This window comes from Tympanuchus pallidicinctus, unplaced genomic scaffold (genome assembly GCF_026119805.1).
Source record: "Tympanuchus pallidicinctus isolate F22 unplaced genomic scaffold, pur_lepc_1.0 scaffold4, whole genome shotgun sequence".
NCBI lineage: Eukaryota > Metazoa > Chordata > Aves > Galliformes > Phasianidae > Tympanuchus > Tympanuchus pallidicinctus.
In genome coordinates this window covers 14,615,140-14,685,684 of record NW_026294758.1, presented here as the reverse complement: position 1 = coordinate 14,685,684, position 70,545 = coordinate 14,615,140, and the positions used below count along the sequence as shown (strand labels likewise).

Genomic DNA, 70,545 nt, shown 5'->3' with positions numbered 1-70,545 from the left:
CAGGCAGTCTTACTGAATCATCTTTGAGGCTGAACTCAATTATCCTAAATTCTAAAAATATATATATATATTTTTTTGAGGAAATCAATTCATCAGTAATGACTTATGAAAATGGTTCAGTCTGATCTGATATTATCAAAAAGAATTTACAATACTAAGTATATGGCAGCATTTTTTTCTGTAGAAGAATAAAGATTAAAGGCCTTAAAAGTACCAGCCCTTGAAGTGAGTTGGAGCCCCTGCAGTGGATAGATTTAAAAAGTAGGTGTATCTCTTTAAAAAAGAAAGGGAAGAGATATTTATACGGTGGGGTTTTTTTTCTTTCTTTTTTTTCGTTATTTGTTTATTTATTTTATTCTAGGTGTATGAAAAAAAAACAGAATTATTTCAACACAGGTTATGAACATTAACAAACATTTTTGTCCTCCCACCATTAATGGTGTTACAGCATCCTTTTACAGAGTTGTTCATTATGACAAACCAGGCAGGAAGCAGTACAAATTCAAAGGGCACGTCAAAAAGATATACAACAGAACAAAACAGCAGTTTCTCTTGCTGTTACCCAACTGGGAATCTGCAGAACTTCTTTTTTTTGTGGTACCATTATCATCAACAGAGAGAGGCTTTTGCACCTCATTTCTTAGAACTCTCTTGATGATCACCTCAGTGTTTGGCTCATTAAAGAAGGAGGTAAATTTCCATGGGGTAAATGTAAAGGAATCATTTTCGCTTTCATACTGCTGAATATCTAGGTACACTTTTGAAAACAGAGGTCAAATTAACAGGATTATGCAATTCCCTGCAAGAGCTGGCACAAATACTGCAGCCTGGAGAGGATGCCAGATCAGTGTCTTTTGCTGGAATGCATTTTAAAAAAGAAGTATCTCTAAGGATAATGGGAAAGGAAGCTCTATTTTATTCCTGTGGGGAGCAAGGAGTGTGTATTAGATCTAGCAGTTGGTGACCATGCCCATGGTAGGTGTATTGGAACTAGATGACCTTTGAGATCCCTTCCAACTCAAGCCATTCTATGATTCTATACTTGTATATTATAAGTGAAATATGGTAACTTCTAATAATTGTACCCCTTGTTTCAGTCTTCTGTCTCCAGTAGGATTCTTTGTACAAAAAACAGTTATGTCTTACTGCTGTGAAAGTGGTGAGATTAAATGTATTCACTTATTCAGTAAGGAAATGCAATCAAGCAAATGGTGCAAAATTAGGGAGCAATTTTGTACATAAGTTTTCAGACCTGATATCAGACCCTATATTAAAAAGAAAAATTTTTCCACATTCAGAATCAATACTCTAGGACCAAACATAATCAGCTGGTAGGACTGAAAAAATCTTGCATGAGAAAGATATTATTTTGCTTACTATGTGGTCTGGGAGTCTGTATATAAAGAAGTGTACAAAATATCAGTGCTCAGGCAAATGATGTTTGTATTCATGGAACAACCTCCTCTCAGATATTGTAACAGTAAGGCTCCACTTATAGATTCTCTGACATCTAAAAATTTTCTAGCTTAGAGCTAAATATACTGTCAGACTGGCTTTAAAGAACACAGAGGAAAAGGCTCACTGTGGTGCACACTAATATGCTTCCCGTCAAGTGAAAAAAAGAGTATATTTTTTAAACGACAATATACAATTTATGTCGAGGGAAGTAAAAAATGACATTGAGGTAAGTCTGAATCTATGATCTTGATCTGTACATGTTACAAGTCACGACATTGCTATGTGCCATGGTGCTTGTTATTAATGAATCTTTATACGCATTAATATCCCAGCCTGTAAACACACTGTACTCTACAAGCATCTTCCTCCTCCTCATCACCATAACTGCAGCAGGTTCTCACCATATTCTCAGTAAGAGTCTGTTTAGTGAAAGCGTGTTGGCATTCACATGATGCAGCAGGCAGAGCCAGCAATTTTATATAACATCACAAGATCTTAATGATCTCAAGGAACTCTTTGGGGTGCATACAGCCTATTTGAGCAAGATGCCAAACGCATATTCTTCCACAGGCTGTACCAACTGAGACAAAACCAAAATAATTATGTCTTCTTACTCATGAACAAATATGCTTCTCTCTAGCAATAAAAGTTGTGTAGTAATAATGCAAAAAGGCAGATTCCGCTTCTTCTCTGTTTTTGCATTGTCTGTTCTAATTTTGAAATTGCAAGATCACTTACAACTGCAATAAAACCTCCTATGCATGAAACACTGTTATACTGTCACTATTTCTAGATAATATCAATAATTTTTCTTCAGGCTTGTGAAAACGTATGTACGTGCAAAACAGTTCTGTTCAGATTTGATCTCAGTAGCCAGGTCAGTCTAGAAACTTCTCCCATTTAGGTTGTTTCATGGTCTGGGTTGCAGCAGTGTAGTCTGAGATTGAGAACTGAGAATTAAGAACACCAAATGAAGAGGCATAATACAGCATAGTCAGTATGTAAAGAAATACGAAATAAGATCAGTCTATGGCATATTGTTTGTTCATTCCATTTGGCAAATGATTTCCATCCATCAGTGCTATTTGTCCATTTCTATAGAGTTGCTATTAATGTCTTTACTGTTTGCTTGGTTGAAATTAGACTCTATCATTAGCAGCTCCATCTTCTACCAGTCAAATCTTTCAAATGAATTTGTCTTCACTGTGAATAATGATATTCCAAGTGTTCTGGAAAGACTGAATAGCGATCAGATTAAACTTTTAAAGCAATACAAGGCTTTGAAGTATCAACCCACCGCTTTACATAATCAACTTTCTTATTATTCCCACTTTCAAGAGACTGTCATCTTGTAGACCAAATCATAAAGTTCCTAATAAGAGCAGTGGATAAGAATAGTTTTCAAGATAAACTGATGAGACGAAAGAAGCAGATGGAAAGGGTTGCAAAATTGGCAATTCACAGGAAATGTTTTATATTTCCCAATCACCTACACTTTTTGCTAATTTTGGTACTGTAATGAAAGATGGTGCAACTTTGTACCAACCCAGCTTGTTTATTAGTTAGTGAACTTTACTGCATCTACTCATCCTTGAGAGTAGTTCTTAATGACCGCCATCAGCAGTTCAGTCTGATGACTGCAGACATGTTAGCTCTTTTCATTGTAAGTATCCATCTAAACAGTCACTGATACCTCTTAATTCATTTTGCATCCACAGATCTAAAAACTTTCACTAATACAAAATGCTGAGCACAGTCATCAAATCAAACCTATTTTCTTCTTTCTCATGTCAAGTGAACAGCAAATTTAGTTCAACCTTAGTTTCATCAGACCTATCTATTTTGTCATGCCTCCAATGTTTATTCTAAAATTAGGAGTAAAGATAGCTCAAAAGCTTATGATTTATTTGTTGAATCTGTCCTATTTTACTAATCATCTTTCCACCTGTTATTTTATATTACTGTAATCTGCAAGATTTTCAGATCTTTCAGACTTTAAAATTGGCAACATCCCCTTTTCCTATTTTTGTAAGTTAGGACACACTTATAAATGCTTTTTATTTACTCAACTATTTTACAACTTATCAGGTTTCACCATTCTATCCTACTGATCAATCACTGTTTATCAGTGTATTTGAAACCTTTTTATAATTCCCACAGAATGTAATGCTATTCTGACAATAGACTTGGTAAGCTCAGTATGGGCTTTATGTGCACAACACCTAATTATGTATCAAACATTAAATGCCAAATCTACTGAGTCTTACTGATGAAAACTGCTAATATCTGGCCATAGTCTGCTGAGTTTTCAACATAAAATCCACACTTTTATTTGTTACATATTCAACAACAACATAGAAGCTTAGATCACACTGTTTTTCATACTTTACTGTGGCATCATGAATGTAAATTTGCCTCTTGTTTGGTGGAAAAGTGAAAACCACTGACAGATGTAAATGAAGGTTTAAACATAGCTTATGAAATCTTGATTTTTGGTGAAGGAGGGGAGAGTCCATTTTGATTTTCAGATTCCATATTATCTTCTAAAGGTTAGAAAAAAATTATTTCACTTTTATGAAAAACAAGGAAATACAATGAATACATACCTTCTTAGAGCAATTTTTCTACACTATTTGCAGACTTTTGCCTTCAATAAGCTACTATTGTTTTTCTGTTTTCACAGAATCACAGAATCACAGAATTGTAGGGGTTGGAAGGGACCCCCAGAGATCATCGAGTCCAACCCCCCTGCCAAAGCAGGTTCCCTACAGCAGGTCGCACAGGTAGGCATCCAGGCAGGTCTGGAACATCTCCAGAGAAGGAGACTCCACCACCTCCCTGGGCAGCCTGTGCCAGTGCTCCGTCACCTCACTGTAAAGAAGTTCTTGCCACATTTGTGCAGAACTTCCTATGCTGCAGTTTCCGGCCGTTTCCCCTTGTCCTGTCTGCACTCACCACTGAAAAGAGTCCGGCCTTGCCATTCTGCCCCCCATTGACTTCATACTCATTGTACTTTATTAAGGCTATATCCAATTCTCTAGCTCAATTTTATATGCTCTAATCCAGCAGATTTAACCAAGTTGAACCAAACACACAAAATTTTGACAGCTTTCTCAAATATATTTAATGTACCCACATATTGCAAAGATCTGTATTATATCACTTAAGAACACACTTAATAGCTCTGATTTTGAACTGGTCATGGGTCCTTAGAGAGCCACGGGTTGTTGTACCATTATAATTCCAGTGAAGCTGAATGTATAATAGTGTAAGAGACAGAATGAGACTTGTCCTAACCTTCAAAAAAACTCAGCAATATAGACCATTTCTGAACGACAGATTCCTGGTTGTGCTGTCCTCATGAATCAAGTACAAGGTTTATACGTTCAATTTATATCAAAAACAACAAGATATGCTCCTAAAAATGTATAATGATGGTAAATTTCCTTAAATGTTAGAAGTGGGCCCGTACTAATGTCATGAGGTTCAACAAGGCCAACTGTGGGGGTGTTGCACTTGGTGTAAAACGCCCCGGATGTATAGCAGACTGGGAGAAGGTCTCCTTGAGAGAGCCATGCTGTGAAAGAGGTGGGGGTTCTGGTGAATGAAAAGCTGGCCAGTGTGCATCTACAGCCTGGAAGGTCCAACAGCACCTTGGGCTGCATGAACAGAGGGGTGACCAGAAGGGGAAAGAGGGCATTGTTCCCCTGCATTCTGTCTTTGTGGGGCCCCATCTGGAGTACTGCACAGGGGCCTGTGACCCCCATCACAAGAAAGAGGTAGAGCTGAGTGGGTCCAGAGGACATACATGAAGATGATCAGAGGGCTGGAGCACCTCTCCTATGAAGAAAGGCTGAGAGAGATGGGTTTGTTCATCTTGGAGAAGAGGAGGCTGCGAGGAGAACTCATTGTGTCCTTCCATTGCTTGAAGAGAGCTTACAGGTAGGAGGGGGACCGTTCTGATAGTGACAATAAAAGGGGGAATGGTTTTAAACTAAATGAAGGAAGATTTAGATTAGATGTTGGGGGAAAATTTTTCACTGAGAGGATGGTGAGTGCCTGGCACATTCCTGGAGTCATTCAAAGCCAGGCTGGATGGGTCCTGAGAAGCCTAATCTGTTGCGTGGCAGCCCCGTCCATGACGAGGGATTGGAACTAGATGATGGATGATATTTAATGTCCTGTCCACCCAAAGCCATTCTATGATTCTGCAGTTCTATTTCTGCAATTCTAATTCTGTGATGATACATACTAGTCAGAAATAAAGATTTAATTTGTTGTAAAGTCTGAGTTGCAAATCCAGCAGCCTTGGCAACTGAAAATCTCATTAGCCTGCTCTCCTTACAGACCAAAATCAATCACTGGAGTAGCGGTGTCTGGTATTCAGGAGTTTTTTCCCCGTACTAGATTAAAATAAATATAAATTCGAGGGAAATTAGAGGCACTGAAACAACTTAATCATCCTGTTCCTTTAAGCTACTTCAGTTTGAAATCTCAAAGGTTATCAATGAGTTTTATGATCTGTCAGATATCCTTTTCATTCTGAAGGATTTTGCTAGAAAATGGTGAAATCTGATCAAGATAACACAACACAGATGAAAATCATGCACATCTTAATGCTCCATTAATTTCTCTTCAAGAACTGGGAATGCCTTGATGAACACTACACAGAAATATTTATTTATCAGGAAAGAAGATCAAGAAAAATTTCTCATCTTCGAGTATAAAAAGAACACCATCACAATACCCCCAAAAATAATTAAAAATATTTATTTGGCTCTGATATAAAGTAAAAAAAAAAAAAAAAAAAAAAAAAAGAAAGAAAACAACTTCAGAAGTAACTAATTTATATTTTATACAACAAATGTTTCCTTAATGAGTGTTATCAGATGACTTCTAAGAAGAACAAGACAAAGTGAAATTGTATGTTTCATTTTCAAACAAGACAAACATTTCAAAGTAGATCTACCCTTCAACTTGCTCAAATAAACAGAATTCTGGGGTTATTTGGCTGAGAAACGAAGCTCAGTCTTAGTTAACAAGTTCTAGTCTAGGATTTAGATGGGAATAAAAGTAATTGCAATGAATTTTTGATAGAAGGAAGGCAAGAATTAAAAATAAATATGTAAATGAAAAAATGCATCTCTTTGTGTTTAGCTTCCTGGAATAGGAACAGACAACCTGGATCACTTTCATGAGAAGTGATCGGAGCTATATTGTCTCTTGAGATTTCCTCTGTGGTTTATCACATAAGATGAAAAAAGAGCCATAATCCAGAAGGGCTTACATCAGAAACACATAGAGTTTATAGTTTTTCTCTGATAATATTCTAAACAACAAAATAAGAAGAAAAGAAATCATATGTTTTTTCTGAAGGACAAACCTTTCTGTGACCACTACAAAGCTTATTAGACACATATTGTGGCTAGCAAGCATGTTGAGTCTTCCTTTTCAGAGAACAATATTCTTCACTTACACACTACCTCCAGCAAATGAATTTACATATTATTCTCTTCTCTTGTTCTCTACATTAGTATGAGCATTTGAATTTCAGAAATGAAACTGCCAAAGAGGAAATCATGAGTACAGACAGGTAATAATGACAGCAATTAAGCTTTTACATCCCGAAGAATAGTTTGGGCAATTTTTACAAATGCAAGAAAACTGAACAGAGTGCTGCACCAGGAGAGCAGAAGCAGTAAACCAACAATTACACTCTTGGAAAACATTCAGGAGGAGATTGGATCTGATTAACTTCTGAAAAGCGAAAATTTGAGAAAGCTTGAAAGAGATTCCTGAGATTTTGAATTCAAATTGTTTGGAAGTTTCTCTCAACTATCATAGATATCTGTATGCATTTGCTTTTCAGAAACAGTCACATATTATTACTTTCATGAGAATTTGGAAAAAAAAAAAGTTAATTTCACACTAACGCACAAATATTTGAAGAAAGTGATGCCAGATTTATATGTGTGTATTTATGCAAGAGAGGCCCATGCACTAATCTAATCAGGAAACTTTTCCAAACACATGAGACAAATCTGCTGAATCACAGAGAAGCTGAACTTTAAATCAGGAGTCAACACAGAGATCCATTTCTGAGTAGAGTGAGGAGAGATGATAGTAAACTTTGCCAAAGTATTAGCAAGGATGTCACATCAAAGCAAAATAAACAAACAAAACAATAAACAACTAAATAAATGAGGGTATTCCACAACAAGAAAAAAGGAGCTAATTTGATAGCACAAAATGTTAATTGTGAATTTGGCTTATAATTGATACTGAATAATTCAGTTCTGCTGCCACGAAGAATTCTGTGAAGAGATTTATTCATACTTTTACGTATGCCCTAACCCTAGTTTTTCAGGTGTTTCTGTGCTTTTACAGGCTTAAATCACCTTTTCACAGAGTGTTTATCACAGTTAAGATTCTTCTCCCTGTTATTAGGCTCCCTCCAGAGTTTGCCTCCACCAGTCTTTCTCAGCAGATTCAGAAAATAATGATCCCTGATCTTTTGATTCTCTTTTTTTTGATGCTTTATCTTCTGTTCCCAACAAGCTTTTCCCCCTTTTTTTAAAAATATATTTATATTACTGTTGTCCAAAGTAGGGATCTATTTTTGAGTGCTTATGTAATTGATTCCATATTTTGAATTATTTGCCCTAACCTGTAGTAGCAAGTTTGTACTGAGAAGAACAAAAAAGACACATTTCAAAATGCTTTTGCACAGAATTAAAAAGAAAGAAATTTCAAGAATTTCCTGAAGTATTTACCTCACTTTACATTGTTGGAAAATTAAGGATATCTCTCTCGTCTTAGTGCTGGCACATTTAATAAAATCAACGTGCTACAGCTGTAGCCACATCAGACTGGAGATGTATGCCCTGTCATCACCTCTGATTCTCTCTTTCCAGACTGGTGGCAGGGACATGTTCAATAAAGTAATTATGGACATGATGAGATCCCCAAAAAGTTAGCAGAAGTAAGCTTTTCATCCCATATGGACTGCTTTTGTGCCATCCACATCCTTATCTCTAAGAAAAAATCCATGTACATTTCTGAGCTTCTTCAAATTTTTCTAATCTTTATATTAAAAAATCATAAAATCATAGAATAAGCAAGGTAGGAAAAGACCACTAAGATCATCCAGTCCATCACCAACACCTTCCCACCATGCCTACTAACCATGTCCCTCAGTGCCACATCTGCACAGTTCTTCAGCAACTCCAGGGAGGGTGATTCCATCACCTCCCTGGGCAGTTTGTTTCAATACCTCACACTCTTTCAGAGAATAAATTCTTCCTTATATCCAACCTGAACCTTTCCTGATACAACTTGAGCCCATTGCCTCTTATTCTGTCACTTCAAGACATACATTTGCTGACATGAAATTTCTGCAAATCCAGTCTGGTTAAACACAGCAAATACCAATTTCCTCATCTTGTTTCTGTGTGCTTTTGAAATGGAAGTGTAGGGACCCACTTTATGAAAGTAACATAATAAATTTGAGACACAGTGTGAAGAGGGAATAACTGGTAAATGATAACACACTGCAGCAATTCTTTTCCCTCCAAGATACTACTTTCATGCTTTGCTGAGTGAAAATACCAGCTTTTCATTAATATAAATAAATCCTCTAAAACTAGCAAATTTTACATATAACACAGGAATAAATGTTTGGATTTTTGATGCAAATGACTGGTAGCTAAATACTGTATTTCCCTGCTTGCTCCAAGGTACCTAATTTTCTTGGAGACAACATTCCTGTAAAGTGCTTATAGTTTTCCTTTGAAGCAGGAGGATTAATACATTCCCTGTGAGAGTTACATTGAATCAAATCTTCTTTGTGACATAGCATGATAAACTACACCCAAAGATTGTTTTTATTTGATCAATCGATGACTTTGATGGAAGTTGGCTGAGATAAAGATGGAAAATGAAAGAAAAACATGACGTTGTTATAAGTAACAATTCACTTAAACCTTTTATTTAGGCTTCTTTAATGTGGATTCCTCAGGTCTATGTGGCATGTTCCTGGCAATGTGAATGGGGTTTTTACTCTTTTTCTTCTCCTGTTTACCACACACATTGCCCAGAGTGGCGTAGCCCTGAGTTATCCAGGGAACACTTGAACTGGTCCACTTAAATCATGTATTTGTAGTATTTAAATATAAGTTTGTGATACTTAAAACCAGTTTGAATTCACTGGGCTGAGCATGATGTGACAGTGATTTAACTACTTATTCCAAGGGTGCTCTCTGATCCCTGTCCAGCATCAGGATCTCTATTTTAACAACTGGAAAAGAGGAAATGTTTTTAAAGTGGAAGAGGGTAGCTTAAGACTAGATATTAGGAAGACATTCTTTACTATGAGGGTGCTGAGACTCTGAAACAGGTTGCCCAGGGAGATTGTTGATGCCCCCTTCCTAGAAGTGTTCAAGGCCAGGAGGGGGCTGTGAGCAACCTGGTCTAGAGGGAGGTGTCCCTGCCTATAGCAGGGGGTTTGGAACTAGATGATCTTAAAGGTCCCTTCCAACCCAAACCATTCTGTGATTCTATGATTTAATGATTTATAAGCTAATGATCCTCCACAGGATATCACAAGCCCTCTTGTTATTGTCACAGCACTGTAAGTGCCACATTTTAAGATCTCCATTCTGAGCCTGTTGGTGGAGCAATTGCTTTTGACGATGGTACATGTAAAGTAAATGTGGCTGCTGGTACTGTCTATGTTTTTTGGAGGAAGTAATAGTAAGGTGTGCCTCTGCCCAGAACTGCTGTATTGCAGATTTTGCCTGCTTTAACAGCATCCGTCTGTAAGATAGCAGGCAGTTTCTATTTATTTACAATTCAATCAGTCAATCTGGGACTTCCATAAAAACATTCATTGCATGGAGCCAATTACTTCCATAGAAAAATAAATAAATCTCATATACTGAAGACTTCACCAGAGCTGAGAAAAGTTAAGGTACTCACTGATTTCACTACTAATTTCAGTAGTGCTCTGTCAAATATTGATTGCAATCGTCATGCAGTAATTAATTTCACTTTATGTAGTTAGAAACTGTCTCAACAATCACTTCAAGTATAAATGTCTTTGGTAAGTCTATTGCTCTCAAGATGTATTCCTCTGTATGCCAAAGGAAGATTGTATCATAAGTTCTCTCTTCACTATATGTTTTCTCCTTTTTAGTTTCTCCTCCTCTACATGATTTCTCCTTTCCTAAATAGAACCACCTGTCATTTTTACTATTTTAGCTACCCCATTTCTCTCCTATGTATCTTCACACTTCTCAGTCAGGCTTCTTATTCCCAAGGAATAGAAAAGGACAGGATTGAGCCTTAGAGTTTTCTCCTCAGATCTTCCTGGCACAAAACCCATAATTGTTTAAAAATAAAATGACAGGAGCTCTGTCATTTTCTAAATAAGAGGCACAAACCAATTGCTAAAATGCCTAAATCACACTCCATTATGACAGAAGTTTTCAAAATGTTTTACGTTTTCAAGGTTTTCTAGCTTTTCCACTCCTCTGAATTATAGATGTATATTAAGGGAAAGTCCCTAACTTCCATGCAAAAACATATACAGTGCACAGGTTGAAAAGAAGTGCGATAGCCGCTCAGACAAACACTGCACATAAGTATGGTCCTCATAAGATAAGTCCTCATCTTCAGTCTGTGCAAAGTTGACACTGAAAATCAGTCCTGGTGCCTGCAAAAATAAGCCTAAATTTCACCGTCAGCAACAGTCGCTTCCTATGTTATGTATGATGTTTCTGGATTGGCATTGCTGTACCTCATGCAGGTATGTGCTTTGTAAGCAAAACTGCCCCTGCCAGCTGTTAGACTTGCAAAGTACCCTCTGGGGTCTCTCTGAATGTATCAAGTCATCTGAATATAAATATAGCTTCTGATATGTCAATCAGCAATTTAGTGAGTATTCAGATGTCATTTAGTAAAATTTGAGTTTTATTTGCCTTATTACCTCCACTTTTTTATTTATTTTATTTTCATTGCAGAGTATTAATAAATGCTTGTTTCCATCTTCTCCCTTTGTATGCTTCTATTTCCACAAGAAGAAAGCAATGTAATACCATGAAATGGAAACAGCACCCGCAGGATATGAAAATCTCAGCAAACCGTACTCGTAATCCCCTACTGATTTTCCCTCCAATAAAATGAGATTAATAGCACAATGGGCAATAATGCAATACAGTGGAGTTCTTACAGTTTAAATAGGACTATTGCATTGTAAAACTATCTGGCAATGCTCTATCTGACCTGCATGGCACCTATATAATATGATACAATATTACAGAGCAGTACCTAAAGAACACAAGCTAAATAGAAGTCAGTTTTTTTTTTTTAATTATTTTAGCTTTGTTTTCACGTTTGACAAAATTAGCTAGTCCTGCAACTACTGATCAGAAAAAGAAAATCCTAATTATCAAATAATTAAAATTCCTTTACATTTAAGTATACTATGATGGAGGGGCACTAGCTGAAACAATTTTCTGTGGTAGTATCACCACCTTATTATTTCCAGAGACAATTATTTCTAAAGTCAGCCATCATAGCCTGTATGACCGAGGTTAAGGCAATGTTTCACTGCAAACAGGACATATCCTTTGCAGTAAAGAAGCAGAGTTCATTATGAGATGTTTCTCCTCATTATAAAAACTTATATGGACTCAGGTGCAGAGCAGCAGCACCAGAGTGAAGCCAAACACAACCTGTATAGATCTGTCACTCAGAAACAAGACTCACAAGCTACTGGTTTATAACACTGGTGGAAGAGATCCCTGGTGCAGTGTGAACAATGCTTTATCAACAAGGCATAAAAAAAGACTGAAAAATTTAACTCTCAGAACCTAAGTACAAGCAGATATTACCATTCCCACCTTTTTCCTTTTTCTTTCTTTTTCATGTTTTTTATTATGTAGGCCTGCTTATCAAAATTATATTTAATTTTAAATATATATTTAAATTTAATTAAATTTAAGGTTCCATGCAGACCTTTCACAGTGCCAGTATTTTTACAGTACAATGACAGTCATGTTATGGTCATCACTGGAACACACTCTTCAGTATCTGTTTGCATGAATATTTATGAGTTAAAGTTGAAGGAGTTGTATGCTTATGCTCATGATACATGAGGCAAATACTGGTTAACAATGGCCAAAACTAAGGCATAAAAGATCAGCTTGCTATCAACAATAGCAACAATAACAACATTGTAAGGAAAACAACACCGAAATGATTTCACTGGACCCTTTTTTAAAGTACAATTTTTAAAAGATTTCAGTTTTTATTACTCACATTTCCTGATCAGGTAGAAACACTGCTGTCAGCACAGCAGTCCACATGCTATGGGATTCAAATAAGTAGATCTGATGGTAAAAATTTGACCTGGGATTGTATTTGCTGATGTGCTTAATATGTCTGTTGTGTGCTCAGCAACTGCTCAGTCTGAAGAAACACTAAATATGCTGCTAGAGTTTATCCTGTTAAATGTTATCATGAGTTCTTGCTAAAAAAGTAAATATTGAAATACACAATAAGGTAAAGGTCTCTTCAGTGTTTTTAAATCACAAGAACAGAGCATCCTGTCAAAAGTTAATTGTTAGGCATTTTCATTGTGCCTACTGTGCAGGTGCTTGGCATTTGTTTAATTTCAAAGCATGAAAACAGACTGCAAAATAATAATGCAATACTACAAAGCTTTTCACTGTAATAAGTCGGCTTGTGACAAGAACATCAGCATTTTAAAAAGGTCTGATACATCACATTCTGCTTTGAAAAAGAAAAGAGGGATTCTCTGTAACTCCTGCATTCAGCTTGGTCATTACTCTTGTAAGCAGGATGTGCAAATTAAGCACTTTTAGACATAATTATATAGCAAACCTACCTTGGAGAGAGGAGGTGGAAATATTCCAATGACAGTATCTAAATTGTTCATATTCAAAACACTACCTTGTTAATGCCGCTCCAAGAGAAGAAAACAGCACATTGAATATAAAACACATCTGTATACAAAGGGTACAGTTCAAACCTCTTATTCTGGATGTGATCATATGAGTTTAACTCGTCATGATAGAGAATTTGTCCAAATCTTCAGTGCAAAGAATGGTGATACAAGTGAACCTTATGAGCAGAATAAAAGGGGGTAAGAATCACAGTCAGCTGCAATAAACCACAGCTACTTCCTCTGGATAGCTGTTAATATATGTAGCCCATATCTTTGTGTATATACTACAGCAACTGGGACAGCAACAGAACAACCAGAATATGACTCTCTGCCACCAGGGATACTGTTCTCTGAGGACAGGCAACAAAAGATTAAGGCAAAAAATTCATATATTCGTGGATCTTTTATTTCACTCCCACAGAGGAATAGAAGGGAGAAGTTGATGGTGCTGTCACCAGCTTGGCCCCACCATGCCCACTCACCTCTTTTAGTATCCAAAGATGAAAGACACCTTCCTCATTGGTTTCAAAGGTTATCTGCAGTGCACGTGTGTTATTTAGGTCACACTGCTGCTATTTTGCGTAACAAACACACTTATTTCTGATAATGTAGAACAGTGCTTCTGTTTAGAAATCAGAGTAAATGCTGAGAAAGATCTGTTTTTGCAGAAGTGCATCTATCCCACTCCTCTTTTGTCACCTGCAAAGTGGAATTAAGGACAAAAAATGAAGAAGAGGTGAAATTAAAAAAAGAAAAATAATATGGCTGAACTAGTATTTTATCTGTCCAGCAGTAAGCCCAAAAAGAAGAGCAATGGTACAGAGGCAGCAGTTCTTAGCACAGAGATTGCTTATTTGACAGGAGGGAGAGAATGAAAGGATCCAGACTGAGTAAAATAAGAAGGCCATCAGCCAAGTGCCCTTGCTCTGTATCTACAGCATCTCTACCTTGAGATGCATTTTGGTAGGCAAGATCTGTTATCACAGAAGATCTTGTGTGACCATGATGAGCAGAACAAGGAACAAACAATTGCAAACTTGCTTCAGCTTTATGGTAGGAGATCTTCCCAAAGGATCTGGCTTCATGGAGACCATGAGTGCCAGATCTCTCCTCCTGGGCTGAAGCTCGTCTGTTGAACATTTATACGCAGAAATGAAACACATAATTAAAGTAGCTCTACAAGCAATGTTGGAGGTTGGTTCTGCCCATGAATAGGTTCTGAAATGACCTTAAAACTTAATTTTGCTGACTGAGGGATAACTGGGATAAAATTGGTCAAACCTGATGAGGGAGACATCAGAGGTATGTACTTAACTTTCTGGTCTTATGGCATCTGTATTTGAAATCCCTCAGCTCTCAGAATATGCCAACTGTCAGACCCTACCGACAGTGACCTTAATCACCAGATTCTCTGTATTGTCTACTTCACTCTCTCTCTGGTATTTTTAATGTATTTTGCTTCCATTTTCAATGCATCCACAAAGCTGTCGATTTGATGAAATGCTTCCCTCTCTGTCCTCTCCTTTTCCACATGTACCTATATTTCTGATGATATCTGAATAAATAAAAAAAAGAAACCAGAGCATCCTAATTTAAAAGTGGGAATATACATTATTGCCAGCCCACTTCAGAACTTTTGAAGTGGCTAAAAATGTTGGTCTGTTTATGGGTAATTCTGCAGTGGGATCTTATGGACAGCAAACCCAACCCCTTATACCTCCGAGGAGCCACTGGCAACCTCTGCTGAAACCTTATTTTAGGATTTGTTAGATTTTGTTTATTTGTTAGATTCTTTTAATTCTCTTTTCACTGTATTTGCCCTTGATTTTTTTAAAAAACATTTTGTACCATCATCCTTCAAATCTTTGTCTTTAACATGCTGTCCAAATTACTCCCTCGTATATAGAGGGAGCTGATTTATAGATTAACTATAGCAGATCAGATGAATAATAGATGAATTCTAGCAGACTGACATCTTTTCTTTGTCAGAACCTTCCTGAAAAGATCTTCAGCCTTATCCTCAGTCTGCAGGAAAGCTAAACATCTCTAAAAGGCAGAAGGACAACCAATGTGGCAAAATCCATATGGCTGAATGAATCTTTTTTCCCTTTTGAGTCTGAGCACAGTGAGTGTCTTCTGTTGTGGTTTTTTGTTTGTTTGGTTGGTTGGTTGGTTGGGTTTGTTTCTTTTCTTTCCTGTTCTTTTCATCTGGAAGGAGAAAACTAGTGGTTGTCATCCCCTTCCAAGGGCATTATTCAAACCTGCAGGTGTCAGTTTGCTCTCCGTTCCTGCCAGCATCCCTGCTGATCCCCCTTTCCAGCCCTCTATCAAACCACACTACAATGAGAAGAGTCCCTGCAGTCTACAAGAAACTGTATTTATCACTTGCTGCCCAGGAAATCAGCTCAGCTGCTCTATGCCTTCTAAAATCACCCCTCTTTTCAATGTTGGCATCCCAGATCTCAGTCCTATGTCTTTTACCTCGTGTATTCTTCCACTCTTTGGAGATCTCCACATGAAAACAACCAAGCAGAACAAAAACCACTAATTTTTAAAAAATTTATCACCTCCTGCATCTTATCCTGTGTCCTGGAATAGACTTTGGGATGTGTAGCTGGTGTTACAATCACTGCAATATTTCTAAAGGTAGATTAGAATTTCTTGTGGAGACTATAGGCTGAGAATGGAACAAACAATGGAGAACCAAAGATTGTCTTCCCAAGTAGTTACACTGAGTAATTCAGGGTTGAATCCTGAAGGTGCTGACACTGATTTTTAAAGTATGCATGGCTGTTTGGGATTTGGTCCAAAAAGAGACAGGCCATTGAAAGGCAGTTATTTCAAAAGCTAAAATTCAAGCATCATCTGTCCTTTAAAGAGTTGAAGAAGGAATGAAGCTCTTTTTCACTGAAGAGAAACTTCCCAGATCACTGGCAAACATTAAGGCAGATTTGCTTCTCAGATTTAATGATCTCTTTTTAAAATCTGCAAGAAAATGGATAAAATTATTTTCAAGCCAATATCCTCGGGCACACCCATGAAAGCACCTTTTAGTTACTTAATATCTACATGTTAAAAAGCTGGACATTGAATTGCCAGAATGAACTCTACGGCAAAATACATTCAGTAAATAATTTGTTTATTTGCATGCTTGTTTGCGTGTTAGCTTGTTGTACTGTGATAAAAAAAAAAAAAATGGAGAAGGATGTATTGTATTTTGCTGTACAACATCATTATACTAAGTGGAGTCAGTGCTATTGACATTTTTCAGTTTGTTGAAGAAGAAGCCATCTGAACTGATAAATAAACAAAATAATGCAGTGGCAAAAATTGTTCATGATGTCATGTTATATTGTGGAATAATACAAAGATATAAATATTTACACAATTTTTTAATGTAATGAACTCCAAATTCAAGAAGTTAAAACATTTGGGGAAAAAAGCAACCTTTTACAATTCATAAAATATAGTAAATCATGTCATAAACACATAAGACAATGTATTTTTTGCCTTAGAAATCGTATATCCTTAGTGTGCTCTAAATGGATAAATACAATACTTACAATTGTAAATGTAGTATTTGGAGTTTGTGATCCTTTGAGTATATTCCTATTACTGCAGTGAGTAGAAAACTGAGCACTCAAGAAGGAAGGACAGTCTTAAGTCCTTGGGCCCTATTCTTGGTTTACAGTTTTGGTGAGGTGTGCTGTGTACCAATTTCTGAACTTCACAGGCTTGTATCTCACCTGAGCCCCGTCCTTTCCCAAAAGCTCGTTTTGCTGCATCATTCCGTGCCAAGTATCAAACCTTACACAGTGATAAAAAAAAAAGTCATTGCACACGACTGAGAAGTCATCTCTCATTACCAATGTGAACAAAATAGATTGTGGCAAAATCAGAAAATGATTAATGTAAACCTAAACTAAAATAATTATAGCACTTAACTTTGATGCAGCTTCTCATTACTCCAAAGTAACGAGTGAGAGCCTATAAACTCATCCTTCCAATGGCCCTTGAGGGAATGCCTGCTGCTATTTAGGTGAGAAAGCCATCAAAGTGACATAGAGCTGTGGAAAAATGAGCGATATGGTTACAGAAATCCTCCTCTGGACTTATAGGATGTATCATCTTCTCTCTATAATTCCCAAAGGGATAGAGAGCATCAGACAACCTGTGATGACCACTGTACTCCACTCAACCCTCCTCTTTTTCCGGGAAAATGGGTTCAGGAGGGCGACTGACTCAACTTGCATGATGCAAATATGAGGACAGTGAGTTTGGTGATGAGGACTGTGGTGAAACATAGTTCTACCTATCACAGTCTCTGGGGAAAGAGATTGCTGGATTACAATGTGCAGGCCAAGATTTTTCAATCAAACTGCTGGCAGGAGTGAAAAATGGCATTTTCTGAGTTGAAATTCTTCTGTTGCATTGGATCAGACACACCAGGGCAGATCTCTGTTTCAGCAAAAAGCTGACTTGATTGGAGATTTTAAATGCTCTTTGAAAATTACACTTGAAAGACTCCAGAACTTTCCCACATCTCATCTCCTAAGCCAGAGCAACGAGATAAAAGCCCAAACCCAAACAGAGTAGGTGAACTGAAAATATACCTGGAAGCTTTTTAGAATTTAAAATGTTATTTTCTGCAGTAGAAAACATGATTGTTCCACAAGGGTAAAAACCCAGAACAGAACCCAGGGCTATTAGCCTTTTGCTCCTGTAGCATCACAACAGTGCATATTTGAAGCTTTTTTAACCTTTTTTTGTAATGTGCTCCACTTAGCTCCTGAGAATAATCGAAGTGTTTGACATTTATAGCAACAGAAATTGCACTGCTCTGATACACCCTGCAGTTCTGGTTACGTCTACAACTAATTCACTATGTAAAAATGATTCCTGCACTTATAGTTATTTCACCATAGCTATTTTTGTACACTTGATAATCTGTCAGAACTTTTGCTCTAAATAATTATTATTTCTTTGCAGCAAATAACTTCAAAAGTCCACGTGAACGATGATGCTGTGCCTGTGCCCCCCCTTTGTTTAAAGGATTCCTGAGGCAGCACCTTTGTTTCCTTCTGCTGTGCCAAGAAGGACATTATCAGAAGAATTCATCCTCTGTGAGGATGGCAGAGCACTGGAACTAACTAACCAGAGAGGCTGTGAATTTTCCTTCCCTGGATATATTCAAAAACTTCCTGGACACTTTTCCTGTGCAACCTCCTTTAGGGAGCCTGCTTGTGCAGAGGGTTGGACTAGGTGAACTCCAGAGGTCCCCTCCAGCCTGTAAGATTCTGTAATTCCTTCAGACAGGACAGCCAGGTGTCCAGCCCTGGAGCTCTTCCTTACTGTGTAATCCCATGCTGCCTCAAGAAATTTCATCATGACAGCAGCTACAGGTCAAGAGCAGTGAGCTGTTAACAAGCTGCTGCCTCCAGACACGGAGGAATGATTTAGCACAGGATAAGATGCAACATCTGTGACCACCTGCTAATAATATATTTCCAAATAGAGAGATCATTTACACAGGTTCTTTGATAAGTTCTCCACTTCTAGTGTAATAATACATCCTCTTTTACAACTACTACCTCTAGAATCCCTTTAATGTGCTAAAGATTGCTTTGTGTCTATTACAGTTGTAAACATTTAATGGCTGGTGATTAAATATACAGTGATACTACTAAATCCTGCAAGGTTTAATTAAATATATGTGGCATGAGATGTAAATTCAAAATTAGCTTTAATTATTGTACATAAATTGTATTTTTTATCTAATCACAAGAGGCATTTTTTATTTTGTTCTATTAATTTCTGTTTTTTTTTTCCTATTTCCCATCCAAAACACCACACACCAATTTAAGGGGAAAAGGTACAACAAAAAAATTGGCAAACAGGTCAAGTAATAAAACATGCTCCTGAAGATCTCCCAGCCAAGAACCCTAAAAATATTCCATTAATAGCATTTAAGAAATCTCAGAAAAAAATATTTGAAGAAATAGCATTACTCCAAATGAGAGAAATAACAACTAAATTATCCAAGGCATTTTTGCTTCCTTCTCCATTCCTTCCGGTTTCAGCTTGCACCAGATTCTTAGGACTAGCTGATACCAGTAGAGAAAACACATCCTTTATTCAGCATCCTCTCATTACAGATTACTGCATGGTAGAAAAATACATCAGCTTCCCAGCAACTGCATTGCACTGCTGGTTACCCAGAGTCAATGTAATGTGTAATTCAGTAATGATCCTTTGTTAAAATCCAGGCAGTTTGTTTGTAGAGGTGGTACTGACAGGCTGAATCCACAGATAGTTTAGCATTCCTGTTGTTGCTTATGAAATGGAACAGCCTGATGGATACATGCTTTGATTACTCACACCATTTATTATGACTTTTACAGCAACTCTTACCATGCATCACACTTCTCTTTTGTTCTCTCTCAGTTTGTCCATCCCCGTGCTTGCGCTAGGTTTATCTTTGGACTTCCCAGGGGCCAGCCTGTGACAAGTCCTTGGATCAGAACTATAAGTAACAAGCAGGCTCTGGGTACAATTGCCTTATCCCCCAGGAGCTCATTTCAACAGATGAGTCAAAGCCAAGGGCTGAGCTAAGAACAAGAATTATCTCCACCATTTAAATATACAAACTAGCTTTGACAGTGAAGGAGTTATGCCACAGAATTAAAATACTAAAGAAGAATGTTCATTTCTTACAGACTCCCACTGGCATTTCTCTGTCCTTTTGCTTGAAAAGACAGCCTTGCATGTAGGTCTTAATAAAGCATAACAGAAACATCTAGAGTTCGTTCCTATTATGTGCTTAAGGACTGCGCTTACAGAGCCACAAGATAAAGCTGACAAGCACTGCTGATATTGGCTTGTTACAGTGATGACGATTACAGATTAATACACTGCAGAAAAATACTGGATAGGCCTAAAATCAATATGACTAAATAAAGCTTTTAAAAGTTGTAATTCACATTTTAGTTCACTCTTTTCTGTTCTTCCCAGCTACAGTTTTCAAGGTTTATTTGTCACTTTTCCCTATTTTTCTGCTACACACAATGTTTTTGAGCTATGGCAACCAATGCTCTTGGGCTTTCTTTTGCTTTAATTTGCATAAACACAGCCATCATATGAATATTCAGTGAGTGGGTTTGCATTAAATAAGTGCCCTTAATCAGCTTTTCAGTTCAGTTCAGTCAGTTGTTTCATACAGAAATTCTGAGGGCCCCGCATAGCAACCCAGTAAAGACTGTAATTCTTTGATGTATTTAATGAAGGAAAACTATCACTGATTACACAGATTCTGGAGAATGCCCAAACCTTGCTGGTTTGCTCATGGACGGGCTGTGTGCTATTTTTTTACGAAGTAGAAAAAAAGGTCGTTGCTGTTTTTAACCCATGATGGCGAGGTGGGCACATGCCTCTGCAGTTTGTATAAACTTTAGCTTTTAATGACTAATAATGCTTGAGGGCTGTTTTGAAGACCAGGCTCTGAGCACAGTGTGCACAGCAGTGTGACTGGCTCTTCGGTGTTGTTGTCACCAGCAGATAACCCTATAACATGGAAGATGCTACAGAAGCTGAACTCAACACGCTGTGTTTGTTTTTGGAAAATGTCAGCTATCTTCTTGTCACAAACTGCACAGATTCCCTGCTCCTCCACCCTGGCTAATATTGCTCCACACTTTCCATGAAAAACATTACCAGCTTGGCCATGACCAGTGCCTTAAGGTTCTGTGTCTGTAAACTTGTATCAACATGAACATCATGTAAAATAGCAGCTATGGAGCTGACACACATTTCATGCTGGAGACCTCTCCACTCACCACCATTAAACAGAATGCTGATCTGGACAGGGGATGGTTACATGCATGCCTGTACTGCTGGCCTGCTTCTTCCTGTTCTTTACGAATATAATTTCAGAAGGAGGAAGGAAACCTCTTCATAAATGAAGGAAAGGTGAAAAGGAAAAAGTTAAGGAATCACTACTTGGGAAACGCCCGGGTGGATGGCCCCACAGAGGTTTATAAACTGGCTCACAAGGAGGCTCAGAGGAGACACCGAGACGTCGGGTGCAGTGGCAGGCACAGGATGATGCAGTGCCCTCCTGCAGGAGCCGTGCCTGATGTACCTTGCCTTTTGAGCACCACAGCTTGTGTATTTCCACAGCGCAGTGACACCGAGCAGCATTCGTAAACTTTAATATGGTGTAGTTATTTCTGGGGAAGGGCTGTGTATAGTGTGTTACTCTCAAGCACATAAATATCTCCTTCACTGTGGCATGACTCCTTCATTCCAGACACAGCCTTGTCTGTGATACAATTAATATTATTGTTATTCAATATTAGCTCTCTTTTTAACTCAGTCCAAAGTTGCAAAGACCAAACTTCTTCACAATTAAAAAATAAGAGAAAAAAATGTATAAAATGCTAAATCAGGTTCAGGCCTAGCTACACAAGTCCTAATTAATAATATTATCCTAGGCAATCACCAGAAGTTATATTGATATTTCACAATAAAATATTTTAAAATCAGAATGACGCAGTGTATCAGCATTGCTACTTCCTTGATGAGAAATCTTTTTTTTTATTTACTTAAATTCAGTGTGTTATATTTAAGCCTTTTCAATTTATTTTCAGCAATGAATCACACTTGCATAGGAGCTTTCCATTTGCAGGCTATTAATAATGTCATTCTTATTCAAGGTTCAAGCAGGGTCAGATGAAACTAACTCCAACAGAGATATTTGAATTATGGATCAATAGGTGCAAAAGGCCTTTAAGTTCTGTGTGACTTTCACCAGTGTCTGTTGTTCACAGCTAGCAGGCAACTGCCACTGAAATTCACCACAATCATCAAATGCAAACCCAATAGAAACAGCATCCCTGTGAGCACACATAAATGGTAATCAATTGTTTCAGGTATCTGATGGACTCCCCATTCTGTCAAGGCAAGTTGAAATAAAATTTGTGTTCTCAGAAAATACAAAGTGATCACATATTTACCAGTGGCTGGGACCTCAACTGCTGAAGAAGAAGAAAAAAGTGCCTGGGGACAGCTGTCTTCAAAGACAGAAGGCAGAGATGGAGCCCAAGGAGAAGAGTCCAAGAGAAGAGTCGAGAGAAGAGTCTTACACTCACTCAGAATAGTCTCACTAGCAGTAATAAATATTCAGTAGATGAACAATGGTCAACTGGTGAACATAAATGTGTACTAAAACAAATAGAGTGGGAAAGGCAGTCACAGGAATCTCTCCTCTGTATTTCCCACAGAAAATAAAATATGCAACCCCTTACTTGGAATATGCGTATCTTCATATCAGAACTGCTGATGAAATAGGTCTCTTTTCTTCAAAATTCTGATGTCTCAGAAGGGTCTGTGCTTCATCTCTTCCAATAACTTTATCTGTCTTAGGAATTTCTGAGGAAAATTTGATGACTAAATAACCTCCATGTCTTGCATCTGTCTAATGTAAACTCCACTCATCAGATTTCCTATCCCAAGTTCAGTTTAAGACTCAGTTGAGATATTTCCAAGAATAAATGCTCTAACTATTGAAATTAATGACTCATTTTTTCTTTTTTTCATTCAGTCCCCCTCAATGACAGATGGGGACACAAAACTCTCAAAATTCCCATCTATTGAATTACACATCAGCCTTTATTTCAGAGGAGGTGAACATCTTGCTTTCCTAAGAAAAGAAAGCCGGAAAAATATATATATATATTTTTTTTTTCAGAGAAGAATCATATTCCCAGGTTGGACACAGAGCCAGCTGCAACACTGTTAGTATTCAGCCACTGACAGCTAGATGTGCATGTGAACGCTGATGCAGTGATTTAGCATAACAGGATGTCATTCAAAAGATACATGAGCACACAGGCAAGCAGGCATATTTAAGAGGCAGAAATGATGTCAGAATATGGAGAAATTGCAAAGAGATTTAATTGGCTTTGTTTACTTCACAGGTAACAGAGTTTACACCACTTCTGGGAGATTTCTTACTGCATTCTGTGGGGTGGGATAGGATGTGGGTGAAATAGGCAGCTGCCTTGAGTCCTCCCATACTCTTATATGCATTTGTTCTTAACATTTGTCATGATGTGATTCAGAATGTGCTAGGATGCCAGGTTCTATTTTATCTTTTTTCTTTTTAATATTTTTAAAGAGAAATTTAAATGCAAACAGAAGGTGACAACATCCTACCACCTTGTAGTGAAGATATGCATGTATGACCTGATTCCGTGAAACGATACTGCTGCACTCTGGTTCTGTCAATTCTCACCTCTTGTGCACACTAAACCAAGAGAGTAAATTATTTTAAAGAATAAAGAATCAGCCATAGTCTGATCTACAAACTGACTTCTTTGTTCTGACAATTGACTGAATGACACTTAAGTCATCTCTAGGTGCAGGGAAGAAAATAAAAGGCATTTTTTAGTGAAGCTGATGAGCAATTAGGCAATTGCAAAGCATGAATAGCAAATTGGAAAATGCACGGTAATAATGTTTTTCATTTTCCTCTCCCCCATTTTTTTCCCTCACCAAATACAATAATTGGAGCAGCAAAAGATTTTTACTTTCTCATCTCAGGATTATTGATGATGCTGGCAATTCAGTCTCTTTCCAGAAATGCATAAATGGAGTTGACTCTTCCACCTCTGTTTCATCATTATTTACACTAGGCGGGTTGTTCTGGCTTGCTCTTTCCAATTGAGACCACACCGTGTTTAACATTGGGCACTCATTCACTTTCCAAAGCCAAATGGTAGAAAAAAATGCAGAATTCACCATATGAATTCATTCTTTCATCAGTGTAGTATATCTCTAGGATCTACAGATTAATAAAGCCACAAACTCAGACCACAAAAACCTACTGATGCATGATTCAAACTTTTCAGATCTTTCCACCATTTCAGAGATTTCACCTCACATTTTTGAAAAGATGCTATTGAAGAGCTCCATAAATGACAGGTTTCCTAATCCTTGTCAAAGATGCATATCTGTATATTAGTCAGAAGTGGTGTGTCTACTCACTTCTAATCTTCTTTATTTCCTTGAGTAACATTCCCTGTAAAATTCTTTTCACATTTTTCTTTCCCTTCTCTTTGACTTTAATTTCCACTTCCATTAACTGTTTACCCTTAGTCAGTAACTTCCTTTCTCTTCTAACGAACATCTTGAGAGATTCAGGTTGGACTAAAGATGAAGTTTTTTACCATAAAGGTAGTGAGGCACTGATTAGAGAGGTGTTGGTACCCCCTTCCTGGAGATATCCAAGGTCATGCTGAGCAGGGCTCTGAGCACCCTGATGCAGCTGTAGGTGTCCCTGTTCACTGCAAGAGAGTTGAACTAGATAGCCCTTAAGAATCTCTTTCAACTCAATCTATGATTCTATGATCTAAGCACATTTGAAATCCTCTCTTGGAATCATCTTTAGTTATTGATGAAACAACAGAACATCTCTGTGCCCAGATATGTCACATCAGGAAAACTAGATTTCATGTAATGTAGACATAGATCAAGTATGAGAAAAAAGCTTGAACTAGGAAAAATGCAGAGATACAAGTAAGAATCTTAATCTTGTCAAAATAATTGAAGAGTCAATAGAGAAGACTGAGAGATGGTCACCTCAAAATTATATGAACTATTCCTTATCTATTTTAAAGAATAACATGATACTGTAAGATCCATAAGACTCATTCATATAAAATAATTTTTTAAAAGTGTTATTGTGAGTAGAAAACACTGAGTTTAGAGACCAAAAATAAAAAAGTTTACTTTCAGAAAAAGGTAAAGATTAAAAAATGTAGAGGACTGTGGGATTGTGTGGGGTGAGCAGTAACGTCCTTTGGAATGTTTATGACATTTTCTTGAATGACACAAAAATAAATTTTCAGAGCAAAATTACTGCAGCGGGGATAAGAGAGAACTTGCTTTGGTGAAAGATATTTCTATTAAAACTGGTACAAAATAGAGGGCAAATAGGATACCATACATTTCTTTTTATGACCTAATAGGATTTTGAAATTAAGCACAGCAGGTAGAAAGATTGTGTGCAATTTCAGAAGAAAAACCAACACATTGCGTGTCTGTACATGAAAGCAAGCTCACTTTTCAAAACATTCTGCTGTCCCCAGGAAATGGTGATGGACATACAGTCATTTTCACAGGAAAGCCATACAATAAGAGCTTTTGGACCCAGGCCTGGAATCAAAATCCAGACTAGAAATACAAAAGATTGAAGAACTTACTTTCATAAATTGACTCTGAATTCCAGCATCTTGATATGCTACTGCACCAGGAGGTCTGCTAAGAGGTTCTTTGAAAAGTGTGTGGTTTAGGAGGAATTTTTTGTGATCACTGAACCTGCAGGTGGCCCTGTGAATGGGCACACAATCTAACATGACTATAAAAACATCTCCCTCAAGCAGTATAAAAGACAAAGGGCCACAAGTAAAACTGTTCAGAAGCAACCAAAAAATAAAAGAAAAAGGAAAGAAAGAAAAAGGAGAGAAAAATAGATTACCTTCTGATTCAAGTACTGAAACACTGTTCTGTTACATGGAAGTAGAAATTATGTGCTGTGAGAAAAGTCCTGTGAGGTCTGAAAAGTAGCTGGGTTAGAGCTCAAGTCGTCTGTGCAAGATGAAATTTTACATAGGAACTGAAAAATGAAAGCAGTTACCAGAGTCTGTGCATGCAAGGTGTCAAGGCTGGCAGTGCTAGTAACCTGATATATGTTCTATGCCACGTCCTTAGTGAATGAAATAGTCTGATATTTAGAATCAGGGATAAAAATGAAAGAATTTCAGTATTGGTCCCTTTTTTTCCCTTTGAATAGCAGGTAGTTTACATCTCCAGGTTACTGGGCATGAATGACTGAGCAAGGGAAGATCTGGATAACCAGTGAAAAGTTTCTAAGGATTTTAATCTTCCCTTTCAATAAGCAAAATTCAGGAAAAAAAGATTTTTGCTTTTTCTTTTGCTCATTCTCAAGCCACAAAAGAATGTTTTTCTCCTCTATTTTATGATGGAATTAATAATGACCTAAGACTCAGCAAGAGGCTGCAGCCTGAATCTATTAATTGCCAACTTGATTTTTGGAGACACGAAAAATCTCCTGGAGACAGGAGTGTTTGTGCCCACTCATCCTTTGTCTGTGAGAACTTCTGTGTGAGTTCAAGGTCAAGCACAACAACAGAGTTGAACATGGGCTCAGTGCCACTGGGATGAAAGATTCAGGTGTCATTTTTCCTCCTGTCTTTCAGGCTTCCCATTTATTTATTAATTATTTATTCAAATTTATTTGATTGTTTATTACAAATTACCTGATGGAAGGCTGTGGGTGCAACAGCCAAATTCCATCTGAGAACGTGTGAACACTGTGTTCTGTGCACACTACTTAATTGTTACTATTACTATTGCAATTACTTTCCTGATTGAGAAACACAATGGTTTCATAGAACACGTAGAAAAAACTTTCCTTTTTCTGAGATGAGTTAATAGTTCCCATCCAAGACGTCGTACAACAGATTTGCCAACACAGCTCATAAGCTTGAGAACAATTCACTGGAGAACACTGGGTCTCTGTTTGCATTGGAAATACAAACCATTGCTTCCTCCATACTATACACTGTGCATAGCAAGGTTAGTGTTTTGATGAGCTGGCAGCATATGACAACAAAGCTAATGTATTTGACATCAAAAACTGTACCAAAGTACATTTCAGATAATTTTTCTTTGTTTCTCAAAATCATTTCAACAGCCAAAGCAAGGTGAGAAATGTTTCTGTTACGTAAAGAATCGAATAGAAATAAATGATATTTCTGCTTAAAATAATTTTTCAGAAAAAAAAGAGATGTTCCTTGGGAAGTGAGGCATTCAGACAGGTAGAAAATGGCACGCTATATCATTCTTTGTTGTTTTTTGTTTATTTCTTTATTAATTTGTTCCTAAAGCCAATTCCTAAAAAGAGTGTACATTCTCAGACTTGTCAAGGGAGGTGATCTAAGACCAGTCTTACTTCTCTCTTTCTTGACAAAAAAGTTAATGACAAAGAGGAAAGCAAGTCATCAAATCAGTTGTGACTTGGTAGGAGGTGAACCTCACAGCCAGCAAGACCCAGGTCATACATACTCCATGAAGACAGAAGGTGCTGGTGTCTCCCTGCATGTCCTAGCAGATCTCAGAGGACTGCATTTGCTTCCTACATTCAAATGGTGCGTGGATAATGGTGTGGCTAATGCATCATACCTTGCCAATTTAATCTATATACAATTGTACAGATACAGGTCTTAACAGAACTTATTCTAAAGAAATACTACTTTTAAGAAAAACTTACAAAACAGAAATTGACTGTCTAATATTTATCAGTCACTATCGTTCTGATGGAAGTACAATGGAGGAAAAATAAATATCTTTGACGAGTGCTTGAAAATCTTCTCGCTAGAAACCACAGCACTATTGGATGGCTGAAGATCTCCAGCTCTGGTGTTGTGTAGTCAAATGCTTTTCAGCTACAATTATTATAGACCAAGATCAATGGAGATGTCGCTTTAATTATTTAAATGCAATACTAATAAATGCAATTTCCATGACTATAAAATGGGGAAAAAAATAAGAGATGAAGAAAGAAATCAGAGCCCTGTCAAGATTTTCTAAGTCTGTGAGCATGACAGATTTCAACATTGTCTATAGGTGTGTTGGGTGCTTTGCACCCATCAAAAGTTATGCTAAACATAATAACCACATGTCAGAGTTCAGGAGGTAAAAACAACAGTACTTCAACAGCACTATTAGTTGAGGGAGTGCATTCATTACAGTGTCTAATTTGGGAACTATTTTAACACTGGAAGTTTGCAAAGTGTGTTTGAGCATCACTGGAATTTTATCCTCTGCAGAAAAGACTGAAAAGAAAGAGTGAAGAGTGGAGAAGAGTATAGGAAACATGCAGAAGAAACTTCACAAGTCCTTATGGACAGACTCTGCATAAGAGTCTAAGGTCTGTGCAGGAGCTCTGTGTACACCCTGTGTGGGCTTCACATTCGTGCTTCAAAGAGACATGTAAGAGTCCTGATTTAGTTAAATTTCCTGAAGCGTCAATTTTTTTTTTTAAATCTGTAAACAACTTTTACAATTCTCAGTTTGCATTAAACAACAAAACTGCTAACAGAAGTGAGTCCTCACTTTCATAACAAAAGGTAGAAACTCTCTGCAGGAGTATGAGCCCTACTATTATAGAACAGTTAATTCACAAGATATCCCAAATAAATTACACTGAATTGCAACAAATGGAAATCAGGGAGGATCACAATACAGTTTTTAATGGACATGTTAGAAACACCATTTAATACTCTCCAAACATAACCAAAAATTTGTTTCATTAACTGCATGTTGGTTTCCCTAATGCAGGAACGAGCACAAGAGCATTACAGCTGGTCATATCTAGGGCTTGTATAGCCCTAAACCAAGTTACCCACCTTATTAGAAAAAGATTCACCAGCAGAGCTTCTGTCCCTTGTAATCAGAAATTGTTGCTCTAAAAATCTGGCAAGTAACATCTTCAAGTTTCTCAATAGCAGTTGAGATAGGATATTTTTAATAGTTTTAATAGCTTTATTACAATTCACCAAGAAGAAGTAAACTGTTGATACTTGAAAATTGGCAGTGACTTGTGAGGAATATTTTCTAACCAACACTGCATTTCTCTACATTCAATTGAAATATACTAAACACATTGTTCCCCTGAGGTCATGCATTTCATTTTGATATATGATGTTTAATATTATAGTATACATCACAAGACTTCACTTACAAAAGTTAAATTAGGAATAACTACCTGGAAAAAAACACTTCCGAAAGAGGTTATTTTTGCAAGTAAAAAATTATGTTCTATGTATATTAGTATTTTTTTTTTAAGGTTATTTATATATTTTTGAGATGGTAAAAACAATTTTGAAGCCATGCATTTCAACTTTCTGTTAACTGAGAGAAAAATGTCAGATATCTGACGGCTAAGATGGGGATCATTCAAAAGGGAAAGAGAGAGTAAATGCTGCAGAGATGATGTACCAGCCTATCAGCATTCAGAAGACAGGAAACTCTTGTCACTCTTCCAAGGGTCTTTTATTCACACTGGCCGCTTTACTAGGGGAAAACAATATGAAGAAAGTGGATTTTTTTTTAATATCAGATTTTCTGGATGATCACATGGCATAAACTTTAAAGGGGAGAGGAATCTGATTCAATTCCAATGAATTTTGCAGGTTTTGGGGCAGCAGCTATAACTCTTACGAGTCCATCACAAGTCTTCTACTATCTGTAGATTTTCCTAAGGACGTGCTGGTTGAAATCAAGAGATTTTGTATGAATTTCCAGCTTCATTTTTCTTTTGAATAAGGGGGGACTTGCTCTCCTTGTAACACTTTCACCAGCACACTGTTACCCATGCAACAAACATCAAAGCTCACAATAGGGACAGCTCAAGTGGCTGCTGTACAGCTCATGAGATGGAAATATGGCTTAGTTAAAATAACTTGAGAAAGAACAAAAATGGAGATCTTCACTTTTCCTCCCTGTATTAAGAAAATCAAGATGTTCAGAGGAATATTGATGTGCCCAAATGCAATCAGAAGCACTGAAGCTCCAGAAGGGTTTTCTACTAATTTTGACAAAGGCACAGAATGGTTGCAGAGTTAGTTTTCTTCCTTTGGTTGACTACACATGAGGACAGTGTGCCTCAAGAGGAGACAGAATAATAGGAGTAAAAGTGCAGGGAACAGATTACCTTTGATTTTGTAGGAACTGGGGCTATGTTTCAAAGAGAGTAAGGGGAGTAAGGCATAATTTCTGTGCAGCTGGATACCCAAGTTCATTTTACTGTGGTTAGCCTCAAAGGGACCCATGCAACCTTCCACTCCTCCCATGCCCAGCATTCTGTGTTACTCAATGACAGTGATTTTCTCTTGGTGTAAAAGCCCTCAAAATGGCTGAAGCTAACATAAGTGATAAGGAAGAAGTGATTTTTACACCCAGAAACTTGTTTTTGGGGTTTTTCCTGAAGAAGGTTTGCCATCCTAACACCTTGTTTATCAGTCTTCTTCCCCCCTGCGAAAAATTCAACACAAAACAATATTTGTAATATTTGTGCAATACCTAGATGTTCCTATGATCAAACAAAAATGTGTATTCATCATACATATAAATATGTATTCCTAATGTTAAAAAAAACACCACTTACTTCTGTCTAAAGTGACTCAACACTTAATGTGTACAGATCATCATGAACTTTTATTATCACTGTTGTGAACAAACCAAGATTTATTACTTCCAACTGCTGAAATAGATCTATGGCATAAAGGACATTATCATAGAATCATAGAATCACAAGGCTGGAAATAACTTATAAGATCATCTAGTCCTACTGTCCTCCCATCACCATTGCCACCACTGGCACTAAACCATATCTTGTAGCTCCTCATCCAGACGCCTCTTGAACACTGCCAGGGACGGCGACTCCACCACCTCCCTGGGCAGCCATTCCAGTGCCTGACCACTCTCTGAGACAAAAAGCTTTTCCTCATGTCTAACCTAAACCTCCTCTGATACAACTTGTGGCCATTTCTCTTTGTCCTGTTTGTTGCCTGGGAGAAGAGGCCAAACCCCTCTTCACCCCAAACTCCTTTCAGGCAGTTGTACAGTGCAATGAAGTCTCCCCAGAGTCTCCTCTTCTCCAGACTAAACAATCCCAGCTCCCTCAGCTGTTCCTCATAAGACTTGTGTTCCAGACCCTGGGGACAGGGAGGTCATGAGGCTGAGCATCTGTAGTTAACTGAATGGGCTGTTGTAGTTGCCAGGATCCACAGGGCCCCCTTGGCCTTCAGGAAACCATGGCAACTGGTACCTTGAAGACAAGACATGCCACATGTCCATTGGGCACAGATAACTGTAGTTAGGGTGATTGGTAGCACTAAGATATGGGCAAAGCTTTAAGAAGTGTGTGTTGCTTGCAACAAATGCCATTTTGCCACTCATCATATTGGTGTCATAAAAAGCATGTGAAACTGACCGGGGCTGTCGGAACACTTTCACAAAAGGACTTCAGCCAGGGTCACCAAAACAAAGGCGACAAGCATCCTTCCTGGCAAAATTTGTGTTGGAAAGGCTATTGAAATGGTGAGCACACAGCTAAGGACTGTTTTGTCCAAGCAGTAAACCTCAAATATTATTTTACATTTCTGTTGCTAACTAGTCACACTGTGTTAGCAGCAATAGTCACAGACAGACGTAGACTCTCTCTGCTGAGATAAAATAAAAATACTCAAAAGAGTGTGTGGTAAACTAATGCAAATCAGAGATTCTACCTGAGCAAGGAATGACAAAATTTATATATGCATTACTATTTTTTCTACAGATACATCCACGGTCATCTTAGGAGTCTTTGACTTGGATGTTGGTCTCCTCTATGTCCCCTCTATGTCTTTCATTCATGGAGCATTGTACGGAGTAAGATGTTGCTCAGATGAATTGCCAGCACCAGAATCAAGCCTCTATATTTTGGGATAAGACAAGGAGAATGGTTTAAAACTAAAAGAGGGGGGGATATTAGTGTTAGGAGGAAATTATTTACTGATGGAGTGACGAGGCACTTGCACAGGCTACTCAGAGAATCTGCGGATGCCCATCACTGGAGATCTTCAAAGAGAGGTTTGACAAGGACCTTCTATTACTCCATGATTCTATGGTTTTATTCTCTCTTTGCTGATTTCCCACTGATTTGTTGTGCTTTCCATGTCATCTCACATCCTGTCAATGAAACTTGTTGCCTGGCAAAACTGCTGCTCCTGACCTTTCATTTTTCCATCTGCTTCACCATCTGCCACATTTCCAGACCTCAGCAGCTTCTTACTTTCACTTTCACTTGAACAGGGTCTGCTGCTCTCTTATGTTCACATGCCTTCTTTCAAAAGGTCCTCACTTCTGCAGTTGATATTACAGTGTCCAGAATCCCTACAAAATATTTTGTGTTTGTATTGTGGATTTTGTGACTGCTAAGGAGTTCAAATATCATTGAAGTAGCTAAGAAAAATATCAGTCAAGCTCTTCTTACTTCAGGTTCTCGGGCATTTTCCTTTTCCTTTTTTTTTTTTTTTTTTTTTACATTTTTTTTAATTTTTACTTTATAAAACCAGTCAATACCATTGCTGATTTGGTGACTGTCTTGTAGCTTCAACAGTTTGTTATGGTGTATTGTGTGAATAAAATGACTGACCAATACCACGAAGCTCATGTACTATAAGCAAACTGTGAATTTAGAATGGTTAAAAGCAGAATTTAAATTGGATAGCTAAATATCGAGTTTGAACTCTGCACTTTCTGCTTATTTTCATCTGATGATTGAGTGTTCAGATGTTAATGTTAGGAATAGATGAAAGGATACAGAACTAAACCAAATAAAGGCTGATTTTCAAAGTCAAATATTTTAGAAATAGTTTTCTGCTATATGATCATTTTCATTGGCTGGTCAGTGATCAGGGACCTAAATCCTAAGTATGTTCTTTTATGCTTTGGTTCTCATTCAGATCAGAGAACAAAGCACCTCTACAGTTTTATATTACTTCAGTGTCATGTCCAGGGTAAGAGCAAAAATTCAATATCATGTTTCAAATGACGGATTTTCAAGATATTCAGAGTAGAATTATCTTCCTATTCCCATTTCTCACAGGTTACACTGCTCAGAAATGTTTTGGAGACAATAAAATGTTGATGCTCTATTCTTTTGACTGCTTATTTTTCTGTCTCCCTGCCTTAGATTTTCTTTCTAGTACTAATTTTAATTCTACTTTTGAAGCCCTGCACAGACTTGGGAAGTAATCTCTTGCTATCAGTTACCCCATGATGCCCTTTCCCTGTGGATCACTCAAATTATTTCATACATTTCCCATCTGACACTTCACACTCTTGCAAGGAGGTCCTGGAAACATTACATTCCTGTTTTCAGCAGTGAGATGGATGGCAGAAACAGGAGTCCTTGTATGTGGGTATCACTTAAAACTCCCCAGACCATAAGTCATTCCCATTTTGTTAGGAAAACAATGATTTCTGCAGTTCTGCCTTTCAGGAAAGAAGTGCAACAGATCACCTGAAGACATCCTGCTCAGGAGACAGCAGATCAATGTTATTAGGAGATCCCCCTAGCGTACCAAAACTGCCTGGGCAAATCACATACTTGAGTTTCTGATTTATTTTTTTTTTTTTTTGCTCAAAGAACAAAAAGAAAGCATGTGAAAGGTTTACAGTGGTGAAAGAAGTCAGAGTCTTGCTGAGAGTAATACAATAACTGCAAAGATTTCATAAATACCAATAGCCCTTTCTGTTTCTATTATTCACACCAGGGCTAGAGTTGATACATGGAAGAGCTGGGTATTCAGGACTGATTATTATGTCCACTGTAATGTCTGAGGAAGAAGGAAACAAAGATGGAAGGAGGAAGAAAGGAAAGAAAGAGGGAGAAAAGGAGGGCAGAGGGGAGAAAAGAGGGAGAAAGAGAGGGAAGGAGGGAGGGAGGGAGTGGGGAAAGAAGAAAGGAAGGAAAGAGGTAAGAGGGGAAGGAAATCTTCAGTTCCAAACATCTCCACTCTTCAAGTTCTGCTACTTTTTCCAGTGCTCAGTATTTTCTAAATCTGAGTTTTCCTGAGTGATGATTTTGTCCAGATATTTTTAGATAAGTTATTTTAAAAATGCTGTTCGTGGCATACAAGTCTACATGTGCCAAATACCTTTCATGCCTACAAATGTCAAAGGGAAATAAAAAGTGTTTCTTAATTTAAGGAGTCAAATCATCAGATGAGGATTACTATGTTTCCTGTGTTGTTTTCTATTTTTTTAAAATCCTTTCCTTAAATGAAACTTAGAAGACATTTTCTGTAAAAATTATCATAATCATTTGTACTCAGTAGATACCATTGCATGTAATTAGAATAAAGCTGGTTGATAATTATATCAGCCTTAATGAATTCACCCCAAGATGCAGCTGTGCTGTATCTGAAGCAGTTAGTAAAATTGTGCTGAAGAAAAATAATTGCCACAGATATAATTGAACAGTTCACACCCATTCATTCATTCATTCATTCATTCATTCATTCATTCATTCCCCAATTAAGTGACCTACAAGAAGTGCTTATTCATGCTGTTGAAATAGAAAAGAACCAGTTATTCTAGCTATCTTTCACTGTACTGTTTATCACAATTTTTAAAAAATTTAAGTAGAAATACCTAGCTGTGCAAATCCAGCCATAAATGACAGTCATGATAGTAATGATGTCATAGAAGTCTCTTTACCTGAGTTTTTCTGTGGGCTGTTTTTCACCTGACTAGCTGCATGGTTTTAGCCCCGTTAAAATGAGGCTGACACTTCAGAAAAAAACAAATTGTGTTTGAAATTGGGACTGTTAAAATGTGATAGTGCCAGCAGGAAATCCAGAGTGGTAATACCGAAGTCCTGTAAAGGGCAAAAAGCAAAAACGTGAAAGGTGATACTCTTTTTGTTTTGACATATCTAATATTTTTAAGCTCCTAGAAGCTGTTTCATAACATTTTGCCAGGTTATAACTTACCAACCAAGCTTGAGACATAACTGCAGTATAATAGTTATAAAGATTTCATAGCAAGTGGCATTTTTCAATGGCAAATATTGGTCTTTTTCAACCCTTCGAGTATTTGCAAAACAGTTTAGCTAGATCAAAGGTAGTAAAAAATCCCATTCTTCAAAACCTCCCCATGGTTTAGTAAGAAGAGATCTACAGCAGGCAGATATTTTTCAATACACAGATTTTACGTCAATCACTAATCTGAAAGGGGGAATATTCCTATCTTTTCGTCTGGTAATAATGAAAAGATGTCATGTCATTGTAGAGTCTCAAAGGAAAAGAAAGGAAGGTTGAGGCTTTCTGGCTTCCTACATCATCCTTCTCTCCCTGTACCTCGGTGTGCCATATTTAATAATAATGTTCCCTAATGAGAAAGCATTCCCTACACATTTAATGTGATTCACAGTCTAGTGCAGACTCTCCTCGTAACACTTCTCTCTCAAAGATGCACTTACAGATCTCTGTTTTCAAAAGAGCTCAGCACATCACAATTGAGCCTAAATTTTCAAAAAGATTCAGTTCCAATTTGATCTTCCCAAAGGAGTGCCAGATTTTCAGAAAAGCACAATACCCAACACTTTAGCTCCTATTGTCATATGCACAGCCTACATTTTCAAGTTATTTTAAAATGTGAATTCTTCTGAAAATGTAATTGCTAATTTAACTCCTCACTGGGACTGTTTCATTCCATAGTTGATTCTCATCTGTTACTGCCAAGCTTTTATTTTGTAGGAAATGGAAGAATAGCATTCTGTGGCTCAAGTGGGTATTCATAAAATAAACTTAAGAAAAATAATTTAAATATATATATATCAAAACTCTTCCTAAGTAGAAATAAAGTTCCCTTGGTAATCTAATTTTGAGGTACTTTTCACTCAGAAATGCTCTGAGGTCCTGATCTCACAAAAGGAAGTGAAAGGCTTCTCTCAGTACTTAGGGGTGTTTATTTGGGTTATGGACATGACAGGTCCCTGACTGAAATGGTATTTTGTTTTCTGGACAGCTTTGTTTATGGGCTTTCTATAGCAGTACAGGAGAAAATGCCCCATTTAATCTGATAGATTTCACCTTCCCAATCCTAGATAGTGTGATACATAATTCAGGAGTGTTGTAATGGCCATTTTAAACCAATAGTATTTTTTTTTGAAAGCGTCTTCTATTGCAATAATTCTAAAACTTTCCAAAGGGAAGACAGAGATACCCAGCAGCTAGTGAATTGTAGTTCTCCAGGTTTATCAGGGTATCCAAGAGCGTTCCCAGACGTATCTTCACCTCTCCTCACCTGCCCATTTCCTCCTACACCCTCTGGGAACTTCCCCCTTGGGGATTCTGAAGAACCTTGCTACTATCCATCATAAAGAGGGTGGCGATACACTGGAATAGGTTGCCCAAGGATGTTGTGGATGCTCCATCCCTGGAGGCATTCAACTCCAGGCTGGATGTGGCTCTGGGCAGTGTGGTCTAGGAGTTGGCAAAACCGCCTATGGCAGGAGGGTTGAAACTAGATCATAGAATCATAGAATCACCAAGGTTGGAAAAGACCTAAAAGATCATCCAGTCCAACCGTGCACCTATTCCCAATAGCTCCCACTAAACCAGGTTATCAGGGTGTGGGGGGAGCTTGTTCCTCAGTCTGTGATACCCTACAGTCCATGTGTCCCCAGAGCTGTGTTACAGATGAGCAGTGATGTGGGTGATGTGGGTGAAGGCTGCAGAGTGTACAGCACCAGTGCACTCCACAGACAGCCCATGAGCCTACCACAGCAGCACTGCTAAGCACAGGGACAGTGAGGTTGGCTGCAGCTTGTAGATCCTGACTATAGCATAAGTTGTTTGAATCTGGGGAAACGAGCTGACGTGGGAGGAAAAGAGGAAACTATAATGCAGAATGCTAAATCCTGCTCTGTTCCACAACAAATTATGCAAGTCTGCCCTGATAATTTCGAGATCACATTTCCCTTTGCACTGCAGCTTAAAGTCTCTTCTATTTTTTCCTGCATCACTCTTGGGGGTTATTTTTCTGAGTTGTCGTTCAAGAGTAATAGTTGTACTCATTCACCTCCTCTCCTCCAGCTTCACTGCTGCATTGCTGTGTCTGTCATTTGCAGCTTCAAATTTCCTGCCCTGTGAAGGGCGTTACTTCATCTCAGCTAATTTATTTTTCAGGCCTTTAGTTCATCAGGACTTTTGACTAATGAATATATTGTTTTCTCTGCCCTCCATCCCTCCTTCACTCTCTGATGATCATTGTGGTCTTTTTCAACTCAGGCCATTCTGTGATTCTATGATAGATCTCTCTAAGCTGAGTCTATTTTGCCCATGCTGGTAATTGAATGAGAGATCTCCTTGTCCTTACCTCAATCTGTGAGCAATTTTTTTCATTGCATTTTCTCCTGCTGTCCTTTTTAGGAGAGGGCGTCAGAGAGCAGTGGAGTGGTGCTGAGCTACTCGCTGGTGTTAAATCAACTACTTGGGAATGGTTTGCTGCTAACTTTGTAAGTGTGGCATATATATATATTTTTTTTAAATATCATTTCAATTATTTTAATAGTAAAATAAATTTTCCCCTGAACTGTCCTGGCTTCCCCTGAAAAAGCTTGCTTGGCTTTTGACCTGGAGTAGACATTGGTATTATGTCTTTATATAGTAGATTTCCTGGTTTTGCTCATCACTGGAAAAAAAGTATGATTCAAATATTCTCTAACAGAATACTATTTATGTAAGCATCAAAATATTCTCTCTTCAAGAAATTTACATGCTATTCTTGATCATAACTGACAGGCTATAGTATCTACTCCAGATTTACATATGTACATTTCCATATAGTCATATTTGGATATTCATTAAATGTCTCGTGTGTCTTAGAGAAAAAACTATCAACATTATTTACATTATGTAATGGAATTCGGCAAAAACAATCATTCTGAACCCCAAAAATCATCTTTTAATAAGTAAGATTCAGGAACAAGTGCAACTGATCTTCAGTTTTACTAAGATATATCTGCAGATGTTTTATTTAGAATCATAGAATCAGGTTGGAAAAGGCCTTAAAGATCAAGTCCAACCATGACCTAGCCATATTACTATAACAACCCTGCGATGTCATGTTTCATTTCTTCTTCCCTAAGAATAAACTAAATACAGGTTTATATTTCAGGCTTCGAAATTTTCATGAAATAGGGATGAATGAGTTGCTAAGAAGAATGGGAGCTATTCAATTAAAAACATGTTTTAAAATTCAAAGAGGAAAAAAATCTCTCCCTAATCTCTCAAGGGCAAAGCTACTGAGTAGCAGAGAAAAATGCTAATAGCATTTCACAGAAATTAAATTTTGACAATTAAAATAGTTTATTTTCACTGCTCTTGGAACACATTCATAGTAATGGTGGCGTATAGTTTCAAGTTTCAGCTTTACCATCACACAGCTTTCAAGGAGACTAAGAAGTATTTGCAAAAATCTTAATACCTGAACTGCAGTTACTTTATCAAGGTATAGCAGAAATGAACCTGAATTAAACTATGTTTCCTTCAAGACACAGAATGTGTAAGTCAATTTGACTGATACAAAACAAGAGAAATTCCCAAGCAATGAATGGAATAGCATGGATTTAGATCCAGCTCAGATTCTGTGCTGCCAGAAATATATTTAGAGACATGTGGAAAGTATATGAAAGAATACAGCCACACAAATGACCAAAAATGAGGTAGCATTCACGGACAGAACTGTCACCATTAATCAGGTGTGTGCTTTTGCTCACTCCAATCAAGAGGTCATTGAGTTAAGCCTCAGTAGAGAAGATTCATTTCACTTGTATTCAATGTGCGTCAGTAACACCTTCTAATAAATTAATTCTCTTCTTGGGAAGTGGTGTTAAGAAAGTGTTATATACAAGACAATAGATTTAAGAATTTTTTCCACCTTGTACTTTATTCTTTTGAGTCTGAAATTCATCCCTTCTAACTGCATGAGATAGCTATTTCCATTAACATTCTCACAAGAAAGAAATAATGGGTACCACAGCTAAACATAAGGAGGGGACTGATGTCTGAAAGAACGTACTTAGCAAATAGCTATCAGTGTTTTTCTGTCAAGGCAGATGTAGCCAGAAAGATTCTGCAAGTTGTGTCTGGATCTATCAGTATTTGATGTTTTAGTTTTTATCAGAATTGTTGATTTTATTGATTTTTTTTTTTTTATTTTAAATAAAAATAATAATTTTAGTATAAATTTTACTAATCATAGAACCACATAATGGCATTATAGGATATACCTAATAAATCCACAGACAACAGATAACTGAGACAGACTGATGCTGCTTGATTGGAGACAGGTTTAGAATTCAAAATAACCTTAACAAATTGGACTGAAAGCAGTAGGGAGTTAGAGTATGACCTGATGAAAACTATATCATGACCATGGGAAAAATGTAACTGAGGAGAAATCACCTGCAGACCAATATAGAAAAGCTAAGGTATGGCACATACCTGGGCACTGCCACTGCTTCTCTTCCTGCGTGGCCATGAGGGATTTTCCCATTTCTAGTTCTCTCCTTCTCTTGATGTATCATGTATGAGCCCTCCCGACTAATCTTAATGTGTGTGAACTTAATAACCTTCATGAAACATGGGATGTTATTCCTGCACACCACCCTTTTAGCACAGTATTGGCTCCCTGGTCAGTTCAAGCTGAAATAAATCATAGTTGCTGCCAGAAGGGGAAGAACTGCTGTGGCTCCTGCATGTGGCTGTTGCTTCAACACCTCAGTTATGACAGCAAAGTTTGTATGGTTCTTCAGTCTACCAGTCCTTTCACTCCTCAAGCTTAGTTTTTGAATAAAACTCCTCCCATATATTGACTTTGAAAGAGGAGGAGACTTTCGGTGGTGAAAAGCTGGAGACAAACCTTCAGCATGAGAGCAGACTAAATCATCCTCAGCCACTTGTGCATCTCATCCTGAGGAAGAACAATTAAGTCTTTAAGACACAGCAAGAGCCTTCAGATACACAAGAGATGCTAAAGAAAGTCCAGGAATAGTATCTCCATGTTTTAGCAAGTATGACTTGCATTAGCTAAATTCAAATACTAAGGGTAAGGAAGAACTGAAACAAATTACCTGAGAGTTTCATGGCTCCTCCAGCTTTGGAGATCTTTCTAAATGGTTGAGATAAGAACGTATTGCAATCACCATAGATGCAGTCAGTCCTGTCCTTGGAAAAGAGGGAGAATTGTAGCAGCTTTCGGTTTTGCAGCTGTTACTGTTGGAAAAAGTATTGTGGTGTTATTATTGGAAAGAATATCATAGAGAAATGGAAAGAAACAAACAGAGAAGGAATGTTCACCCACATTCAAGGAATGAGGCACACAATAAAAGAATTCACAAAGAAGCAATCTCTAGAAAGAGATATTTCCCCAGTCATAGTTAGCTCTTAAATGGGGCCAGGCTCCACCTCTTCTGGTCACACAGGTGAATTGCCTTCACCTGTGCTCCAATGGCTAACCCAGTCCTTGCCTCAGGTGATCAATCAGTGGTTCAGGCTGTGACTCAACAGTTCCCATGCAGCAGCTGAACAGAGATCAACTGATGGGCTCCTCTCTCCACCAGTCATTGAATAGCCCCCAAATGCCTCCTCTCTACTACCCAATTTTCTTCACCATGTCTTGCAGGTTCCCATCTAGATAAACTCTGAGGTATCAAAGAAGGCAGCCCCTGCATCCAAATTCTAATTACTCCCAGTACATTCGAAGAAAGAGGAAAAGAACACTCAACTTTTTCTTTTACAATGCCTTTCCCACGCTACATACCACTGTACACATATCTGATAGCAATCAGCTAGTCTGACAAAATATGTATGATTCTGAGAATTTATTCTCAGAATATTCTCTTATATTTTCTCTGTATTCTCTTATATTGTCAATAAGATAATAAGATAATATATATAAGATAAAGAATTATCTTCCCCATAAATTATACATGACCCATTTTAAATGCATGTGTCTGAGGAACAGGCAATAATACAAGTGAAATAGGCAGTGAAGCATTATTTCAAAGGAAATACTAGTGGTATTAGATACTTTTTTTCTGTTTCCATCCAAAGCACAGTGCCTCCTGGATCAGAGCATCACATCTATGCACTACTTTTTACAATGAGAATTGTACAAACACCATGGTACTAGATGATCCCATATAAGCTGCTAATATTTTCTGGCCCTTCTCTCCTCATCCCACTGCAAAGAGTACAACAGATGTACAAAAATGTTCAGTGAAGCAGTGACAGATAACAAGAAAAAGAGAGGCTAATTAAATCAGAAGGCAATAAGATGGGGATTTAAACTAATAAAAGCACAATATAGTAACTAACGGACTATATACTGAGCATGGTTTAGGTATATTCTGCTGCTCTTTCATATACAAAATGACTAAGGTGTTTGATTAAATATAAAGGCAAGACTTTACAAGTTTATGATATAAGGCAACAATTAAATCCTGAAGACAAAAGGATTCTTGCTCTTTTGCCTTTTCCTGTACTATCCCAGGTCAACATTTTTAGTGGGGTTAGGCCCATTGCTCAACGTAAGAAATTATCAAAACATCAGTAAAATAGCAGACGTAAGAACTTTGCTGAAATGTGAATGCAGATGGATTGAAGATCTCAGCTTAGATGAATGTTTCCTTAAAAGAGAAAAGGAAAATGAGACATCTAATGATGCTGGCTATTCCTAATTGACTCACAAAAGAAATAATGATAAAAATATAACCTTACTGAACATTTTGCAAAGTAATGCTATCAAAGCAAAGTATATTCACAAAATCTGGCCTCAGTTTGTACTGCTGAAATATAAAGACTAAAAGAGCAATAGTCCACTGAATTTCTGGAAGATTACTCCTATGTGCTTTCTAATTTTTATTATTATTACTTACACTTCAAATACAGAAAATCTACTTGGCAAACAAGGCTGATCTTTTTTTAAAGATCACCAAAATAATTAGACTTAGAAGTCTGAGTAAATCTGATTAAATCCAGTAATGAATTTTGAAATGTGGTTTTAGCCATCCTCTATCAAACTCATGGGGTCTTCCAAAGCAGTTGTTGGCTTCTGTCATTCTGTCTCATTCTGTAGTTCCTTTCAGAATAACAATCCCAAACCCTTTCAAAAAGTACTTCTACCCTTTGAGCACTGAATTTTTGTCTGTTATATATCTGGCTATATTATATATAACTAGCCACTGAAAGGAGCAGCAGTGGAAATCACATCAGGACTATGGGCTGAAGAGCAGCTCTTCTTCAGCTTCTCATTCTCATGTTCCTGACCAAGCTCTCCAGACTGGACACGTGGTGATGGTGAGGTAAAGAAGTTGTTCATGGAATTAAACAGTTAATAAACTAAGATCATTTTTTTCTGAGGACACGTGCTATGTCCCCTACTTTCTCTTGCTGCTCATCCTCTTTCCTCTCCATTCCCTGCTTGCTGTGCTTGATACCATATGACATGACTGTGTATGTGCTAATGGATCAGTCAGCTCATGCATGCTGACTGACAAGATGGCTGATGTCTCTTAGGAGGCGTCTTAGGAAGAAGCTGAACTATAACAATCTTTGCCCCTACTGGGGCACTAATCCGGATTTCTGTTTCCCATCTTGCCCTCTGCTTACAGCTACCAACTAGAAGAAGACAGCCAAGTTCTTCCCCTCTCTCTTTTGTCACAGCTAGATTCAGGTCCCTTTTTGTGAGTAGCTGCCAGTTTCTCACAGTATACATATGAAATAAATATATTTGAGCCTATGACCATCTGTCAGAACAGGCCAAAAATTTAGTGAAAACTAACAGGTAGGTTGCATGGTCAAATATGATTCAAGTTCTTCAAGTTAGCTTTTGGCTAACTTTGGCTATTATATGATTGAGTGCTCTAGAATTGAAGTTTGCAGTGCAGCACAGTGACTCTATCCCTACTTCCCAGGATAGTGTATGGTCTTAGCTAAGAAAAACAAAAAATCCCAACGATGATCTCCATGGACAAAAGAAACACAGTAAGTATATTAGTTTATTCTGAAAAGCCTCATATTTTCCTTGCTTTCAACAGATAATTTACTTGAGAGTCTCCTAATATTAGACCACTAAAACTTTTGGAACATTTGCCACCACTGACTTCTCTGGATTACTAACAGCATAGAAATATTCAGCAGCAACAAAAGTAGCAAAAGTACAATAACAAGGACTGAAATAAGATTTTAATAAGCATAGTGAAATGTAGTATAGATCCTGGGCTGGTGGTTTTATGCATATGATATTAATCAGAAATTCTGAAGCATAGAGAAGCTGCAAGAGTCCTTCAATGTCCATTATGTTTTAGATGGAATATGCTGCTTTTACTGCAATTAAACAAGCCTTGATGCTTAACCAGTTTGCAAGTTGCCTTATGATTTTCTGTGTGGAATAGAAAAACAATGGAGCAGACTGACAATGTTTTCCACTATCATACACACTGCACAGCTGTTATTGACAAGGTACTCAGAAGTATCTGTCTGTATGCTCCTCAGATACTTTTTCTGTTTTGCTCCTTCGTTTTCACACACTAATTCAATGCTCATTATTATTTTAATATTGTAAAATTCCAGTGAACAGAAGACTGAATCCAGAGAAGCACAGCACCTTTTAGTCGTAGATCAGCAGCAGCCTCACAAATACCATGATCATCACTTGGCTTATTTGATATTCTACGCAACAAGCCTGCTTTTAGTCCTCCACTAGAGAGCTAGTACTTCTGGATTCCCATGTGAGTAAGTCATGCCTGCAAAGGCTCTATTATTGCCATTATCCTACCATCTAGAAATGGCAGATTTAAATATTTTAAACAGGAAAGTGACATAAGATGGAGAATAAATATTTTGTGGGCTAATAAATTTCATTTTCTGTTTGGAAATCTGCTGTTCAGAAAACGTTTAAATGCTAAAAAAAAATGCTAGATTACAGAAACAAATTTTATTCTAGCTTCTCACCCATCACATACAAACTGAGGAAAGAAATAATATGCATTTTTGTAGAAACAAAAGTGAGTAACAAGATGGAAATGCCTTTTAGAAGAGGAGGATTGGCAGTCAGTATTTCACAATTGTTTGCAAAGCAGATGGAGCTTCCAACAAATGGCCCCGTCTCTCTGACCTGCACACAACATCTCCTTACTCCAGGAATACGCCTTGAAAGTGCTGCTCTTTTTAGATGACATTTTACATTCATGCTCCATGACTGTATTTATAAGGAATGGGCAAGGAGCTAGCGGCATTAGTTCTGGTGTATGGATAGAAATTGAGTGTCAGGAGAAATGTGCTCTTTCAGCTATAGTCCTCTTCCTCTTCACTTAAATGGATATGGACCACAGTAAAGGTATGTAAAAAAAATCAAGAGAGAAGAGGCCTTGCTAGCAGGGATATGCAAGGAAGCATCTGTACTTGAAAGAATCGAGGCTAAATTCATAGGCAGGGTGTTTATGATTAACAGAGATAGTTGCTGAGAATAGAAGACCATTTAAGGCAAGGTTTCAGTGAAGGACAGCTCCTTTGTCTGTGTCTAGAGAACAGCAAGAGCACCTGTTCCAGAAAGATAAAATGGAAGGAAAATACATTCTTCTTCCATTTCTTGCATGAAGAGTGGTGAAAACAGATACAAATATAAGAAAGCACAGTACAAGCCAACACGAAGACTTGATTTAACACAGTCTTGAAGTTTTCTGCTTGGATGATGCTATTAAAAACCTCCATGATCAATGAATTTCATTTCTGCTGAGGAAAAGAGGGAGCCTGAAACCATCAGCAGTTTCTAAAGAACGTACAAACAGCAAACAGTCAGTGATTCATTCAGCAAGTGACTTGACTTCTTAAAGATTCTCTTCTAAGTCGAGCTAGCCTGCTTGAGAAAGCACCATATTCATGATGAGAACCTCTGCTTTGAGTTTTTCAGCAGGATCAGATGTAGCCAGAGTTCTGGCATCACACTGGAGGTGACCTGCAGCAGCACAGCAGGTAACAAGCCTCCACGTCTCAATCCCATCTCATGCTCTGATCTGTCTCTGTCCTGGAAAGCTCTGATGAGCTTTCCAGGAACCCAGGAACCCACCACTTTGCCTCGAATTTTCTTCATCTTTGCTGCAGATTAGTTGCTGCGTTTGCTTGTTTGTTTGCTTGTTTTTGCTATTGTTTGGTTTGGTTAAACATCTAAAACCTGCAATTGCTTTTGTGCAGTGAGGTTCCTTTTCCCCGCAGCAGTCCCGGACAACAAAGGCACTATTTGTAAAGCAATACGTTAAATAAGTGGCTTCAGCTTTCTTTTTACATATGAATAGATGCAGTGCTGGTCACAGTAGGCACGGACTTAATAGGAAGACATAAGGGACTCACACTGGCATACAGCTTTGTGTCAGTGTGCTTCTATAAGCTGTGCAAAGGGAGAACGCACCAGCTGTGTCAAAATAACAGCAAGTATGAAAATGGTGAAGATTACTCAAATTTTCTTAGCCACAATTTCCAGGAAAATAGTGAAAACATGCATGTTTGAAAGAAAACAGTCTTCTGTAGATGAGCAGCTTTTAAAACCAAAGGAACTCCCTTATTACCATCACCTTTTTATGGGAACTCATGTTCAGATAAAGGTTTGTGCAGCAAAACGCAGATAAAGTCAGGAGAAGCAGCTCTGAGCACTCTGATGCAGCTGTTGGTAACCCTGATTGTTGCAAGGTATCTGGACTACATGACTTTTAATTGTTCCTTCCAGCTTCAAAGATTCTATGATTCTATGTGATAAAGAGCTAGTGGTTAGCCTCACACTAGCTGAGAATTTGATGTACAGATATCATGCAGTGTTCGGACATCACAAATTAAATAATTTCTCAGATAATAGAAACCACAAACTTACTCTTGCGTGTTGTGGACTCTGGAAGAGAGAGTCTTGTGAATTTTGGATCTGATTTCAGGATGACAGAAGGATGGGTTATTTTTCAGATCTTAATGTCAGCTTAAAAAGTTAGCTGAAAAAGAAACACATTTGTCACTGCCCCACAGGGTGTAACTGATGAGGCCTGCCCTGCTGGGCTTTCAAAATAGGAAGGTTTTACCTCGCTATCATGAAGAAAAGGAGTCTGACAGAGATAATAATAATCAATATGGCAGTTCTGCTCAGGCTGCAGGAGAAGAAAAGACTCAGGCAGTCACAGGTGGCCCAAAAGCATTATTTGTTGAGACATCTCCAAATCTTTTCTTAAGATGATCATCATGATGCTGACCTACATGGCAAAGCAATCGATCCGTAGAGGACGAGAGATGATACCTCTGATGGAGTCAGGCAAACTTCCCTGTATTCACAGCAAGTGATAGACCCTCCTAGATCCAACAGGATGCATTGATGGACACACATTCCTGAGCAGCTCTGAGACAGTAAATTTTTGTCTGCCTGAGAAAAATAGTCCATTCATACAGTGTAAAACCCAATGCCTGCTTCTCTCCTCTCTCCATCTGCTGCACACATGTCAGCAGCATTCACCAAGGGCATTAGGCAGCTTCTCAAATGTCCAATGAAACTAGCAATGAAAATAGATTGAGGATTAGTCGGAACTGTGTAATTTATTTCAAATACTATGTGCATCTTAGTGAAAACAGTTCTATAATGGGATTCACACAAATAGCTAACAACAGTATGCAAATAATGGGAAGAGCTACATGGATGATGGAATGAATGCCCTGAAGAGTTCCCTCAGAATGGTAAGGGACTAAAGAATTAGAATACACAGAAATATACAGATAAAAAGCAGTTGTAAGAGAATAAGGTGGTGTACTGAAGAAAGAAATTAACACATGCTAGCAAGCATTCCGATACCACATGTAGGAAATTGACTTTCTTCCTCAGATCGCTCAGGCCTGCAGCCATGAGACCGGGTGCCGAGCAAATGGCCCCATGGTGGAAAAGCCCAAAGTTCTGTGGCGGCACCAGCCTCTCAGCCACTTGTCCATTACCTGGGCTCTGCTATCCCACTCCGTGTGCCTCACCGCCCCAGTAAGGATAGAAGCAAATATCACTCGTGCTCCCACTCCCTCCACCAACCGCCCTGCAGCCCCAAAGTGCTTTTGGTAGTTTGCAGGCTTCTCCGAGCTACTTCATGGCTGCTTGCCTGCACTGATGAAGTAATGGGTAGTAATCAGAGGGATGAACCAGGTCAGGGAGTTTTCTAGCTGTGTCCTGGACCTGGGCCCAGGGAGGCGGCACACCTCCCTGTGAGTCGGGTCTGGTCTGCACTCGGGGCCTTCTGTTCCCATGCGGAGGGAATCACCACCACCGATAACCCTTCTGTCTGTCTTAGCCGAGGCAGTCCGGAGACGCAGCGTCGACCGCCTCGCCCTTGCCTTTGTCTTAGGCAAAGCTTCCCGGGCCTCCTCGCTCACCTCGCCTTCAATTTACAGTGCCTGGCCCACGATGCCGAGCTGGGACTGTCTTCCAGTTCTCCCAGCTCTCTGCCTGACAGTGGCAGGACATGGGGTCCATCCCCCACTTTCTGGGGGGTGTCTCCCTGGCGCCTTCCTCCCTGGCATGCCTGGGAGTTTCTCCACCAGTCAATCTCTTGCTCTCACTCCCTGATGGTCCTTAACCTCTCCACCTCCTGCTTGAGCTGTGCCAGCATGCTGAGCAGATCTTCCACCTGCTCACCCCTCCACTCCTCAGGTGGAGTTCCTGCCGCCCTCCTCGGCATCAGCAGGCTCAGGCACTCCCTGCAGCCGGAGACCTGAACAGCCACATTCTTGGGCAGGGCCTCCATCTGGGTCGCCACAGCCTTTGCGGGGCAAGCTGGTTGCCTGGTGGAGATCGCGGCCTCGGAGAGACAGCACCTACTGCCAGTAGGTAAGCTGGTCTCCAGAGCTAGGAAGGACGGTACTTCTGCGCCGTCCTGCGCAAGCTACCACACCTGCTGCTGCAGTCTGCTGTGGCTGCTGCGCACGTGCTGCCTTCTCCTCACTGCACTTGGCGGGCAGCGATGCACTGAGGCCCTCCCTTAAGCTTTTCTTAAGGCAAGGGGCGTGGATGCAGTTCCATTGCCCTGGCAATGCTGACACCACATCAGCCACTCTCACGAGAACTGTGGGGCTGCTGCCTTGGCTCAGGGTTCCCCTGGTAAAGGAACTGACCAAACCCCCTCCCCCCCCATACCTTGCAAGGAGGCGCTGCGATTCTGTCCGGGCCGGCTCCGAAGCAGCTAACCTCGGCAGTCAAGGATGAAGTGAAGTATTAGATTGTGTCATCTTGCATTCCGATACCATATGTAGGAAACTGACTTTCTTCCTCAGATCGCTGCCGCTGTTTTGTTCTTGGGCCCGTCTCCCATCTCCCTACCCTTGCCCCCTTCTCCCTTCCCCCTTTCCTGGGACGTGGGCCTGTGGGTCCCCCGTGCCCATTAGTCATGGCAACAGGCTGGACTGGCCTATAAACCGTCAGTACGCCTCCGTCCCTGCCCCTTTTTTTTCGGGGCGTTGGGCCTGTGGGCGTGCTGTCCCCCATCACGGACACAGAGAGGTGTAAAGATAACTCCACGGCAACCATCCAGGAAGGTGCCGGGGAGAAGACAACCCCGTGGTCTCAGCTCCTAACACTGCCCACCGCAGGACAAGCAGAGAAGACTGAAGCCAACACGTGGGGAGGATGTTGAAGGTTTATTTTTTTTTGCCACTTGGAACCACAACCATCACGCCAGGATGGGACATGGCTGATTCCGCGCTGTCTTTGGGACTGGTTGTGGAGATGTCTTCTCTGATGCTGGAACCGGGAGTGGCTTTGTGCCTGGGCTGGTCCACCGAAGAATGAAGGCAGCATGGATGGACTCTCTTCCAGGTTGATTTTCTTAAGGCAACAGGAATAAGTGCACTGGGTGGCCCGTGGGCAGGGAGTGGCTTCGTGCCCGGGCTGGCCCCCGCTGCCTGGACCGGCTGCCACGGTCTCATTGGGGCCGGCTGCAGGAAGTTGAAGTGCGACGCCCCAGTGGGGATCGGCTTCGAGAGCGGGCCCAGCCTCATTGCCTGGATTGTCTCCTGCGTGCAGGCAGAGGGGAAGCCCTCGAGGACCTCGATGGTGCTGGTCTGGCCGAGGTGTGGGTGCTGCTCTGAGCACCTCGGGTTGTTGTACGGCTCCGACCACGTTGTCTTCGGGGCCGACTCTGGGAGCCCGAGGCCCGGCCTTGCAACGGGGAGCGGCTTCTTGTACGGCCGGTCTCCCGCTGCCTGGGACGACTTGTGGCTGCAGGTGTCCGGGATGTTCTGGAGGACCGTCTCCTCCTACCACGTCTCTGACGGGTGACCACAGCATCGCAGGTGTCCCACGCCCAGGCGTTTCTGCGCATGGCCCAGAAGGAGCAGCACCAGCGCGTGCCTTGTGAGCCACAGGAGCTGCAGAGCATTGGCTGACAGGGCCTGCGGAAGCAAACAGGTTGTGTCTGTGAGCACAAAGCGAGCCAAGGCAGGGAGCAGCCGGCGCGGCTCTGGTGCTCAGCCCTTGCTCCCCCCAGCCTATGGTGAGGCTGAGATCCCACGCAGAGCCCCAGAGGACTGCGGAGGTCACTCACTCCTCTTCCTGTGCGCTCTCCCTGCCTCCTAGGTGAGTGCACGTGCTGGCACTGCAGCCACTGTGCCTTTCTCGCAGCGACTGGTACGCTTCATCGTCCCACCAAGATAGTTGTCTGCCAGAGAAGAGAGAGAATGTGATGAGTCCCCGGTGCCCCAGGCGTGAGGCAGATCCAGGGCACCCCTGTTCATCCCCCTTGAGCTTATTCCCAGCTACTCCGTGAAGCTGAGACCGATGCTTGCAGCAGGACGGCGAGGGACTGGGCCTGCCGGGGCAGTTCATGGGCAGGCACAGCACCTGTGCCTGAGTGTCTGCAGAGTCAGGAAGAAGGACACCAACCTGATTGGAATTTGGATCCCCAGCCTGGTCATCTGGGATTGGAATCTCCCTCTCTCTCCGCAGACGGGGCAGTAGAAGCGCGCGGTGGCAGCGAGTATGGCATGTCTCTGCAGGAGAAGCACAAGCGTGAGCGTGAGTGTGAGCGTGAGCGTGAGTGTGAGCAGGGCTGGCTGCTGCTGAGCACTGGCCGTGCCCACGGGGCGAGGGGAGGGCTCCTACCCTGATGCAGCCCCGGTGGAACCAGGCCTGTTTGCACGCCGGGCACACCATGGTGCGGTAGGACGCGCTGTCCCCCACGGGCTCCAGGCAGATGATGCAGATGGTGTTCTGAGACGGAGCTGCCTCCGCTGCCTGCTGAGGGCGATGCTCCCAGCAGAAGGACCTGCGCAGGAGGACAGAAGGGATGGGCATGGTGAGGAGTGCTGTGAGGAGCGCAGAGAGCCAGGAAAGAGCGCCGGGTCTGGGCTCCGGCTCTGGCAGGATGCTGGGAGGTGTGGCTGCAGGTTCCTCCCTGGGAGGGACAGGGAGGGACGGCAGCTTGGCTGCTGCTGACAGCCCTTACCTGTACTGCCCAAAGTACTGCATGACGCATTGCCCGTCCTCGGCGCAGGGCAGATGGAAGCTGCGCTCACAGCCCGTCTCCGCGCAGCTGATGGCAGCTCCCCTCCCGCCACAGACAAAGCAGTGCTGAAAAGAACAGAGCGGTCCCCGTCAGCGGTGGGCTTGGTGCCTCCGCGGCTGGCCCCACTTCTCCAGGCAGGGCTCAGGGTGTGGGCACCGCTGCCCCACACTCTGCAGAGCTGCCTGGCAGACGAGGCTTGTCTGCTGTGGTGGGGCTTTGTCCTGGAGCCGGTTGGAAGGGCCGCGATCGCTTTCTATAGGCCCAGGCAAAACCTTGGTGCGAGCCTCTGCCGGCACCAAGCTCCCCGTTCTGTTCAGGTCCTCACCTTCTGGTCTGCCAGCTGGATGGTGTGCTGGATGGCACCAGTGGAGAAGCCACACATTCCACCCATTGGGCATCTCCATCCCAAAAGGCCATCGGCAAAGAACTGTAGGAGAGAAAAGAGCGGGATCTCGTGAGGCCAGCAAGGAAGGGAGCATCCCTGGCAGGAGCCCTAGCCCTTGAGGGAACTCACCAAGCAGAATTCGTGGGCACAGAGCCCACCATTGGCAAACATCCGCCCGCAGATGTCCGGGTCGACCTGTGCCTGGCGGCACAGCATGCACACTGCAGAGGAAGGAGAGAGCAACCATGAGCAGCGGTGAGCACCTGGCGGGGTCGGGTACGCCTGGCCATCCCCAGGGCCTGCCCCGTGCCTGCCGTGCCTGCTGAGGGGCAGGGCTGGAGGGGGTGAAAGGGAAGGGGGCATTGCGGGCCCAGCAGCGCCAGCAGGCAGCCACAGCCCAAGCTCAACCCCTGGCCAAGGAGCAGAAGGGCCCTGCCTGCCCGCGGTGCTGGGGAGCCCCTGCCTGCTCCTCCCTCCCCTCCCAGCCGCAGGCAGACCTGGCCTGGCAGCGGGGAGCCGCACGCAGGGATGCGGGGCTCTCACCTGGCTCCCCAGAGATGGGGATCTCCTCGTTCCGTTTGGACATGTTCGGCATTCACAGCGAGAAACAAGAGAGTCAAGAAAGTCCCTCCTCTCTCCGCGCCTCACCAAGCCGCACTGAGCACAGCCCCAGCCCGGCAGCCTTTGCTCTGCTCCCGGCCCCGCGGGTCACAATGGCCACCACTGTGACATCACCGTGACATCACGGTCAGCACCTCGCGGGGCTGAGGGCACGGCACCCATGCGGGAGGGCGGCGGCTCCTGTGGGCAGCGCAGGGCAAGGAGCCCAGTGCTGCCGTCAGCAGGGAGCAAGGATGGCCTCCCTCGGGCCTTCTGCACCACGCCCGTGCTGGGCATCGCAGCAGAGAGTCCAATAAACGTCTGCGGGTCAACAGCGCAGCCAGCATTTCTAGTGTGTGTTCCGAGTGACTCTCCACGGTCTGATGGTGGCAGGCCAAGGTTTTGAGCTGAGAAAAGAGGAGATCTGGTGAACTGCGAGCAGGAATTCCTCACTCAGAGGGCTGTGAGGCCCTGGCACAGCTGCCCAGAGAAGCTGCGGGTGCCCATCCCTGCAGGCGCTCCAGGCCGAGTTGGACAGGGCCCTGCTCTAACCTGACCTGACCTGCTGGGTGGCAGCGCTCCCATGGCAGGCACTTGGGGTTGGGTGGGTTTTATGATCCTTTCTTATCCAAGTCTTCACACATCTCAGCTTCAACCCTTATACGGTTCCCAGAGGCAAAGTGGCATAGGCAGGGCACGATTGCCTTCAAGCCTGCGTATAAAACGAGTCAGGAAAACTTCTGACTCTGTTTTTTTTGCTCTCTTTGACCTGCTGGCAATGGTCACCATGCCAGAGACAGGAGAGGAGCGGTCCCTTGTCCAGGGCTGCAGTCCTGGAGTCACACTGGAGCATCCCTGCTCATCCAGCCTGACCATGAGAGTCAGCTTCTCCACGAAAGTCAGGCCAACGCTGATGGGAGAGCCCCCACGTCTAGAGAGCCGCCCTCTGCGGAGATGCTCGAGGCCTCACTGGATAGGGCTTCAGGCAGCCTGACCTAGACACGCTGCAGAAGTTTGGAACTTCAGACAGAATTTAATGTCCCTTCCAACCCAAGCCATCCCAGGATCCTGTGATTCAAAACTATCAGCTCTGCACTGGCGAGCACCAGGTCCAGCAGGGCTTCACCTCGGGTTGGTCCGTCCAGTTACCTGGACGAGGAAGTAATCCTCAGCAGACTCCAGGAATCTCCTGGACTGTCTGCCACCCGCCGTGCTGCTATCCTGGCAGGGATCCAGGTGGTTGAAATCCCCCATCAGGACAAGAGCCTGCGAGCGCGACACCTCCTGCAGCTGACGCAAGAAGGCCTCGTCAACAGGCTCCCCCTGACCAGGTGGCGTGTAGCAGACCCCAAGCACTAGATGCCCCTTCCTGGACCGATCCCTGATTTTCACCCTAAGCTCCTGTAGTGGTTTTGTGATTTTTCTTGTCGGTGTTCCACATCATAACACCATGGAAAGCAGTGGGAGTGGAAGAGTTAATGTTCTGGTTCTGTGGACTGCCTTTTTGGGACGTTTTGGCTCTCGGAGGGGAGGGGAGGGGAGGGGAGGGGAGGAGTGGCATTCCGCAGAGGACTTCTTGCCCAGAGCAAGAAAGGTGGAGCTCCTGGCAGGACACCGGCCTCTCTCCTTCTTAGGGATTCTCTCGGTTTTGCAGCAGGGAAGCACGTGGTTCCCTCTGCAGTCTATCGCGTAAGGCTTCGGCTTTGGATGCTCTCATTGTGCTTGATGTACCTGGATTTGGTAAACTAAGGGTCTTCCTCAGATCGTTGCCGTTGCTCTGTTTTTTTTCTCTGTTAGACCCATCTACGATTTCCCTACCCTTGCCCGCAAGTCTGCTGCCTCATTAGTCATGGGGCCGGGCCGACTGGCCGTAACCCTTCAACGCTTTCTTTTTTATCCTCTCCCCCTTTTTTTGGGGGGGGGGCCTGCAGCCCCTCTCACAAACACAGATCTAGAGATAACTCCATGACAGCTCTCAGCCTGGTCATGGCTGTTACTCAGACACAGCTCTTTGCACTCTGTCCACTTCCTAACATAGAGGACAACACCCCCTCCCCTCCTGCCCCTGTCTATCCCTTCTGAAGAGCCTGTAGCCCTCCATCCCAGTACGCCAGCCGTGAGATTCGTGCCACCACGTTTCCCTGATAACAGCAACCAGATCGCTATTTTGCAAGCGCATCATGGCTTCCAACTCCTCCTGCCTATTTCCCATGCTGCGTGCATTAGTGGAAAGGCACTTCAGCTGGGCTTTCTGGCAGTCTAGCCTTCTAGAGGGGCCCTCCCTCAAACCTCCAAAAGAAACTTGAAGTTTTCCTCCACTGCTTCCTAGAGGGACAAGAGGAGGTTTTGGACAGGGAACTGGCAATATTACCTCCTCTGGGGAGTTTCCAGAAGATCCTACAGCATCCCACAGGACACTTTGGAGGTTTTTCCCCGCAATCTCCTGGCATGACAGCAACCCTAAGAGTTTCTTTGTCCCGCCTCACTTGGCTCTCTTCCCCCATCGGGCCTAGTATAAAAGCCCAGACTACTTGCTCTACCCTAGCGAGCCTCATTGCATCCCCTTCCATTCCCGCTTCCTGCCTAGCTGCAAGCCCTCTCAACGAGCCCCGCTATCTCTTGGGCCAGGATCCGTTTCCTTCTCAGAGGCAAGTGACACAGGCCTGCAGCCATGAGACCGGGTGCCGAGCAAATGGCCCCATGGTGGAAAAGCCCAAAGTTCTGTGGCGGCACCAGCCTCTCAGCCACTTGTCCATTACCTGGGCTCTGCTATCCTACTCCGTGTGCCTCACCGCCCCAGTAAGGATAGAAGCAAATATCACTCGTGCTCCCACTCCCTCCACCAACCGCCCTGCAGCCCCAAAGTCCTTTTGGTAGTTTGCAGGCTTCTCCGAGCTACTTCTTGGCTGCTTGCCTGCACTGATGAAGTAATGGGTAGTAATCAGAGGGATGAACCAGGTCAGGGAGTTTTCTAGCTGTGTCCTGGACCTGGGCCCCAGGGAGGCGGCACACCTCCCTGTGAGTCGGGTCCGGTCTGCACCCGGGGCCTTCTGTTCCCATGCGGAGGGAATCACCACCACCGATAACCCTTCTGTCTGTCTTAGCCGAGGCAGTCCGGAGACGCAGCGTCGACCGCCTCGCCCTTGCCTTTGTCTTAGGCAAAGCTTCCCGGGCCTCCTCGCTCACCTCGCCTTCAATTTACAGTGCCTGGCCCACGATGCCGAGCTGGGACTGTCTTCCAGTTCTCCCAGCTCTCTGCCTGACAGTGGCAGGACATGGGGTCCATCCCCCACTTTCTGGGGGGTGTCTCCCTGGCGCCTTCCTCCCTGGCATGCCTGGGAGTTTCTCCACCAGTCAATCTCTTGCTCTCACTCCCTGATGGTCCTTAACCTCTCCACCTCCTGCTTGAGCTGTGCCAGCATGCTGAGCAGATCTTCCACCTGCTCACCCCTCCACTCCTCAGGTGGAGTTCCTGCCGCCCTCCTCGGCATCAGCAGGCTCAGGCACTCCCTGCAGCCGGAGACCTGAACAGCCACATTCTTGGGCAGGGCCTCCATCTGGGTCGCCACAGCCTTTGCGGGGCAAGCTGGTTGCCTGGTGGAGATCGCGGCCTCGGAGAGACAGCACCTACTGCCAGTAGGTAAGCTGGTCTCCAGAGCTAGGAAGGACGGTACTTCTGCGCCGTCCTGCGCAAGCTACCACACCTGCTGCTGCAGTCTGCTGTGGCTGCTGCGCACGTGCTCCTTCTCCTCACTGCACTTGGCGGGCAGCGATGCACTGAGGCCCTCCCTTAAGCTTTTCTTAAGGCAAGGGGCGTGGATGCAGTTCCATTGCCCTGGCAATGCTGACACCACATCAGCCACTCTCACGAGAACTGTGGGGCTGCTGCGTTGGCTCAGGGTTCCCCTGGTAAAGGAACTGACCAAACCCCCTCCCCCCCCATACCTTGCAAGGAGGCGCTGCGATTCTGTCCGGGCCGGCTCCGAAGCAGCTAACCTCGGCAGTCAAGGATGAAGTGAAGTATTAGATTGTGTCATCTTGCATTCCGATACCATATGTAGGAAACTGACTTTCTTCCTCAGATCGCTGCCGCTGTTTTGTTCTTGGGCCCGTCTCCCATCTCCCTACCCTTGCCCCCTTCTCCCTTCCCCCTTTCCTGGGACGTGGGCCTGTGGGTCCCCCGTGCCCATTAGTCATGGCAACAGGCTGGACTGGCCTATAAACCGTCAGTACGCCTCCGTCCCTGCCCCTTTTTTTTCGGGGCGTTGGGCCTGTGGGCGTGCTGTCCCCCATCACGGACACAGAGAGGTGTAAAGATAACTCCACGGCAACCATCCAGGAAGGTGCCGGGGAGAAGACAACCCCGTGGTCTCAGCTCCTAACACTGCCCACCGCAGGACAAGCAGAGAAGACTGAAGCCAACACGTGGGGAGGATGTTGAAGGTTTATTTTTTTTTGCCACTTGGAACCACAACCATCACGCCAGGATGGGACATGGCTGATTCCGCGCTGTCTTTGGGACTGGTTGTGGAGATGTCTTCTCTGATGCTGGAACCGGGAGTGGCTTTGTGCCTGGGCTGGTCCACCGAAGAATGAAGGCAGCATGGATGGACTCTCTTCCAGGTTGATTTTCTTAAGGCAACAGGAATAAGTGCACTGGGTGGCCCGTGGGCAGGGAGTGGCTTCGTGCCCGGGCTGGCCCCCGCTGCCTGGACCGGCTGCCACGGTCTCATTGGGGCCGGCTGCAGGAAGTTGAAGTGCGACGCCCCAGTGGGGATCGGCTTCGAGAGCGGGCCCAGCCTCATTGCCTGGATTGTCTCCTGCGTGCAGGCAGAGGGGAAGCCCTCGAGGACCTCGATGGTGCTGGTCTGGCCGAGGTGTGGGTGCTGCTCTGAGCACCTCGGGTTGTTGTACGGCTCCGACCACGTTGTCTTCGGGGCCGACTCTGGGAGCCCGAGGCCCGGCCTTGCAACGGGGAGCGGCTTCTTGTACGGCCGGTCTCCCGCTGCCTGGGACGACTTGTGGCTGCAGGTGTCCGGGATGTTCTGGAGGACCGTCTCCTCCTACCACGTCTCTGACGGGTGACCACAGCATCGCAGGTGTCCCACGCCCAGGCGTTTCTGCGCATGGCCCAGAAGGAGCAGCACCAGCGCGTGCCTTGTGAGCCACAGGAGCTGCAGAGCATTGGCTGACAGGGCCTGCGGAAGCAAACAGGTTGTGTCTGTGAGCACAAAGCGAGCCAAGGCAGGGAGCAGCCGGCGCGACTCTGGTGCTCAGCCCTTGCTCCCCCCAGCCTATGGTGAGGCTGAGATCCCACGCAGAGCCCCAGAGGACTGCGGAGGTCACTCACTCCTCTTCCTGTGCGCTCTCCCTGCCTCCTAGGTGAGTGCACGTGCTGGCACTGCAGCCACTGTGCCTTTCTCGCAGCGACTGGTACGCTTCATCGTCCCACCAAGATAGTTGTCTGCCAGAGAAGAGAGAGAATGTGATGAGTCCCCGGTGCCCCAGGCGTGAGGCAGATCCAGGGCACCCCTGTTCATCCCCCTTGAGCTTATTCCCAGCTACTCCGTGAAGCTGAGACCGATGCTTGCAGCAGGACGGCGAGGGACTGGGCCTGCCGGGGCAGTTCATGGGCAGGCACAGCACCTGTGCCTGAGTGTCTGCAGAGTCAGGAAGAAGGACACCAACCTGATTGGAATTTGGATCCCCAGCCTGGTCATTTGGGATTGGAATCTCCCTCTCTCTCCGCAGACGGGGCAGTAGAAGCGCGCGGTGGCAGCGAGTATGGCATGTCTCTGCAGGAGAAGCACAAGCGTGAGCGTGAGTGTGAGCGTGAGCGTGAGTGTGAGCAGGGCTGGCTGCTGCTGAGCACCGGCCGTGCCCACGGGGCGAGGGGAGGGCTCCTACCCTGATGCAGCCCCGGTGGAACCAGGCCTGTTTGCACGCCGGGCACACCATGGTGCGGTAGGACGCGCTGTCCCCCACGGGCTCCAGGCAGATGATGCAGATGGTGTTCTGAGACGGAGCTGCCTCCGCTGCCTGCTGAGGGCGATGCTCCCAGCAGAAGGACCTGCGCAGGAGGACAGAAGGGATGGGCATGGTGAGGAGTGCTGTGAGGAGCGCAGAGAGCCAGGAAAGAGCGCCGGGTCTGGGCTCCGGCTCTGGCAGGATGCTGGGAGGTGTGGCTGCAGGTTCCTCCCTGGGAGGGACAGGGAGGGACGGCAGCTTGGCTGCTGCTGACAGTCCTTACCTGTACTGCCCAAAGTACTGCATGACGCATTGCCCGTCCTCGGCGCAGGGCAGATGGAAGCTGCGCTCACAGCCCGTCTCCGCGCAGCTGATGGCAGCTCCCCTCCCGCCACAGACAAAGCAGTGCTGAAAAGAACAGAGCGGTCCCCGTCAGCGGTGGGCTTGGTGCCTCCGCGGCTGGCCCCACTTCTCCAGGCAGGGCTCAGGGTGTGGGCACCGCTGCCCCACACTCTGCAGAGCTGCCTGGCAGACGAGGCTTGTCTGCTGTGGTGGGGCTTTGTCCTGGAGCCGGTTGGAAGGGCCGCGATCGCTTTCTATAGGCCCAGGCAAAACCTTGGTGCGAGCCTCTGCCGGCACCAAGCTCCCCGTTCCGTTCAGGTCCTCACCTTCTGGTCTGCCAGCTGGATGGTGTGCTGGATGGCACCAGTGGAGAAGCCACACATTCCACCCATTGGGCATCTCCATCCCAAAAGGCCATCGGCAAAGAACTGTAGGAGAGAAAAGAGCGGGATCTCGTGAGGCCAGCAAGGAAGGGAGCATCCCTGGCAGGAGCCCTAGCCCTTGAGGGAACTCACCAAGCAGAATTCGTGGGCACAGAGCCCACCATTGGCAAACGTCCGCCCGCAGATGTCCGGGTCGACCTGTGCCTGGCGGCACAGCATGCACACTGCAGAGGAAGGAGAGAGCAACCATGAGCAGCGGTGAGCACCTGGCGGGGTCGGGCACGCCTGGCCATCCCCAGGGCCTGCCCCGTGCCTGCCGTGCCTGCTGAGGGGCAGGGCTGGAGGGGGTGAAAGGGAAGGGGGCATTGCGGGCCCAGCAGCGCCAGCAGGCAGCCACAGCCCAAGCTCAACCCCTGGCCAAGGAGCAGAAGGGCCCTGCCTGCCCGCGGCGCTGGGGAGCCCCTGCCTGCTCCTCCCTCCCCTCCCAGCCGCAGGCAGACCTGGCCTGGCAGCGGGGAGCCGCACGCAGGGATGCGGGGCTCTCACCTGGCTCCCCAGAGTTGGGGATCTCCTCGTTCCGTTTGGACATGTTCGGCATTCACAGCGAGAAACAAGAGAGTCAAGAAAGTCCCTCCTCTCTCCGCGCCTCACCAAGCCGCACTGAGCACAGCCCCAGCCCGGCAGCCTTTGCTCTGCTCCCGGCCCCGCGGGTCACAATGGCCACCACTGTGACATCACCGTGACATCACGGTCAGCACCTCGCGGGGCTGAGGGCACGGCACCCATGCGGGAGGGCGGCGGCTCCTGTGGGCAGCGCAGGGCAAGGAGCCCAGTGCTGCCGTCAGCAGGGAGCAAGGATGGCCTCCCTCGGGCCTTCTGCACCACGCCCGTGCTGGGCATCGCAGCAGAGAGTCCAATAAACGTCTGCGGGTCAACAGCGCAGCCAGCATTTCTAGTGTGTGTTCCGAGTGACTCTCCACGGTCTGATGGTGGCAGGCCAAGGTTTTGAGCTGAGAAAAGAGGAGATCTGGTGAACTGCGAGCAGGAATTCCTCACTCAGAGGGCTGTGAGGCCCTGGCACAGCTGCCCAGAGAAGCTGCGGGTGCCCATCCCTGCAGGCGCTCCAGGCCGAGTTGGACAGGGCCCTGCTCTAACCTGACCTGACCTGCTGGGTGGCAGCGCTCCCATGGCAGGCACTTGGGGTTGGGTGGGTTTTATGATCCTTTCTTATCCAAGTCTTCACACATCTCAGCTTCAACCCTTATACGGTTCCCAGAGGCAAAGTGGCATAGGCAGGGCACGATTGCCTTCAAGCCTGCGTATAAAACGAGTCAGGAAAACTTCTGACTCTGTTTTTTTTGCTCTCTTTGACCTGCTGGCAATGGTCACCATGCCAGAGACAGGAGAGGAGCGGTCCCTTGTCCAGGGCTGCAGTCCTGGAGTCACACTGGAGCATCCCTGCTCATCCAGCCTGACCATGAGAGTCAGCTTCTCCACGAAAGTCAGGCCAACGCTGATGGGAGAGCCCCCACGTCTAGAGAGCCGCCCTCTGCGGAGATGCTCGAGGCCTCACTGGATAGGGCTTCAGGCAGCCTGACCTAGTGGGTGGCAGTCAACACGCTGCAGAAGTTTGGAACTTCAGACAGAATTTAATGTCCCTTCCAACCCAAGCCATCCCAGGATCCTGTGATTCAAAACTATCAGCTCTGCACTGGCGAGCACCAGGTCCAGCAGGGCTTCACCTCGGGTTGGTCCGTCCAGTTACCTGGACGAGGAAGTAATCCTCAGCAGACTCCAGGAATCTCCTGGACTGTCTGCCACCCGCCGTGCTGCTATCCTGGCAGGGATCCAGGTGGTTGAAATCCCCCATCAGGACAAGAGCCTGCGAGCGCGACACCTCCTGCAGCTGACGCAAGAAGGCCTCGTCAACAGGCTCCCCCTGACCAGGTGGCGTGTAGCAGACCCCAAGCACTAGATGCCCCTTCCTGGACCGATCCCTGATTTTCACCCTAAGCTCCTGTAGTGGTTTTGTGATTTTTCTTGTCGGTGTTCCACATCATAACACCATGGAAAGCAGTGGGAGTGGAAGAGTTAATGTTCTGGTTCTGTGGACTGCCTTTTTGGGACGTTTTGGCTCTCGGAGGGGAGGGGAGGGGAGGGGAGGGGAGGAGTGGCATTCCGCAGAGGACTTCTTGCCCAGAGCAAGAAAGGTGGAGCTCCTGGCAGGACACCGGCCTCTCTCCTTCTTAGGGATTCTCTCGGTTTTGCAGCAGGGAAGCACGTGGTTCCCTCTGCAGTCTATCGCGTAAGGCTTCGGCTTTGGATGCTCTCATTGTGCTTGATGTACCTGGATTTGGTAAACTAAGGGTCTTCCTCAGATCGTTGCCGTTGCTCTGTTTTTTTTCTCTGTTAGACCCATCTACGATTTCCCTACCCTTGCCCGCAAGTCTGCTGCCTCATTAGTCATGGGGCCGGGCCGACTGGCCGTAACCCTTCAACGCTTTCTTTTTTATCCTCTCCCCCTTTTTTTGGGGGGGGGGCCTGCAGCCCCTCTCACAAACACAGATCTAGAGATAACTCCATGACAGCTCTCAGCCTGGTCATGGCTGTTACTCAGACACAGCTCTTTGCACTCTGTCCACTTCCTAACATAGAGGACAACACCCCCTCCCCTCCTGCCCCTGTCTATCCCTTCTGAAGAGCCTGTAGCCCTCCATCCCAGTACGCCAGCCGTGAGATTCGTGCCACCACGTTTCCCTGATAACAGCAACCAGATCGCTATTTTGCAAGCGCATCATGGCTTCCAACTCCTCCTGCCTATTTCCCATGCTGCGTGCATTAGTGGAAAGGCACTTCAGCTGGGCTTTCTGGCAGTCTAGCCTTCTAGAGGGGCCCTCCCTCAAACCTCCAAAAGAAACTTGAAGTTTTCCTCCACTGCTTCCTAGAGGGACAAGAGGAGGTTTTGGACAGGGAACTGGCAATATTACCTCCTCTGGGGAGTTTCCAGAAGATCCTACAGCATCCCACAGGACACTTTGGAGGTTTTTCCCCGCAATCTCCTGGCGTGACAGCAACCCTAAGAGTTTCTTTGTCCCGCCTCACTTGGCTCTCTTCCCCCATCGGGCCTAGTATAAAAGCCCAGACTACTTGCTCTACCCTAGCGAGCCTCATTGCATCCCCTTCCATTCCCGCTTCCTACCTAGCTGCAAGCCCTCTCAACGAGCCCCGCTATCTCTTGGGCCAGGATCCGTTTCCTTCTCAGAGGCAAGTGACACAGGCCTGCAGCCATGAGACCGGGTGCCGAGCAAATGGCCCCATGGTGGAAAAGCCCAAAGTTCTGTGGCGGCACCAGCCTCTCAGCCACTTGTCCATTACCTGGGCTCTGCTATCCTACTCCGTGTGCCTCACCGCCCCAGTAAGGATAGAAGCAAATATCACTCGTGCTCCCACTCCCTCCACCAACCGCCCTGCAGCCCCAAAGTCCTTTTGGTAGTTTGCAGGCTTCTCCGAGCTACTTCTTGGCTGCTTGCCTGCACTGATGAAGTAATGGGTAGTAATCAGAGGGATGAACCAGGTCAGGGAGTTTTCTAGCTGTGTCCTGGACCTGGGCCCCAGGGAGGCGGCACACCTCCCTGTGAGTCGGGTCCGGTCTGCACCCGGGGCCTTCTGTTCCCATGCGGAGGGAATCACCACCACCGATAACCCTTCTGTCTGTCTTAGCCGAGGCAGTCCGGAGACGCAGCGTCGACCGCCTCGCCCTTGCCTTTGTCTTAGGCAAAGCTTCCCGGGCCTCCTCGCTCACCTCGCCTTCAATTTACAGTGCCTGGCCCACGATGCCGAGCTGGGACTGTCTTCCAGTTCTCCCAGCTCTCTGCCTGACAGTGGCAGGACATGGGGTCCATCCCCCACTTTCTGGGGGGTGTCTCCCTGGCGCCTTCCTCCCTGGCATGCCTGGGAGTTTCTCCACCAGTCAATCTCTTGCTCTCACTCCCTGATGGTCCTTAACCTCTCCACCTCCTGCTTGAGCTGTGCCAGCATGCTGAGCAGATCTTCCACCTGCTCACCCCTCCACTCCTCAGGTGGAGTTCCTGCCGCCCTCCTCGGCATCAGCAGGCTCAGGCACTCCCTGCAGCCGGAGACCTGAACAGCCACATTCTTGGGCAGGGCCTCCATCTGGGTCGCCACAGCCTTTGCGGGGCAAGCTGGTTGCCTGGTGGAGATTGCGGCCTCGGAGAGACAGCACCTACTGCCAGTAGGTAAGCTGGTCTCCAGAGCTAGGAAGGACGGTACTTCTGCGCCGTCCTGCGCAAGCTACCACACCTGCTGCTGCAGTCTGCTGTGGCTGCTGCGCACGTGCTCCTTCTCCTCACTGCACTTGGCGGGCAGCGATGCACTGAGGCCCTCCCTTAAGCTTTTCTTAAGGCAAGGGGCGTGGATGCAGTTCCATTGCCCTGGCAATGCTGACACCACATCAGCCACTCTCACGAGAACTGTGGGGCTGCTGCGTTGGCTCAGGGTTCCCCTGGTAAAGGAACTGACCAAACCCCCTCCCCCCCCATACCTTGCAAGGAGGCGCTGCGATTCTGTCCGGGCCGGCTCCGAAGCAGCTAACCTCGGCAGTCAAGGATGAAGTGAAGTATTAGATTGTGTCATCTTGCATTCCGATACCATATGTAGGAAACTGACTTTCTTCCTCAGATCGCTGCCGCTGTTTTGTTCTTGGGCCCGTCTCCCATCTCCCTACCCTTGCCCCCTTCTCCCTTCCCCCTTTCCTGGGACGTGGGCCTGTGGGTCCCCCGTGCCCATTAGTCATGGCAACAGGCTGGACTGGCCTATAAACCGTCAGTACGCCTCCGTCCCTGCCCCTTTTTTTTCGGGGCGTTGGGCCTGTGGGCGTGCTGTCCCCCATCACGGACACAGAGAGGTGTAAAGATAACTCCACGGCAACCATCCAGGAAGGTGCCGGGGAGAAGACAACCCCGTGGTCTCAGCTCCTAACACTGCCCACCGCAGGACAAGCAGAGAAGACTGAAGCCAACACGTGGGGAGGATGTTGAAGGTTTATTTTTTTTTGCCACTTGGAACCACAACCATCACGCCAGGATGGGACATGGCTGATTCCGCGCTGTCTTTGGGACTGGTTGTGGAGATGTCTTCTCTGATGCTGGAACCGGGAGTGGCTTTGTGCCTGGGCTGGTCCACCGAAGAATGAAGGCAGCATGGATGGACTCTCTTCCAGGTTGATTTTCTTAAGGCAACAGGAATAAGTGCACTGGGTGGCCCGTGGGCAGGGAGTGGCTTCGTGCCCGGGCTGGCCCCCGCTGCCTGGACCGGCTGCCACGGTCTCATTGGGGCCGGCTGCAGGAAGTTGAAGTGCGACGCCCCAGTGGGGATCGGCTTCGAGAGCGGGCCCAGCCTCATTGCCTGGATTGTCTCCTGCGTGCAGGCAGAGGGGAAGCCCTCGAGGACCTCGATGGTGCTGGTCTGGCCGAGGTGTGGGTGCTGCTCTGAGCACCTCGGGTTGTTGTACGGCTCCGACCACGTTGTCTTCGGGGCCGACTCTGGGAGCCCGAGGCCCGGCCTTGCAACGGGGAGCGGCTTCTTGTACGGCCGGTCTCCCGCTGCCTGGGACGACTTGTGGCTGCAGGTGTCCGGGATGTTCTGGAGGACCGTCTCCTCCTACCACGTCTCTGACGGGTGACCACAGCATCGCAGGTGTCCCACGCCCAGGCGTTTCTGCGCATGGCCCAGAAGGAGCAGCACCAGCGCGTGCCTTGTGAGCCACAGGAGCTGCAGAGCATTGGCTGACAGGGCCTGCGGAAGCAAACAGGTTGTGTCTGTGAGCACAAAGCGAGCCAAGGCAGGGAGCAGCCGGCGCGGCTCTGGTGCTCAGCCCTTGCTCCCCCCAGCCTATGGTGAGGCTGAGATCCCACGCAGAGCCCCAGAGGACTGCGGAGGTCACTCACTCCTCTTCCTGTGCGCTCTCCCTGCCTCCTAGGTGAGTGCACGTGCTGGCACTGCAGCCACTGTGCCTTTCTCGCAGCGACTGGTACGCTTCATCGTCCCACCAAGATAGTTGTCTGCCAGAGAAGAGAGAGAATGTGATGAGTCCCCGGTGCCCCAGGCGTGAGGCAGATCCAGGGCACCCCTGTTCATCCCCCTTGAGCTTATTCCCAGCTACTCCGTGAAGCTGAGACCGATGCTTGCAGCAGGACGGCGAGGGACTGGGCCTGCCGGGGCAGTTCATGGGCAGGCACAGCACCTGTGCCTGAGTGTCTGCAGAGTCAGGAAGAAGGACACCAACCTGATTGGAATTTGGATCCCCAGCCTGGTCATTTGGGATTGGAATCTCCCTCTCTCTCCGCAGACGGGGCAGTAGAAGCGCGCGGTGGCAGCGAGTATGGCATGTCTCTGCAGGAGAAGCACAAGCGTGAGCGTGAGTGTGAGCGTGAGCGTGAGTGTGAGCAGGGCTGGCTGCTGCTGAGCACCGGCCGTGCCCACGGGGCGAGGGGAGGGCTCCTACCCTGATGCAGCCCCGGTGGAACCAGGCCTGTTTGCACGCCGGGCACACCATGGTGCGGTAGGACGCGCTGTCCCCCACGGGCTCCAGGCAGATGATGCAGATGGTGTTCTGAGACGGAGCTGCCTCCGCTGCCTGCTGAGGGCGATGCTCCCAGCAGAAGGACCTGCGCAGGAGGACAGAAGGGATGGGCATGGTGAGGAGTGCTGTGAGGAGCGCAGAGAGCCAGGAAAGAGTGCCGGGTCTGGGCTCCGGCTCTGGCAGGATGCTGGGAGGTGTGGCTGCAGGTTCCTCCCTGGGAGGGACAGGGAGGGACGGCAGCTTGGCTGCTGCTGACAGTCCTTACCTGTACTGCCCAAAGTACTGCATGACGCATTGCCCGTCCTCGGCGCAGGGCAGATGGAAGCTGCGCTCACAGCCCGTCTCCGCGCAGCTGATGGCAGCTCCCCTCCCGCCACAGACAAAGCAGTGCTGAAAAGAACAGAGCGGTCCCCGTCAGCGGTGGGCTTGGTGCCTCCGCGGCTGGCCCCACTTCTCCAGGCAGGGCTCAGGGTGTGGGCACCGCTGCCCCACACTCTGCAGAGCTGCCTGGCAGACGAGGCTTGTCTGCTGTGGTGGGGCTTTGTCCTGGAGCCGGTTGGAAGGGCCGCGATCGCTTTCTATAGGCCCAGGCAAAACCTTGGTGCGAGCCTCTGCCGGCACCAAGCTCCCCGTTCCGTTCAGGTCCTCACCTTCTGGTCTGCCAGCTGGATGGTGTGCTGGATGGCACCAGTGGAGAAGCCACACATTCCACCCATTGGGCATCTCCATCCCAAAAGGCCATCGGCAAAGAACTGTAGGAGAGAAAAGAGCGGGATCTCGTGAGGCCAGCAAGGAAGGGAGCATCCCTGGCAGGAGCCCTAGCCCTTGAGGGAACTCACCAAGCAGAATTCGTGGGCACAGAGCCCACCATTGGCAAACGTCCGCCCGCAGATGTCCGGGTCGACCTGTGCCTGGCGGCACAGCATGCACACTGCAGAGGAAGGAGAGAGCAACCATGAGCAGCGGTGAGCACCTGGCGGGGTCGGGCACGCCTGGCCATCCCCAGGGCCTGCCCCGTGCCTGCCGTGCCTGCTGAGGGGCAGGGCTGGAGGGGGTGAAAGGGAAGGGGGCATTGCGGGCCCAGCAGCGCCAGCAGGCAGCCACAGCCCAAGCTCAACCCCTGGCCAAGGAGCAGAAGGGCCCTGCCTGCCCGCGGCGCTGGGGAGCCCCTGCCTGCTCCTCCCTCCCCTCCCAGCCGCAGGCAGACCTGGCCTGGCAGCGGGGAGCCGCACGCAGGGATGCGGGGCTCTCACCTGGCTCCCCAGAGATGGGGATCTCCTCGTTCCGTTTGGACATGTTCGGCATTCACAGCGAGAAACAAGAGAGTCAAGAAAGTCCCTCCTCTCTCCGCGCCTCACCAAGCCGCACTGAGCACAGCCCCAGCCCGGCAGCCTTTGCTCTGCTCCCGGCCCCGCGGGTCACAATGGCCACCACTGTGACATCACCGTGACATCACGGTCAGCACCTCGCGGGGCTGAGGGCACGGCACCCATGCGGGAGGGCGGCGGCTCCTGTGGGCAGCGCAGGGCAAGGAGCCCAGTGCTGCCGTCAGCAGGGAGCAAGGATGGCCTCCCTCGGGCCTTCTGCACCACGCCCGTGCTGGGCATCGCAGCAGAGAGTCCAATAAACGTCTGCGGGTCAACAGCGCAGCCAGCATTTCTAGTGTGTGTTCCGAGTGACTCTCCACGGTCTGATGGTGGCAGGCCAAGGTTTTGAGCTGAGAAAAGAGGAGATCTGGTGAACTGCGAGCAGGAATTCCTCACTCAGAGGGCTGTGAGGCCCTGGCACAGCTGCCCAGAGAAGCTGCGGGTGCCCATCCCTGCAGGCGCTCCAGGCCGAGTTGGACAGGGCCCTGCTCTAACCTGACCTGACCTGCTGGGTGGCAGCGCTCCCATGGCAGGCACTTGGGGTTGGGTGGGTTTTATGATCCTTTCTTATCCAAGTCTTCACACATCTCAGCTTCAACCCTTATACGGTTCCCAGAGGCAAAGTGGCATAGGCAGGGCACGATTGCCTTCAAGCCTGCGTATAAAACGAGTCAGGAAAACTTCTGACTCTGTTTTTTTTGCTCTCTTTGACCTGCTGGCAATGGTCACCATGCCAGAGACAGGAGAGGAGCGGTCCCTTGTCCAGGGCTGCAGTCCTGGAGTCACACTGGAGCATCCCTGCTCATCCAGCCTGACCATGAGAGTCAGCTTCTCCACGAAAGTCAGGCCAACGCTGATGGGAGAGCCCCCACGTCTAGAGAGCCGCCCTCTGCGGAGATGCTCGAGGCCTCACTGGATAGGGCTTCAGGCAGCCTGACCTAGTGGGTGGCAGTCAACACGCTGCAGAAGTTTGGAACTTCAGACAGAATTTAATGTCCCTTCCAACCCAAGCCATCCCAGGATCCTGTGATTCAAAACTATCAGCTCTGCACTGGCGAGCACCAGGTCCAGCAGGGCTTCACCTCGGGTTGGTCCGTCCAGTTACCTGGACGAGGAAGTAATCCTCAGCAGACTCCAGGAATCTCCTGGACTGTCTGCCACCCGCCGTGCTGCTATCCTGGCAGGGATCCAGGTGGTTGAAATCCCCCATCAGGACAAGAGCCTGCGAGCGCGACACCTCCTGCAGCTGACGCAAGAAGGCCTCGTCAACAGGCTCCCCCTGACCAGGTGGCGTGTAGCAGACCCCAAGCACTAGATGCCCCTTCCTGGACCGATCCCTGATTTTCACCCTAAGCTCCTGTAGTGGTTTTGTGATTTTTCTTGTCGGTGTTCCACATCATAACACCATGGAAAGCAGTGGGAGTGGAAGAGTTAATGTTCTGGTTCTGTGGACTGCCTTTTTGGGACGTTTTGGCTCTCGGAGGGGAGGGGAGGGGAGGGGAGGGGAGGAGTGGCATTCCGCAGAGGACTTCTTGCCCAGAGCAAGAAAGGTGGAGCTCCTGGCAGGACACCGGCCTCTCTCCTTCTTAGGGATTCTCTCGGTTTTGCAGCAGGGAAGCACGTGGTTCCCTCTGCAGTCTATCGCGTAAGGCTTCGGCTTTGGATGCTCTCATTGTGCTTGATGTACCTGGATTTGGTAAACTAAGGGTCTTCCTCAGATCGTTGCCGTTGCTCTGTTTTTTTTCTCTGTTAGACCCATCTACGATTTCCCTACCCTTGCCCGCAAGTCTGCTGCCTCATTAGTCATGGGGCCGGGCCGACTGGCCGTAACCCTTCAACGCTTTCTTTTTTATCCTCTCCCCCTTTTTTTGGGGGGGGGGCCTGCAGCCCCTCTCACAAACACAGATCTAGAGATAACTCCATGACAGCTCTCAGCCTGGTCATGGCTGTTACTCAGACACAGCTCTTTGCACTCTGTCCACTTCCTAACATAGAGGACAACACCCCCTCCCCTCCTGCCCCTGTCTATCCCTTCTGAAGAGCCTGTAGCCCTCCATCCCAGTACGCCAGCCGTGAGATTCGTGCCACCACGTTTCCCTGATAACAGCAACCAGATCGCTATTTTGCAAGCGCATCATGGCTTCCAACTCCTCCTGCCTATTTCCCATGCTGCGTGCATTAGTGGAAAGGCACTTCAGCTGGGCTTTCTGGCAGTCTAGCCTTCTAGAGGGGCCCTCCCTCAAACCTCCAAAAGAAACTTGAAGTTTTCCTCCACTGCTTCCTAGAGGGACAAGAGGAGGTTTTGGACAGGGAACTGGCAATATTACCTCCTCTGGGGAGTTTCCAGAAGATCCTACAGCATCCCACAGGACACTTTGGAGGTTTTTCCCCGCAATCTCCTGGCGTGACAGCAACCCTAAGAGTTTCTTTGTCCCGCCTCACTTGGCTCTCTTCCCCCATCGGGCCTAGTATAAAAGCCCAGACTACTTGCTCTACCCTAGCGAGCCTCATTGCATCCCCTTCCATTCCCGCTTCCTGCCTAGCTGCAAGCCCTCTCAACGAGCCCCGCTATCTCTTGGGCCAGGATCCGTTTCCTTCTCAGAGGCAAGTGACACAGGCCTGCAGCCATGAGACCGGGTGCCGAGCAAATGGCCCCATGGTGGAAAAGCCCAAAGTTCTGTGGCGGCACCAGCCTCTCAGCCACTTGTCCATTACCTGGGCTCTGCTATCCTACTCCGTGTGCCTCACCGCCCCAGTAAGGATAGAAGCAAATATCACTCGTGCTCCCACTCCCTCCACCAACCGCCCTGCAGCCCCAAAGTCCTTTTGGTAGTTTGCAGGCTTCTCCGAGCTACTTCATGGCTGCTTGCCTGCACTGATGAAGTAATGGGTAGTAATCAGAGGGATGAACCAGGTCAGGGAGTTTTCTAGCTGTGTCCTGGACCTGGGCCCCAGGGAGGCGGCACACCTCCCTGTGAGTCGGGTCCGGTCTGCACCCGGGGCCTTCTGTTCCCATGCGGAGGGAATCACCACCACCGATAACCCTTCTGTCTGTCTTAGCCGAGGCAGTCCGGAGACGCAGCGTCGACCGCCTCGCCCTTGCCTTTGTCTTAGGCAAAGCTTCCCGGGCCTCCTCGCTCACCTCGCCTTCAATTTACAGTGCCTGGCCCACGATGCCGAGCTGGGACTGTCTTCCAGTTCTCCCAGCTCTCTGCCTGACAGTGGCAGGACATGGGGTCCATCCCCCACTTTCTGGGGGGTGTCTCCCTGGCGCCTTCCTCCCTGGCATGCCTGGGAGTTTCTCCACCAGTCAATCTCTTGCTCTCACTCCCTGATGGTCCTTAACCTCTCCACCTCCTGCTTGAGCTGTGCCAGCATGCTGAGCAGATCTTCCACCTGCTCACCCCTCCACTCCTCAGGTGGAGTTCTACTTGCTCTATCCTAGCGAGCCTCTTTGCATCCCCTTCCATTCCCGCTTCCTACCTAGTTGCAAGCCCTCTCAATGGGTGACCACAGCAAAGGAACTGAACCAAACCCCCACTATACCTTGGATATCATCTGGCTCCATGGACTTACATACTTTCAGTTTCATGAGGATGTCTTGGATTTGTTCTTTGTTGCAGTGGGATGAAACCCACTCTTCTCACCCACACCTAGAGCACTATTTCAAGGACTGACAGCAAGAGGAGTGAAATGAACACAGAATAACACCATAAGAATCAGAATTTGTGAATGGATACATGTGACAGTAGAAGTTAATTGGAGATTCTAGGTAGTCCCTGTAGTAATATTCCATAGGATCCACAATACAGACATCCTATTTGTCTGACCTCTGTAACAGCTCAGGAAGATGTCTGCCCGACTACATTTAGGCATTTTTTTACTTCACGATTTCATCAAGCACTGCACATGAATGGTGTAATTTAGAGTATAAATATCAGTTCATAACGGCATGTAATGAATAGCAAATAAAACCTACAGACAAAGAAGATGCTCTCAGCATTCAGAGACCAAGTGTCTTTGTGGCATAATTTTACAGTCACCCCTGGTAACAAGCACTGACACTGTTCTACTTTCTAATACTGTGTTTTATGTATGTACAGTGACTGAGCAGCATTTATAAAGAACAATCTCTAGAGCAAGATTGGTTAGTGATCTTGCCTGCCTGCCTCTTTTTATCCATCTAATTCTTACACACTGTAGTATTTTAGAAAACATCTGAACAGCTAAACTGCTCGAACTGGTCTGATTTGAATCGCTAATGGGA

General features: G+C 45.0%; 3 protein-coding genes and 1 long non-coding RNA gene across 4 annotated transcripts; all 4 read right to left on the bottom strand.

Moving 5' to 3' along the window:
- Window positions 1-38,516: 38,516 nt before the first annotated feature.
- On the bottom strand, window positions 38,517-40,468 carry LOC128089294 (uncharacterized). Its single transcript, XR_008210478.1, has 3 exons — window positions 40,427-40,468; window positions 40,197-40,285; window positions 38,517-40,036 (listed from the first exon to the last, which is right to left on the bottom strand). It is a non-coding gene; the product is annotated as an uncharacterized LOC128089294 (long non-coding RNA).
- Window positions 40,469-48,961: 8,493 nt separating this feature from the next.
- Window positions 48,962-51,334, bottom strand: LOC128089283 (PHD finger protein 7-like). The gene is made up of 7 exons (XM_052700539.1): window positions 51,148-51,334; window positions 50,959-51,060; window positions 50,574-50,698; window positions 50,231-50,393; window positions 50,012-50,118; window positions 49,674-49,787; window positions 48,962-49,521 (listed from the first exon to the last, which is right to left on the bottom strand). The coding sequence occupies exons 1-7, from the start codon at window positions 51,232-51,234 to the stop codon at window positions 49,125-49,127; spliced, it is 1,095 nt and encodes a 364-aa protein (XP_052556499.1). The 5' UTR covers window positions 51,235-51,334; the 3' UTR covers window positions 48,962-49,124.
- A 4,922-nt stretch (window positions 51,335-56,256) lies between these two features.
- On the bottom strand, window positions 56,257-68,304 carry LOC128089280 (PHD finger protein 7-like). The gene is made up of 10 exons (XM_052700529.1): window positions 68,238-68,304; window positions 66,779-68,134; window positions 58,857-59,475; window positions 58,443-58,534; window positions 58,254-58,355; window positions 57,869-57,993; window positions 57,526-57,688; window positions 57,307-57,413; window positions 56,969-57,082; window positions 56,257-56,816 (listed from the first exon to the last, which is right to left on the bottom strand). Exons 3-10 carry the CDS (start codon window positions 58,906-58,908, stop codon window positions 56,420-56,422), a joined length of 1,152 nt encoding a protein of 383 aa, XP_052556489.1. The 5' UTR covers window positions 58,909-59,475; window positions 66,779-68,134; window positions 68,238-68,304; the 3' UTR covers window positions 56,257-56,419.
- LOC128089279 (PHD finger protein 7-like) lies at window positions 63,565-66,052 on the bottom strand. The gene is made up of 7 exons (XM_052700528.1): window positions 65,751-66,052; window positions 65,562-65,663; window positions 65,177-65,301; window positions 64,834-64,996; window positions 64,615-64,721; window positions 64,277-64,390; window positions 63,565-64,124 (listed from the first exon to the last, which is right to left on the bottom strand). Exons 1-7 carry the CDS (start codon window positions 65,982-65,984, stop codon window positions 63,728-63,730), a joined length of 1,242 nt encoding a protein of 413 aa, XP_052556488.1. The 5' UTR covers window positions 65,985-66,052; the 3' UTR covers window positions 63,565-63,727.
- Window positions 68,305-70,545: the final 2,241 nt, after the last annotated feature.

Excerpts from the sequence above, each read along its gene's own strand:
- LOC128089283 (XM_052700539.1), bottom strand. The coding sequence starts at position 51,234 with ATGCTGTGCCGCCAGGCACAGGTCGACCCGGACATCTGCGGGCGGATG. Across the intron at positions 49,788-50,011 it reads GGGATCCAAATTCCAATCAG|ACAACTATCTTGGTGGGACG; the intron begins GTTGGTGTCCTT and ends CTTCTCTGGCAG. Across the intron at positions 49,522-49,673 it reads GAGAGCGCACAGGAAGAGGA|GCCCTGTCAGCCAATGCTCT; the intron begins GTGAGTGACCTC and ends TTGCTTCCGCAG.
- LOC128089280 (XM_052700529.1), bottom strand. The coding sequence starts at position 58,908 with ATGCCGAACATGTCCAAACGGAACGAGGAGATCCCCAACTCTGGGGAG. Across the intron at positions 58,535-58,856 it reads CCCCAACTCTGGGGAGCCAG|TGTGCATGCTGTGCCGCCAG; the intron begins GTGAGAGCCCCG and ends CTTCCTCTGCAG. Across the intron at positions 57,689-57,868 it reads CAGTACTTTGGGCAGTACAG|GTCCTTCTGCTGGGAGCATC; the intron begins GTAAGGACTGTC and ends CCTCCTGCGCAG.
- LOC128089279 (XM_052700528.1), bottom strand. The coding sequence starts at position 65,984 with ATGCCCCCTTCCCTTTCACCCCCTCCAGCCCTGCCCCTCAGCAGGCAC. Across the intron at positions 65,664-65,750 it reads GTGCCCACGAATTCTGCTTG|TTCTTTGCCGATGGCCTTTT; the intron begins GTGAGTTCCCTC and ends TCTCTCCTACAG. Across the intron at positions 65,302-65,561 it reads TCCAGCTGGCAGACCAGAAG|CACTGCTTTGTCTGTGGCGG; the intron begins GTGAGGACCTGA and ends TGTTCTTTTCAG.